Raw genomic sequence first — 66,546 nt, forward strand, 5'->3', positions numbered from 1 at the left:
TAAGCGTGGGGGGGCCGGAGGAGAGGGCTTCCTGCTGGACGGGTGGGTCCGGCTTTGGGGGCCAGAGGAGAGGACGACTGGCTGTGGGGGTGGGGAGGATGGGATGGGCGGGCCCCCGCCCCACGGGCTGACAAGGGAGGGGAGGGCTAACGGCTGCTGCGTGTGGCGGGAGGAAGGGGGAGGTACTCCTGGCTGAGGCAGGGGTCGATGGGGAGGACTCCCGGGCGCGGGTTCGGTAGTTGTTAGGGGAGCTCCCGCCGGGGCGGGGCGGGGCGGGGCGTGGGGTGGGGGGGAGGACGCTCGTGGCACGAATGGGGCTCGGGCTCCCGGGTGGGCGGGGGCACGAGGGGTGGGCTCTGCGTCTGGGGTGCGAGAGCTGAGAGCCCCTGGTGCTGAGGGTGCTCGGAGGCGAGAGAGGCACTCAGATGTCTGTTCATGAGGGGGCGCCAGCGGAGAGTCAAGGTGAGGAGTCGAGGGAGCGCTGAGGGACCCCCGCGGGATCATCTCAGCCCTGAGAAGCCCTGGGCTTGGTGGCCTGATGTGTTGTGCATAGATTCCCCCTGGGGGTCTCGGGACAGTGAAAGCCTTGGTGTGAGGGTCCGGCCTCGGGTGAACACAGGGGGCGTCCCCGGACCTGCCAGGGCTCGAGCTGAGGACTCTGAAGGAGGACAGAGGGGACGCCATTGATCCCCGCCCCTGCCATCAGCCCTGGGCAGTCCCGGGACGGAATGAGCACTTGGCAAGGAGTTTTGACTTCTGCCTCCAGGTCTCAGAGACACTGGGGACCTGGTGTAAGGGGCGGGGCCTAAAGAGGGCGGAGGGAAGAATCCCAGGACCTGCCGGGAGTCGAGGTGAGGAACCTGAGGGAGGAATGAGCGGACCCTGGACCCCAGAAGAGAGGGGGCCCTGGGGAGGCGATAGGGTGGGATGACCCCATGCAGCACTTCCTGACATCCGGGTCTCAGAGACCCTGGCGAGGGGTTAAAAGGGGCGGGGTCTCAGAGAGGCTGGGGAGGGGGTATAAGGGGCGGGGTCTCAGGCGGGCACAGGAGAGAATCCCAGGTCCTGCGTGGAGTCAAGGTGAGGGCCCTGAGGGAGGACTGAGTGCAGCCTGGACCCCAGAACAGAGCTGGCCCTGGGAGGCCATAGGGTGGGATGAGCACAGCAGCACATCCTGACATCCGGGCCTCAGAAAAGCTGGGGACCTGGGATAAGGGGCAGGGTCTCATGAGGGCAGAGGGTAAAATGTCAGGTCCCTGGTGGACTAAGGTTAGAGCCCTTAGGCAGGACTGAGGGGACCCTGAGAGAGGACAAAAAGGACCCACCAGATCCCCGCCCTGGCAGGTGGCCGTGGGAGGCCCCGGGGCGGGATGAGCACAGTAGGCCTGTCCTGACGTCCTGACGTCCGGGCCTCTGAGAGACTGGCGCCCTGGTAGAAGGAGCAGGGACTCACACTGGCAGACGGGACAATCCCAGGTCCTGCCCAGAGTCCAGCCTGCACGCGAGGAAGCAAGGATTGAGGACGTTAGACCCCAACACAGGGAGGGATGCTTTGCCCTTCCACGGGGGCCTTGGAGGCGCCAGAGCACGGTCAGCAGATGAGATGTTTCCTGACTTCTGGCTCAGGGTCCTCGGGAGGTCAGGTGTTTGGTGTGAGGGGTGAGGCTTCAGGTCCGCAGAGGGTGGACTCCCAGGATCCCGAGGGCGGACTGAGCAGACCCCCAGCCCTGGTACAGGGGCCTCCACAGAAACCTGCCCCTGTGGTCAGTGCTGGGAGGCCAGGCAGGATGTGAGGAGGAGGTGAGGACCCAGAACGTCCCCATCCTAGGACCCTCGGGAGGCCCTGGACAGGTGCGGCCACATGTGGGGCCCCCTCACTGCTTTCTGTTCAGACCCGGGGTCTTGTTCTGAGTTTCCCCTCAGGCCCACAAAGGGGAGAGTCCAGGCCCTTAAGGGGAACGGTGAGCACTACGAGCCAGCCCCGAGGAGACCACCCACCCGAGAACTCAGAACTGGGGGGATCTCACAGAGTCCGGCCCATCCCTCCTACCAGCACCGAGGGGCCCAGGGCTGTGCCACAGTCTACACAAGAGGTGCCCCCTCCATCCCTCTTACAGGGGCTCCAGGAACCGGGAGGCGAAGGCCCAAGTCTGAGGACCGTGTCCTCAGGCCACAGAGCAGAGGAGGCCCAGGCAGTGCCAGGAGTCAAGGGGAGGTGCGTGCCCTGAGTGTGTACCCAGGGGCTCCCCCTCCCAGAACAGAGGGGACCCCACAACACCCGAGTCACCCCACCGTCCTGTTCAGCCCCAGAACTTGGGGCCGTGCTGGCTGCACCCTGAGGAGCCCCCTCACTTCCTTCTTCAGGTTGGCAGGGGACAGGCCGCCCAGGAGGAGCGCCCCTGTGAGGCCCGAGGGCACCCCTGAAGACGAGACCTGTAAGTGACTCTTGTCAGAGCTGCCCGGGGTGCCTTTCTCCGCCGAGGCCGCTCACACGCCCTCTCTCCCCCAGGTCCGTGGTCCCTACCTGTCGCCCCTGCCCACACTCCCGTCGGCGGCCCGACCCCAGTCATCATGCCCCTGGTCGAGATGAGTGAGCTCCGCCAGCCGGAGGCAGACTTTCAGACCCCAGTCCCGGCCCAGGGCCTGGTGGAGGCACAGCTGTTGGGGGCTGAGGGGGAGGAGGCCGTATCCCCCTCGTCCTCCTCTTCTTACTCTGACCTGTTCCTGGGCACCTCGGAGGAGGTGGCTGATGCTGGAGAACCCAGTCCCCCCCAGAGCCCCTCCCCCACTGCCAGGGCCACCCCTCCATGGAGCCAATGTGAAGACGACGGCCTCAGCCCCCAAGATGAGGAAGGGCCGAGCACCTGGCATGACCAGGAAGATGTGCTCCAACATGCTCTATGTCAGAAGGTGGATGAACTGGTGGCGTTCCTGCTGTTCAAGCATCAGACCAAGGAGTCGACCACAAAGGCAGAAATGCTGACCATCCTCAAAGATTACCAGGACCACTTCCCCATGGTCTTCAGGCGAGCCTCCGAGGACATGCGGCTGATCCTTGGCCTCGACGTGAAGGAAGTGGACCCCAGCAATCACTCCTATGTCCTCGTCCCCACCCTGGGCCTCACCTACGATGGGATGCTGAGTGACAGGCCGAGCATGCCCAAGACCGGCCTCCTGGTGCTGCTCCTGGGCCTGATCCTCCTGGAGGCCGACTCTGTTGCCCCTGAGGAGGTGGTCTGGGGAGCACTTAGCAAGATAGATGTGTGTGCCGGGAGGGAGCACTACATCTATGGGGAGCCCAGGGAGCTCCTCACCAAAGTGTGGGTGCAGGAGGGCTACGTGGAGTACCGGCAGGTGCCCCACAGCGACCCCGCCCGCTACGAGTTCCTCTGGGGTCCCCGGGCCTACGCGGAGACCAGCAAGTGTCAGGTCCTGGAGCATCTGCACAGGGTCAGTGAATGGGATCCCAGGTCCTTCCCATCCCTGTCTGCAGAGGGTGTGAGCGACGAGGAACAGGGAGCCTGAGCCAGAGCAGCAGCCAGGCTCCTTCCAGGCCCGCGTCCAGCAGCTTCTCCTGTGGGGCAGGAAGGGAGGCTGATCCTTCACTCTGAGTTTGAAGAGGGAGTGGTCAGCCTTCTAAGCAGTGAGGGCCCGGGCAAGTTGGGGCAACCCGGTGTAGCATCTTTGTTTTCCTGTTTTCTAAGATGACATGGAAATTCATCTGTTTCCTTTAGTGATTTTTCAAATGTTGTTCTTTTTCATAGAAGATGTTTTAAATGCCAATACTTTGTATTTTTTATACAATTTTTAAAGGTTACATTCAATTTACAGTTGTTACCAAATATTGGCTCTACTCCCCGTGTTGTACAATACATCCTTGTAGCCCGTCTTACACCCCAAAGTTTGTGCCTCCCAGTCCTCCATCCCTGTAGTGCCCCTCCCTCATCCCTACTGATAAGCACTAGTTTGTTCTCTGTATCTTTGAGTCTGCTTCTTTTTTGATATATTCACTAGTTTGTTGTATTTTTTAGATTCCACATATGAGTGATATCGTGCATTATTTGCCGTTCCCTTAAGTAAGTCTGACTTACTTCACTTAGCATGTTGCCCTCCAAGTCCATCCATGTTGCTGCAAAAGGCAAAAGGCAAAAGTTTGTTCCTTTTTTATGGCTGAGTAGTAGTCCATTGTACATATACAGTACCTGTTCTTTATCCATTCATTTGTCGATGGACACTTAGGTAGCTTCCGTATCTTTGCAATTGTAAATAATGCTTCTATGAGCATTGGGGTGCATGGATCTTTTCGAGTTAGTGGGGTTTTGAGGGGATATATACCCAGGAGTGGAATTGCAGGATCCTATGGTAGTTCTGTTTTTAGTTTTTTGAGAAACCTCTATGCTGTTTTCCCCAGTGGCTGCACCAATCTACATTCTCCCAACAGCGTACAAGGGTTCCCTTTTCTCCACATCCTCACCTACATTTGTTATTTGTGTTCTTTTCCATGATAGCCATTCTGACTAGGTGTGAGGTGATATCTCTTTGTGGATTTGACTTGCAGTTGCCTGATGATTAGTGATGTGGAGGATCATTTCATGTGCCTGTTGGCCATCTGCATTTCCTCCTTGAAAAAATGTCTATTCAGTTCTTCTGCCCATGTTTGTAATTGGGTTGTTTGTTTTCTTGATGTTGAGTTGTATGAGCTGTTTATATATATTGGATATTAATCCTTTGTCAGTCACTTCAGCTGCAAATCTTTTCTCCCATTCAGTAGGTTGTCTTTTAGTTTTGTCAGTGGTTTCCTTTGTTGTGCAAAAAAGCTTTTAAGTTTAGTTAGGTCCCATTTGTTTATTTTTCCTTTTACTTCTTTTCCTTAGGAGATAGATCCAAAAACATATTGCTGTGATTTATGTCAAAGAGTGTTCTGCCTGTGTTTCCCTCTAGGAGTTTTATAGTATCCGGTCTTACATTTAGGCCTTTACCCTATTTTGCATTTATTTTTGTTTATGCTGTTGGACAATGGTCTAATTTCATTCTTTTACATGTAGCTGTTCAGTTCTCTCAGCACCACTTATTGAAGAGACTGTCTTTTCTCCAGTGTCTACTGTATTCCTGCCTAGTTTGTTGTAGATTAATTGACCATAGGTGCGTGGGTTTATTTCTTTGCTTTCTATCCTGTTCCATTGATCTATTTGTCTGTTTTTGTGCCAGTACCATACTGCTTTGATTACTGTAGCTTTATACTGTAGTGTGAAACCAGGGAGTATGATTCCTCCAGCTCTGTTGTTCTTTCTCAAGATTGTTTTGGCTCTTCAGGGTCTTTTGTGTTTCCATAGAAAATTTAAAATTATTTGTTCAAATTCTGTGTAAAATGCCAAGAGTATTTTCATAGGAATTGCATTGATTGCAGTTCTGTAGGTTGACTTGAGTAGTATGGTCATTTTAACACTACTGATGCTTCCAATTCAAGAATGCAATGTTATCTTTCCATCTGTTTGTGTTGTCTTCAGTTTCTTTCACCACTGTTATACTTTTCAGTGTACAGGTCTTTTGCCTCCTTAGGTAGGTTTATTCCTAGGTATTCTATCATTGTGATGCAATGGTAAATGAGATAGTTTCCTTAATTTCTCTGATACTTTGTTTTTAGTGTATACAAAGGCAACTGATTTCTGTATATTAATAATAGTATTTAATAAGCTTCAGTTTCTACGTTTGTGAATGGTATTGACCACATATATTTGTACTGATCCAATACAAGGCTGAATTTTGGTATTTGTAAAATCAACTGGGAAACACTCCTTCATAGTTTGTGATCCCAACCTAGATAACACAGCATTGCAATAGGAGTTTACTTGGAAATGTGAAAGTAATTACCAGTACAATTCATGGCCACCGGGTTGTTCTTCGGGACACCACGTCGTCGGCTCAGTGGTGCGTGCCCTGCTGTGGGACTGTCCTGTGCCCACCACAGGGCAGGGCCAGGCCCCAGGCATGTGGGCCATAGGGGGAGGGGCTTCCCTGAGGGGAGCAGGCATTGCCAGCACACATCGTCCTGGAGAGAGGCCACATGTGGGGCCCTCAGGAAGGGAGACTGGGGGCGGGATGGAGGGCCGATGGGTGGGGTGTAGCGGAGGCACCTTGTTGGGGACCCCGGGGGGGGGAACCCGTGGGGTCCGGTGGCCGTTAGAAGTTCCTCTCTGTGTTATCATGCCCTCCGTTCAATGGTTTCAGTCAATGTTTCTCTTTAATAAATTTCTCGGAACGTTTCAGCTGAGTGTGGCCTCCGCAGTGGGCAATGGAGGGAAAGGATTGCTGCGGGTGAGGGTGGGGGTCCAGAGTCGGATTCCTGCTCAGCACCTGTGGGACACCTCTCCAGTGAGAGGGTAGGCTAGGCACTTTGCAGACCCAGACATGGTGAGGGTTCTTCTTCCATTTCATAGGTGAATTGTAAAGTTTTAGCGAAAACTGATAATTGCCTGAAAAGGCAGTAGAGAAGTTAAAATGTAAATGAAAAACTTGATTATCTCAGCAGGAAAAAGGGAACATAGGAGCAACAATAGTTGGACTGACAGTGCTACGGACTGAATATTTGTAATCCTCTCCCCCTCATTCACCTGTGAAATTCTAACCCCCAAAGGGATGGGATTTGGAGGTGGGGCGCTGGGAAGTGATTAGCCCATGCTGGGGGAGCCCTCATGGATGAGATTAGCTCCCTTATAAAAGAGACCCCAGACAGCTGCCTCATCCTCTTGTGCCATGTGAGAAGATGGCTAGTTGATACAACTAGACAAGAAATCAGTCCATATAAAGAAGAGCTTTATTACTATTGCTTTATTACTCAGCTGTACAGAGGAACGAAATGGGTCGTTTGTAGAGACGTGGATGGATCTAGAGACTGTCATACAGAGTGAAGGAAGTCAGAGAGAGAAAAACAAATATCGTATATTAATGCATATGTGTGGAACCTAGAAAAATGGTACAGATGAACCGGTTTGCAGGGCAGAAACAGAGACACAGATGTAGAGCACAGACATATGGACACCAAGGTGGGAAAATGGTGGGGGCGGGGGTGGTGGTGGTGTGATGAGTTGGGAGATTGGGATTCACAAATGTACAATTTTATGTACAAAATGGGTAACTAATAAGAACCTGCTGTATAAAAAATTACATAAAATAAAATTCAAAAACTAAAAAAAACAAAAGAAATCAGAATAGGTTTATGACATTATCAGTCACAGTAGAAAACCACCTGTAAAGACAAATTGAGTTATTTGCCACAACGGGCTCTGCATCGCCAAGTTTGCTCCCCCAACTCCACAGCCTTGCAGGGAGGCCTTCCTATTGGTGGAAGGCCAATGGGCGTGTCTTTTGCTTCCTGAGGCGCCAAACCTTGGGACCTCAGGCCCTCAGTGCGCATGGCTACTGCTGCTCCCGTAGCAAAGCGCCTCCTCACGTGCTCTTGTCATCCAACCACTTTCTCTGTAAAGAGACGTCTAGAACTTTCTCCCTCATCTCCCTGGAGCTTCCGGGAGCACCCGGAAACCCACGTGGCGTTCGCACAGAGTGCCTGGGACCGTCAGCTGCAGAGTTCCTGGCTGCACTGCTGAGACGAGCTCTTCAGCCCCTTCTGAGCAGGACTCCGGAGTCATCCACAGAGTCAGAGCAAGTCAGGAGACAGGCGGGGGCTTTGCCGGGGGCTGGACTCCACAGGTACCGGGGGCCCTGGGAAGGAGTGGAGGTGGGGGGAGGGCTACGGGCTGCTCGGTTGGGAGTGGGGGAGCGGCGGCGGAGGGCAGCGGGTTGAAGGGGGGCTGAGGGAAGGGTCCCCCTGTGTTCGGGTCCGAGGGGAGGACCGCTGGCTGCTGGGGTGGCTGGTGGGGGGCGTTTTCGAGTCGGGGTGCAGAGGGTGGGGCTAATGGCTAAGCGTGGGGGGGCCGGAGGAGAGGGCTTCCTGCTGGATGGGTGGGTCCGGCTTTGGGGGCCAGAGGAGAGGACGACTGGCTGTGGGGGTGGGGAGGATGGGATGGGCGGGCCCCCGCCCCACGGGCTGACAAGGGAGGGGAGGGCTAACGGCTGCTGCGTGTGGCGGGAGGAAGGGGGAGGTACTCCTGGCTGAGGCGGGGGTCGATGGGGAGGACTCCCGGGCGCGGGTTCGGTAGTTGTTAGGGGAGCTCCCGCCGGGGCGGGGCGGGGCGGGGCGTGGGGTGGGGGGGAGGACGCTCGTGGCACGAATGGGGCTCGGGCTCCCGGGTGGGCGGGGGCACGAGGGGTGGGCTCTGCGTCTGGGGTGCGAGAGCTGAGAGCCCCTGGTGCTGAGGGTGCTCGGAGGCGAGAGAGGCACTCAGATGTCTGTTCATGAGGGGGCGCCAGCGGAGAGTCAAGGTGAGGAGTCGAGGGAGCACTGAGGGACCCCCGCGGGATCATCTCAGCCCTGAGAAGCCCTGGGCTTGGTGGCCTGATGTGTTGTGCATAGATTCCCCCTGGGGGTCTCGGGACAGTGAAAGCCTTGGTGTGAGGGTCCGGCCTCGGGTGAACACAGGGGGCGTCCCCGGACCTGCCAGGGCTCGAGCTGAGGACTCTGAAGGAGGACAGAGGGGACGCCATTGATCCCCGCCCCTGCCATCAGCCCTGGGCAGTCCCGGGACGGAATGAGCACTTGGCAAGGAGTTTTGACTTCTGCCTCCAGGTCTCAGAGACACTGGGGACCTGGTGTAAGGGGCGGGGCCTAAAGAGGGCGGAGGGAAGAATCCCAGGACCTGCCGGGAGTCGAGGTGAGGAACCTGAGGGAGGAATGAGCGGACCCTGGACCCCAGAAGAGAGGGGGCCCTGGGGAGGCGATAGGGTGGGATGACCCCATGCAGCACTTCCTGACATCCGGGTCTCAGAGACCCTGGCGAGGGGTTAAAAGGGGCGGGGTCTCAGAGAGGCTGGGGAGGGGGTATAAGGGGCGGGGTCTCAGGCGGGCACAGGAGAGAATCCCAGGTCCTGCGTGGAGTCAAGGTGAGGGCCCTGAGGGAGGACTGAGTGCAGCCTGGACCCCAGAACAGAGCTGGCCCTGGGAGGCCATAGGGTGGGATGAGCACAGCAGCACATCCTGACATCCGGGCCTCAGAAAAGCTGGGGACCTGGGATAAGGGGCAGGGTCTCATGAGGGCAGAGGGTAAAATGTCAGGTCCCTGGTGGACTAAGGTTAGAGCCCTTAGGCAGGACTGAGGGGACCCTGAGAGAGGACAAAAAGGACCCACCAGATCCCCGCCCTGGCAGGTGGCCGTGGGAGGCCCCGGGGCGGGATGAGCACAGTAGGCCTGTCCTGACGTCCTGACGTCCGGGCCTCTGAGAGACTGGCGCCCTGGTAGAAGGAGCAGGGACTCACACTGGCAGACGGGACAATCCCAGGTCCTGCCCAGAGTCCAGCCTGCACGCGAGGAAGCAAGGATTGAGGACGTTAGACCCCAACACAGGGAGGGATGCTTTGCCCTTCCACGGGGGCCTTGGAGGCGCCAGAGCACGGTCAGCAGATGAGATGTTTCCTGACTTCTGGCTCAGGGTCCTCGGGAGGTCAGGTGTTTGGTGTGAGGGGTGAGGCTTCAGGTCCGCAGAGGGTGGACTCCCAGGATCCCGAGGGCGGACTGAGCAGACCCCCAGCCCTGGTACAGGGGCCTCCACAGAAACCTGCCCCTGTGGTCAGTGCTGGGAGGCCAGGCAGGATGTGAGGAGGAGGTGAGGACCCAGAACGTCCCCATCCTAGGACCCTCGGGAGGCCCTGGACAGGTGCGGCCACATGTGGGGCCCCCTCACTGCTTTCTGTTCAGACCCGGGGTCTTGTTCTGAGTTTCCCCTCAGGCCCACAAAGGGGAGAGTCCAGGCCCTTAAGGGGAACGGTGAGCACTACGAGCCAGCCCCGAGGAGACCACCCACCCGAGAACTCAGAACTGGGGGGATCTCACAGAGTCCGGCCCATCCCTCCTACCAGCACCGAGGGGCCCAGGGCTGTGCCACAGTCTACACAAGAGGTGCCCCCTCCATCCCTCTTACAGGGGCTCCAGGAACCGGGAGGCGAAGGCCCAAGTCTGAGGACCGTGTCCTCAGGCCACAGAGCAGAGGAGGCCCAGGCAGTGCCAGGAGTCAAGGGGAGGTGCGTGCCCTGAGTGTGTACCCAGGGGCTCCCCCTCCCAGAACAGAGGGGACCCCACAACACCCGAGTCACCCCACCGTCCTGTTCAGCCCCAGAACTTGGGGCCGTGCTGGCTGCACCCTGAGGAGCCCCCTCACTTCCTTCTTCAGGTTGGCAGGGGACAGGCCGCCCAGGAGGAGCGCCCCTGTGAGGCCCGAGGGCACCCCTGAAGACGAGACCTGTAAGTGACTCTTGTCAGAGCTGCCCGGGGTGCCTTTCTCCGCCGAGGCCGCTCACACGCCCTCTCTCCCCCAGGTCCGTGGTCCCTACCTGTCGCCCCTGCCCACACTCCCGTCGGCGGCCCGACCCCAGTCATCATGCCCCTGGTCGAGATGAGTGAGCTCCGCCAGCCGGAGGCAGACTTTCAGACCCCAGTCCCGGCCCAGGGCCTGGTGGAGGCACAGCTGTTGGGGGCTGAGGGGGAGGAGGCCGTATCCCCCTCGTCCTCCTCTTCTTACTCTGACCTGTTCCTGGGCACCTCGGAGGAGGTGGCTGATGCTGGAGAACCCAGTCCCCCCCAGAGCCCCTCCCCCACTGCCAGGGCCACCCCTCCATGGAGCCAATGTGAAGACGACGGCCTCAGCCCCCAAGATGAGGAAGGGCCGAGCACCTGGCATGACCAGGAAGATGTGCTCCAACATGCTCTATGTCAGAAGGTGGATGAACTGGTGGCGTTCCTGCTGTTCAAGCATCAGACCAAGGAGTCGACCACAAAGGCAGAAATGCTGACCATCCTCAAAGATTACCAGGACCACTTCCCCATGGTCTTCAGGCGAGCCTCCGAGGACATGCGGCTGATCCTTGGCCTCGACGTGAAGGAAGTGGACCCCAGCAATCACTCCTATGTCCTCGTCCCCACCCTGGGCCTCACCTACGATGGGATGCTGAGTGACAGGCCGAGCATGCCCAAGACCGGCCTCCTGGTGCTGCTCCTGGGCCTGATCCTCCTGGAGGCCGACTCTGTTGCCCCTGAGGAGGTGGTCTGGGGAGCACTTAGCAAGATAGATGTGTGTGCCGGGAGGGAGCACTACATCTATGGGGAGCCCAGGGAGCTCCTCACCAAAGTGTGGGTGCAGGAGGGCTACGTGGAGTACCGGCAGGTGCCCCACAGCGACCCCGCCCGCTACGAGTTCCTCTGGGGTCCCCGGGCCTACGCGGAGACCAGCAAGTGTCAGGTCCTGGAGCATCTGCACAGGGTCAGTGAATGGGATCCCAGGTCCTTCCCATCCCTGTCTGCAGAGGGTGTGAGCGACGAGGAACAGGGAGCCTGAGCCAGAGCAGCAGCCAGGCTCCTTCCAGGCCCGCGTCCAGCAGCTTCTCCTGTGGGGCAGGAAGGGAGGCTGATCCTTCACTCTGAGTTTGAAGAGGGAGTGGTCAGCCTTCTAAGCAGTGAGGGCCCGGGCAAGTTGGGGCAACCCGGTGTAGCATCTTTGTTTTCCTGTTTTCTAAGATGACATGGAAATTCATCTGTTTCCTTTAGTGATTTTTCAAATGTTGTTCTTTTTCATAGAAGATGTTTTAAATGCCAATACTTTGTATTTTTTATACAATTTTTAAAGGTTACATTCAATTTACAGTTGTTACCAAATATTGGCTCTACTCCCCGTGTTGTACAATACATCCTTGTAGCCCGTCTTACACCCCAAAGTTTGTGCCTCCCAGTCCTCCATCCCTGTAGTGCCCCTCCCTCATCCCTACTGATAAGCACTAGTTTGTTCTCTGTATCTTTGAGTCTGCTTCTTTTTTGATATATTCACTAGTTTGTTGTATTTTTTAGATTCCACATATGAGTGATATCATGCATTATTTGCCGTTCCCTTAAGTAAGTCTGACTTACTTCACTTAGCATATTGCCCTCCAAGTCCATCCATGTTGCTGCAAAAGGCAAAAGGCAAAAGTTTGTTCCTTTTTTATGGCTGAGTAGTAGTCCATTGTACATATACAGTACCTGTTCTTTATCCATTCATTTGTCGATGGACACTTAGGTAGCTTCCGTATCTTTGCAATTGTAAATAATGCTTCTATGAGCATTGGGGTGCATGGATCATTTCGAGTTAGTGGGGTTTTGAGGGGATATATACCCAGGAGTGGAATTGCAGGATCCTATGGTAGTTCTGTTTTTAGTTTTTTGAGAAACCTCTATGCTGTTTTCCCCAGTGGCTGCACCAATCTACATTCTCCCAACAGCGTACAAGGGTTCCCTTTTCTCCACATCCTCACCTACATTTGTTATTTGTGTTCTTTTCCATGATAGCCATTCTGACTAGGTGTGAGGTGATATCTCTTTGTGGATTTGACTTGCAGTTGCCTGATGATTAGTGATGTGGAGGATCATTTCATGTGCCTGTTGGCCATCTGCATTTCCTCCTTGAAAAAATGTCTATTCAGTTCTTCTGCCCATGTTTGTAATTGGGTTGTTTGTTTTCTTGATGTTGAGTTGTATGAGCTGTTTATATATATTGGATATTAATCCTTTGTCAGTCACTTCAGCTGCAAATCTTTTCTCCCATTCAGTAGGTTGTCTTTTAGTTTTGTCAGTGGTTTCCTTTGTTGTGCAAAAAAGCTTTTAAGTTTAGTTAGGTCCCATTTGTTTATTTTTCCTTTTACTTCTTTTCCTTAGGAGATAGATCCAAAAACATATTGCTGTGATTTATGTCAAAGAGTGTTCTGCCTGTGTTTCCCTCTAGGAGTTTTATAGTATCCGGTCTTACATTTAGGCCTTTACCCTATTTTGCATTTATTTTTGTTTATGCTGTTGGACAATGGTCTAATTTCATTCTTTTACATGTAGCTGTTCAGTTCTCTCAGCACCACTTATTGAAGAGACTGTCTTTTCTCCAGTGTCTACTGTATTCCTGCCTAGTTTGTTGTAGATTAATTGACCATAGGTGCGTGGGTTTATTTCTTTGCTTTCTATCCTGTTCCATTGATCTATTTGTCTGTTTTTGTGCCAGTACCATACTGCTTTGATTACTGTAGCTTTATACTGTAGTGTGAAACCAGGGAGTATGATTCCTCCAGCTCTGTTGTTCTTTCTCAAGATTGTTTTGGCTCTTCAGGGTCTTTTGTGTTTCCATAGAAAATTTAAAATTATTTGTTCAAATTCTGTGTAAAATGCCAAGAGTATTTTCATAGGAATTGCATTGATTGCAGTTCTGTAGGTTGACTTGAGTAGTATGGTCATTTTAACACTACTGATGCTTCCAATTCAAGAATGCAATGTTATCTTTCCATCTGTTTGTGTTGTCTTCAGTTTCTTTCATCACTGTTATACTTTTCAGTGTACAGGTCTTTTGCCTCCTTAGGTAGGTTTATTCCTAGGTATTCTATCATTGTGATGCAATGGTAAATGAGATAGTTTCCTTAATTTCTCTGATACTTTGTTTTTAGTGTATACAAAGGCAACTGATTTCTGTATATTAATAATAGTATTTAATAAGCTTCAGTTTCTACGTTTGTGAATGGTATTGACCACATATATTTGTACTGATCCAATACAAGGCTGAATTTTGGTATTTGTAAAATCAACTGGGAAACACTCCTTCATAGTTTGTGATCCCAACCTAGATAACACAGCATTGCAATAGGAGTTTACTTGGAAATGTGAAAGTAATTACCAGTACAATTCATGGCCACCGGGTTGTTCTTCGGGACACCACGTCGTCGGCTCAGTGGTGCGTGCCCTGCTGTGGGACTGTCCTGTGCCCACCACAGGGCAGGGCCAGGCCCCAGGCATGTGGGCCATAGGGGGAGGGGCTTCCCTGAGGGGAGCAGGCATTGCCAGCACACATCGTCCTGGAGAGAGGCCACATGTGGGGCCCTCAGGAAGGGAGACTGGGGGGGGGATGGAGGGCCGATGGGTGGGGTGTAGCGGAGGCACCTTGTTGGGGACCCCGGGGGGGGGAACCCGTGGGGTCCGGTGGCCGTTAGAAGTTCCTCTCTGTGTTATCATGCCCTCCGTTCAATGGTTTCAGTCAATGTTTCTCTTTAATAAATTTCTCGGAACGTTTCAGCTGAGTGTGGCCTCCGCAGTGGGCAATGGAGGGAAAGGATTGCTGCGGGTGAGGGTGGGGGTCCAGAGTCGGATTCCTGCTCAGCACCTGTGGGACACCTCTCCAGTGAGAGGGTAGGCTAGGCACTTTGCAGACCCAGACATGGTGAGGGTTCTTCTTCCATTTCATAGGTGAATTGTAAAGTTTTAGCGAAAACTGATAATTGCCTGAAAAGGCAGTAGAGAAGTTAAAATGTAAATGAAAAACTTGATTATCTCAGCAGGAAAAAGGGAACATAGGAGCAACAATAGTTGGACTGACAGTGCTACGGACTGAATATTTGTAATCCTCTCCCCCTCATTCACCTGTGAAATTCTAACCCCCAAAGGGATGGGATTTGGAGGTGGGGCGCTGGGAAGTGATTAGCCCATGCTGGGGGAGCCCTCATGGATGAGATTAGCTCCCTTATAAAAGAGACCCCAGACAGCTGCCTCATCCTCTTGTGCCATGTGAGAAGATGGCTAGTTGATACAACTAGACAAGAAATCAGTCCATATAAAGAAGAGCTTTATTACTATTGCTTTATTACTCAGCTGTACAGAGGAACGAAATGGGTCGTTTGTAGAGACGTGGATGGATCTAGAGACTGTCATACAGAGTGAAGGAAGTCAGAGAGAGAAAAACAAATATCGTATATTAATGCATATGTGTGGAACCTAGAAAAATGGTACAGATGAACCGGTTTGCAGGGCAGAAACAGAGACACAGATGTAGAGCACAGACATATGGACACCAAGGTGGGAAAATGGTGGGGGCGGGGGTGGTGGTGGTGTGATGAGTTGGGAGATTGGGATTCACAAATGTACAATTTTATGTACAAAATGGGTAACTAATAAGAACCTGCTGTATAAAAAATTACATAAAATAAAATTCAAAAACTAAAAAAACCAAAAGAAATCAGAATAGGTTTATGACATTATCAGTCACAGTAGAAAACCACCTGTAAAGACAAATTGAGTTATTTGCCACAACGGGCTCTGCATCGCCAAGTTTGCTCCCCCAACTCCACAGCCTTGCAGGGAGGCCTTCCTATTGGTGGAAGGCCAATGGGCGTGTCTTTTGCTTCCTGAGGCGCCAAACCTTGGGACCTCAGGCCCTCAGTGCGCATGGCTACTGCTGCTCCCGTAGCAAAGCGCCTCCTCACGTGCTCTTGTCATCCAACCACTTTCTCTGTAAAGAGACGTCTAGAACTTTCTCCCTCATCTCCCTGGAGCTTCCGGGAGCACCCGGAAACCCACGTGGCGTTCGCACAGAGTGCCTGGGACCGTCAGCTGCAGAGTTCCTGGCTGCACTGCTGAGACGAGCTCTTCAGCCCCTTCTGAGCAGGACTCCGGAGTCATCCACAGAGTCAGAGCAAGTCAGGAGACAGGCGGGGGCTTTGCCGGGGGCTGGACTCCACAGGTACCGGGGGCCCTGGGAAGGAGTGGAGGTGGGGGGAGGGCTACGGGCTGCTCGGTTGGGAGTGGGGGAGCGGCGGCGGAGGGCAGCGGGTTGAAGGGGGGCTGAGGGAAGGGTCCCCCTGTGTTCGGGTCCGAGGGGAGGACCGCTGGCTGCTGGGGTGGCTGGTGGGGGGCGTTTTCGAGTCGGGGTGCAGAGGGTGGGGCTAATGGCTAAGCGTGGGGGGGCCGGAGGAGAGGGCTTCCTGCTGGATGGGTGGGTCCGGCTTTGGGGGCCAGAGGAGAGGACGACTGGCTGTGGGGGTGGGGAGGATGGGATGGGCGGGCCCCCGCCCCACGGGCTGACAAGGGAGGGGAGGGCTAACGGCTGCTGCGTGTGGCGGGAGGAAGGGGGAGGTACTCCTGGCTGAGGCGGGGGTCGATGGGGAGGACTCCCGGGCGCGGGTTCGGTAGTTGTTAGGGGAGCTCCCGCCGGGGCGGGGCGGGGCGGGGCGTGGGGTGGGGGGGAGGACGCTCGTGGCACGAATGGGGCTCGGGCTCCCGGGTGGGCGGGGGCACGAGGGGTGGGCTCTGCGTCTGGGGTGCGAGAGCTGAGAGCCCCTGGTGCTGAGGGTGCTCGGAGGCGAGAGAGGCACTCAGATGTCTGTTCATGAGGGGGCGCCAGCGGAGAGTCAAGGTGAGGAGTCGAGGGAGCACTGAGGGACCCCCGCGGGATCATCTCAGCCCTGAGAAGCCCTGGGCTTGGTGGCCTGATGTGTTGTGCATAGATTCCCCCTGGGGGTCTCGGGACAGTGAAAGCCTTGGTGTGAGGGTCCGGCCTCGGGTGAACACAGGGGGCGTCCCCGGACCTGCCAGGGCTCGAGCTGAGGACTCTGAAGGAGGACAGAGGGGACGCCATTGATCCCCGCCCCTGCCATCAGCCCTGGGCAGTCCCGGGACGGAATGAGCACTTGGCAAGGAGTTTTGACTTCTGCCTCCAGGTCTCAGAGACACTGGGGACCTGGTGTAAGGGGCGGGGCCTAAAGAGGGCGGAGGGAAGAATCCCAGGACCTGCCGGGAGTCGAGGTGAGGAACCTGAGGGAGGAATGAGCGGACCCTGGACCCCAGAAGAGAGGGGGCCCTGGGGAGGCGATAGGGTGGGATGACCCCATGCAGCACTTCCTGACATCCGGGTCTCAGAGACCCTGGCGAGGGGTTAAAAGGGGCGGGGTCTCAGAGAGGCTGGGGAGGGGGTATAAGGGGCGGGGTCTCAGGCGGGCACAGGAGAGAATCCCAGGTCCTGCGTGGAGTCAAGGTGAGGGCCCTGAGGGAGGACTGAGTGCAGCCTGGACCCCAGAACAGAGCTGGCCCTGGGAGGCCATAGGGTGGGATGAGCACAGCAGCACATCCTGACATCCGGGCCTCAGAAAAGCTGGGGACCTGGGATAAGGGGCAGGGTCTCATGAGGGCAGAGGGTAAAATGTCAGGTCCCTGGTGGACTAAGGTTAGAGCCCTTAGGCAGGACTGAGGGGACCCTGAGAGAGGACAAAAAGGACCCACCAGATCCCCGCCCTGGCAGGTGGCCGTGGGAGGCCCCGGGGCGGGATGAGCACAGTAGGCCTGTCCTGACGTCCTGACGTCCGGGCCTCTGAGAGACTGGCGCCCTGGTAGAAGGAGCAGGGACTCACACTGGCAGACGGGACAATCCCAGGTCCTGCCCAGAGTCCAGCCTGCATGCGAGGAAGCAAGGATTGAGGACGTTAGACCCCAACACAGGGAGGGATGCTTTGCCCTTCCACGGGGGCCTTGGAGGCGCCAGAGCACGGTCAGCAGATGAGATGTTTCCTGACTTCTGGCTCAGGGTCCTCGGGAGGTCAGGTGTTTGGTGTGAGGGGTGAGGCTTCAGGTCCGCAGAGGGTGGACTCCCAGGATCCCGAGGGCGGACTGAGCAGACCCCCAGCCCTGGTACAGGGGCCTCCACAGAAACCTGCCCCTGTGGTCAGTGCTGGGAGGCCAGGCAGGATGTGAGGAGGAGGTGAGGACCCAGAACGTCCCCATCCTAGGACCCTCGGGAGGCCCTGGACAGGTGCGGCCACATGTGGGGCCCCCTCACTGCTTTCTGTTCAGACCCGGGGTCTTGTTCTGAGTTTCCCCTCAGGCCCACAAAGGGGAGAGTCCAGGCCCTTAAGGGGAACGGTGAGCACTACGAGCCAGCCCCGAGGAGACCACCCACCCGAGAACTCAGAACTGGGGGGATCTCACAGAGTCCGGCCCATCCCTCCTACCAGCACCGAGGGGCCCAGGGCTGTGCCACAGTCTACACAAGAGGTGCCCCCTCCATCCCTCTTACAGGGGCTCCAGGAACCGGGAGGCGAAGGCCCAAGTCTGAGGACCGTGTCCTCAGGCCACAGAGCAGAGGAGGCCCAGGCAGTGCCAGGAGTCAAGGGGAGGTGCGTGCCCTGAGTGTGTACCCAGGGGCTCCCCCTCCCAGAACAGAGGGGACCCCACAACACCCGAGTCACCCCACCGTCCTGTTCAGCCCCAGAACTTGGGGCCGTGCTGGCTGCACCCTGAGGAGCCCCCTCACTTCCTTCTTCAGGTTGGCAGGGGACAGGCCGCCCAGGAGGAGCGCCCCTGTGAGGCCCGAGGGCACCCCTGAAGACGAGACCTGTAAGTGACTCTTGTCAGAGCTGCCCGGGGTGCCTTTCTCCGCCGAGGCCGCTCACACGCCCTCTCTCCCCCAGGTCCGTGGTCCCTACCTGTCGCCCCTGCCCACACTCCCGTCGGCGGCCCGACCCCAGTCATCATGCCCCTGGTCGAGATGAGTGAGCTCCGCCAGCCGGAGGCAGACTTTCAGACCCCAGTCCCGGCCCAGGGCCTGGTGGAGGCACAGCTGTTGGGGGCTGAGGGGGAGGAGGCCGTATCCCCCTCGTCCTCCTCTTCTTACTCTGACCTGTTCCTGGGCACCTCGGAGGAGGTGGCTGATGCTGGAGAACCCAGTCCCCCCCAGAGCCCCTCCCCCACTGCCAGGGCCACCCCTCCATGGAGCCAATGTGAAGACGACGGCCTCAGCCCCCAAGATGAGGAAGGGCCGAGCACCTGGCATGACCAGGAAGATGTGCTCCAACATGCTCTATGTCAGAAGGTGGATGAACTGGTGGCGTTCCTGCTGTTCAAGCATCAGACCAAGGAGTCGACCACAAAGGCAGAAATGCTGACCATCCTCAAAGATTACCAGGACCACTTCCCCATGGTCTTCAGGCGAGCCTCCGAGGACATGCGGCTGATCCTTGGCCTCGACGTGAAGGAAGTGGACCCCAGCAATCACTCCTATGTCCTCGTCCCCACCCTGGGCCTCACCTACGATGGGATGCTGAGTGACAGGCCGAGCATGCCCAAGACCGGCCTCCTGGTGCTGCTCCTGGGCCTGATCCTCCTGGAGGCCGACTCTGTTGCCCCTGAGGAGGTGGTCTGGGGAGCACTTAGCAAGATAGATGTGTGTGCCGGGAGGGAGCACTACATCTATGGGGAGCCCAGGGAGCTCCTCACCAAAGTGTGGGTGCAGGAGGGCTACGTGGAGTACCGGCAGGTGCCCCACAGCGACCCCGCCCGCTACGAGTTCCTCTGGGGTCCCCGGGCCTACGCGGAGACCAGCAAGTGTCAGGTCCTGGAGCATCTGCACAGGGTCAGTGAATGGGATCCCAGGTCCTTCCCATCCCTGTCTGCAGAGGGTGTGAGCGACGAGGAACAGGGAGCCTGAGCCAGAGCAGCAGCCAGGCTCCTTCCAGGCCCGCGTCCAGCAGCTTCTCCTGTGGGGCAGGAAGGGAGGCTGATCCTTCACTCTGAGTTTGAAGAGGGAGTGGTCAGCCTTCTAAGCAGTGAGGGCCCGGGCAAGTTGGGGCAACCCGGTGTAGCATCTTTGTTTTCCTGTTTTCTAAGATGACATGGAAATTCATCTGTTTCCTTTAGTGATTTTTCAAATGTTGTTCTTTTTCATAGAAGATGTTTTAAATGCCAATACTTTGTATTTTTTATACAATTTTTAAAGGTTACATTCAATTTACAGTTGTTACCAAATATTGGCTCTACTCCCCGTGTTGTACAATACATCCTTGTAGCCCGTCTTACACCCCAAAGTTTGTGCCTCCCAGTCCTCCATCCCTGTAGTGCCCCTCCCTCATCCCTACTGATAAGCACTAGTTTGTTCTCTGTATCTTTGAGTCTGCTTCTTTTTTGATATATTCACTAGTTTGTTGTATTTTTTAGATTCCACATATGAGTGATATCATGCATTATTTGCCGTTCCCTTAAGTAAGTCTGACTTACTTCACTTAGCATATTGCCCTCCAAGTCCATCCATGTTGCTGCAAAAGGCAAAAGGCAAAAGTTTGTTCCTTTTTTATGGCTGAGTAGTAGTCCATTGTACATATACAGTACCTGTTCTTTATCCATTCATTTGTCGATGGACACTTAGGTAGCTTCCGTATCTTTGCAATTGTAAATAATGCTTCTATGAGCATTGGGGTGCATGGATCTTTTCGAGTTAGTGGGGTTTTGAGGGGATATATACCCAGGAGTGGAATTGCAGGATCCTATGGTAGTTCTGTTTTTAGTTTTTTGAGAAACCTCTATGCTGTTTTCCCCAGTGGCTGCACCAATCTACATTCTCCCAACAGCGTACAAGGGTTCCCTTTTCTCCACATCCTCACCTACATTTGTTATTTGTGTTCTTTTCCATGATAGCCATTCTGACTAGGTGTGAGGTGATATCTCTTTGTGGATTTGACTTGCAGTTGCCTGATGATTAGTGATGTGGAGGATCATTTCATGTGCCTGTTGGCCATCTGCATTTTCTCCTTGAAAAAATGTCTATTCAGTTCTTCTGCCCATGTTTGTAATTGGGTTGTTTGTTTTCTTGATGTTGAGTTGTATGAGCTGTTTATATATATTGGATATTAATCCTTTGTCAGTCACTTCAGCTGCAAATCTTTTCTCCCATTCAGTAGGTTGTCTTTTAGTTTTGTCAGTGGTTTCCTTTGTTGTGCAAAAAAGCTTTTAAGTTTAGTTAGGTCCCATTTGTTTATTTTTCCTTTTACTTCTTTTCCTTAGGAGATAGATCCAAAAACATATTGCTGTGATTTATGTCAAAGAGTGTTCTGCCTGTGTTTCCCTCTAGGAGTTTTATAGTATCCGGTCTTACATTTAGGCCTTTACCCTATTTTGCATTTATTTTTGTTTATGCTGTTGGACAATGGTCTAATTTCATTCTTTTACATGTAGCTGTTCAGTTCTCTCAGCACCACTTATTGAAGAGACTGTCTTTTCTCCAGTGTCTACTGTATTCCTGCCTAGTTTGTTGTAGATTAATTGACCATAGGTGCGTGGGTTTATTTCTTTGCTTTCTATCCTGTTCCATTGATCTATTTGTCTGTTTTTGTGCCAGTACCATACTGCTTTGATTACTGTAGCTTTATACTGTAGTGTGAAACCAGGGAGTATGATTCCTCCAGCTCTGTTGTTCTTTCTCAAGATTATATTGGCTCTTCAGGGTCTTTTGTGTTTCCATAGAAAATTTAAAATTATTTGTTCAAATTCTGTGTAAAATGCCAAGAGTATTTTCATAGGAATTGCATTGATTGCAGTTCTGTAGGTTGACTTGAGTAGTATGGTCATTTTAACACTACTGATGCTTCCAATTCAAGAATGCAATGTTATCTTTCCATCTGTTTGTGTTGTCTTCAGTTTCTTTCACCACTGTTATACTTTTCAGTGTACAGGTCTTTTGCCTCCTTAGGTAGGTTTATTCCTAGGTATTCTATCATTGTGATGCAATGGTAAATGAGATAGTTTCCTTAATTTCTCTGATACTTTGTTTTTAGTGTATACAAAGGCAACTGATTTCTGTATATTAATAATAGTATTTAATAAGCTTCAGTTTCTACGTTTGTGAATGGTATTGACCACATATATTTGTACTGATCCAATACAAGGCTGAATTTTGGTATTTGTAAAATCAACTGGGAAACATTCCTTCATAGTTTGTGATCCCAACCTAGATAACACAGCATTGCAATAGGAGTTTACTTGGAAATGTGAAAGTAATTACCAGTACAATTCATGGCCACCGGGTTGCTCTTCGGGACACCACGTCGTCGGCTCAGTGGTGCGTGCCCTGCTGTGGGACTGTCCTGTGCCCACCACAGGGCAGGGCCAGGCCCCAGGCATGTGGGCCATAGGGGGAGGGGCTTCCCTGAGGGGAGCAGGCATTGCCAGCACACATCGTCCTGGAGAGAGGCCACATGTGGGGCCCTCAGGAAGGGAGACTGGGGGGGGGATGGAGGGCCGATGGGTGGGGTGTAGCGGAGGCACCTTGTTGGGGACCCTGGGGGGGGGAACCCGTGGGGTCCGGTGGCCGTTAGAAGTTCCTCTCTGTGTTATCATGCCCTCCGTTCAATGGTTTCAGTCAATGTTTCTCTTTAATAAATTTCTCGGAACGTTTCAGCTGAGTGTGGCCTCCGCAGTGGGCAATGGAGGGAAAGGATTGCTGCGGGTGAGGGTGGGGGTCCAGAGTCGGATTCCTGCTCAGCACCTGTGGGACACCTCTCCAGTGAGAGGGTAGGCTAGGCACTTTGCAGACCCAGACATGGTGAGGGTTCTTCTTCCATTTCATAGGTGAATTGTAAAGTTTTAGCGAAAACTGATAATTGCCTGAAAAGGCAGTAGAGAAGTTAAAATGTAAATGAAAAACTTGATTATCTCAGCAGGAAAAAGGGAACATAGGAGCAACGATAGTTGGACTGACAGTGCTACGGACTGAATATTTGTAATCCTCTCCCCCTCATTCACCTGTGAAATTCTAACCCCCAAAGGGATGGGATTTGGAGGTGGGGCGCTGGGAAGTGATTAGCCCATGCTGGGGGAGCCCTCATGGATGAGATTAGCTCCCTTATAAAAGAGACCCCAGACAGCTGCCTCATCCTCTTGTGCCATGTGAGAAGATGGCTAGTTGATACAACTAGACAAGAAATCAGTCCATATAAAGAAGAGCTTTATTACTATTGCTTTATTACTCAGCTGTACAGAGGAACGAAATGGGTCGTTTGTAGAGACGTGGATGGATCTAGAGACTGTCATACAGAGTGAAGGAAGTCAGAGAGAGAAAAACAAATATCGTATATTAATGCATATGTGTGGAACCTAGAAAAATGGTACAGATGAACCGGTTTGCAGGGCAGAAACAGAGACACAGATGTAGAGCACAGACATATGGACACCAAGGTGGGAAAATGGTGGGGGCGGGGGTGGTGGTGGTGTGATGAGTTGGGAGATTGGGATTCACAAATGTACAATTTTATGTACAAAATGGGTAACTAATAAGAACCTGCTGTATAAAAAATTACATAAAATAAAATTCAAAAACTAAAAAAAACAAAAGAAATCAGAATAGGTTTATGACATTATCAATCACAGTAGAAAACCACCTGTAAAGACAAATTGAGTTATTTGCCACAACGGGCTCTGCATCGCCAAGTTTGCTCCCCCAACTCCACAGCCTTGCAGGGAGGCCTTCCTATTGGTGGAAGGCCAATGGGCGTGTCTTTTGCTTCCTGAGGCGCCAAACCTTGGGACCTCAGGCCCTCAGTGCGCATGGCTACTGCTGCTCCCGTAGCAAAGCGCCTCCTCACGTGCTCTTGTCATCCAACCACTTTCTCTGTAAAGAGACGTCTAGAACTTTCTCCCTCATCTCCCTGGAGCTTCCGGGAGCACCCGGAAACCCACGTGGCGTTCGCACAGAGTGCCTGGGACCGTCAGCTGCAGAGTTCCTGGCTGCACTGCTGAGACGAGCTCTTCAGCCCCTTCTGAGCAGGACTCCGGAGTCATCCACAGAGTCAGAGCAAGTCAGGAGACAGGCGGGGGCTTTGCCGGGGGCTGGACTCCACAGGTACCGGGGGCCATGGGAAGGAGTGGAGGTGGGGGGAGGGCTACGGGCTGCTCGGTTGGGAGTGGGGGAGCGGCGGCGGAGCGCAGCGGGTTGAAGGGGGGCTGAGGGAAGGGTCCCCCTGTGTTCGGGTCTGAGGGGAGGACCGCTGGCTGCTGGGGTGGCTGGTGGGGGGCGTTTTCGAGTCGGGGTGCAGAGGGTGGGGCTAATGGCTAAGCGTGGGGGGGCCGGAGGAGAGGGCTTCCTGCTGGATGGGTGGGTCCGGCTTTGGGGGCCAGAGGAGAGGACGACTGGCTGTGGGGGTGGGGAGGATGGGATGGGCGGGCCCCCGCCCCACGGGCTGACAAGGGAGGGGAGGGCTAACGGCTGCTGCGTGTGGCGGGAGGAAGGGGGAGGTACTCCTGGCTGAGGCGGGGGTCGATGGGGAGGACTCCCGGGCGCGAGTTCGGTAGTTGTTAGGGGAGCTCCCGCCGGGGCGGGGCGGGGCGGGGCGTGGGGTGGGGGGGAGGACGCTCGTGGCACGAATGGGGCTCGGGCTCCCGGGTGGGCGGGGGCACGAGGGGTGGGCTCTGTGTCTGGGGTGCGAGAGCTGAGAGCCCCTGGTGCTGAGGGTGCTCGGAGGCGAGAGAGGCACTCAGATGTCTGTTCATGAGGGGGCGCCAGCGGAGAGTCAAGGTGAGGAGTCGAGGGAGCGCTGAGGGACCCCCGCGGGATCATCTCAGCCCTGAGAAGCCCTGGGCTTGGTGGCCTGATGTGTTGTGCATAGATTCCCCCTGGGGGTCTCGGGACAGTGAAAGCCTTGGTGTGAGGGTCCGGCCTCGGGTGAACACAGGGGGCGTCCCCGGACCTGCCAGGGCTCGAGCTGAGGACTCTGAAGGAGGACAGAGGGGACGCCATTGATCCCCGCCCCTGCCATCAGCCCTGGGCAGTCCCGGGACGGAATGAGCACTTGGCAAGGAGTGTTGACTTCTGCCTCCAGGTCTCAGAGACACTGGGGACCTGGTGTAAGGGGCGGGGCCTAAAGAGGGCGGAGGGAAGAATCCCAGGACCTGCCGGGAGTCGAGGTGAGGAACCTGAGGGAGGAATGAGCGGACCCTGGACCCCAGAAGAGAGGGGGCCCTGGGGAGGCGATAGGGTGGGATGACCCCATGCAGCACTTCCTGACATCCGGGTCTCAGAGACCCTGGCGAGGGGTTAAAAGGGGCGGGGTCTCAGAGAGGCTGGGGAGGGGGTATAAGGGGCGGGGTCTCAGGCGGGCACAGGAGAGAATCCCAGGTCCTGCGTGGAGTCAAGGTGAGGGCCCTGAGGGAGGACTGAGTGCAGCCTGGACCCCAGAACAGAGCTGGCCCTGGGAGGCCATAGGGTGGGATGAGCACAGCAGCACATCCTGACATCCGGGCCTCAGAAAAGCTGGGGACCTGGGATAAGGGGCAGGGTCTCATGAGGGCAGAGGGTAAAATGTCAGGTCCCTGGTGGACTAAGGTTAGAGCCCTTAGGCAGGACTGAGGGGACCCTGAGAGAGGACAAAAAGGACCCACCAGATCCCCGCCCTGGCAGGTGGCCGTGGGAGGCCCCGGGGCGGGATGAGCACAGTAGGCCTGTCCTGACGTCCTGACGTCCGGGCCTCTGAGAGACTGGCGCCCTGGTAGAAGGAGCAGGGACTCACACTGGCAGACGGGACAATCCCAGGTCCTGCCCAGAGTCCAGCCTGCACGCGAGGAAGCAAGGATTGAGGACGTTAGACCCCAACACAGGGAGGGATGCTTTGCCCTTCCACGGGGGCCTTGGAGGCGCCAGAGCACGGTCAGCAGATGAGATGTTTCCTGACTTCTGGCTCAGGGTCCTCGGGAGGTCAGGTGTTTGGTGTGAGGGGTGAGGCTTCAGGTCCGCAGAGGGTGGACTCCCAGGATCCCGAGGGCGGACTGAGCAGACCCCCAGCCCTGGTACAGGGGCCTCCACAGAAACCTGCCCCTGTGGTCAGTGCTGGGAGGCCAGGCAGGATGTGAGGAGGAGGTGAGGACCCAGAACGTCCCCATCCTAGGACCCTCGGGAGGCCCTGGACAGGTGCGGCCACATGTGGGGCCCCCTCACTGCTTTCTGTTCAGACCCGGGGTCTTGTTCTGAGTTTCCCCTCAGGCCCACAAAGGGGAGAGTCCAGGCCCTTAAGGGGAACGGTGAGCACTACGAGCCAGCCCCGAGGAGACCACCCACCCGAGAACTCAGAACTGGGGGGATCTCACAGAGTCCGGCCCATCCCTCCTACCAGCACCGAGGGGCCCAGGGCTGTGCCACAGTCTACACAAGAGGTGCCCCCTCCATCCCTCTTACAGGGGCTCCAGGAACCGGGAGGCGAAGGCCCAAGTCTGAGGACCGTGTCCTCAGGCCACAGAGCAGAGGAGGCCCAGGCAGTGCCAGGAGTCAAGGGGAGGTGCGTGCCCTGAGTGTGTACCCAGGGGCTCCCCCTCCCAGAACAGAGGGGACCCCACAACACCCGAGTCACCCCACCGTCCTGTTCAGCCCCAGAACTTGGGGCCGTGCTGGCTGCACCCTGAGGAGCCCCCTCACTTCCTTCTTCAGGTTGGCAGGGGACAGGCCGCCCAGGAGGAGCGCCCCTGTGAGGCCCGAGGGCACCCCTGAAGACGAGACCTGTAAGTGACTCTTGTCAGAGCTGCCCGGGGTGCCTTTCTCCGCCGAGGCCGCTCACACGCCCTCTCTCCCCCAGGTCCGTGGTCCCTACCTGTCGCCCCTGCCCACACTCCCGTCGGCGGCCCGACCCCAGTCATCATGCCCCTGGTCGAGATGAGTGAGCTCCGCCAGCCGGAGGCAGACTTTCAGACCCCAGTCCCGGCCCAGGGCCTGGTGGAGGCACAGCTGTTGGGGGCTGAGGGGGAGGAGGCCGTATCCCCCTCGTCCTCCTCTTCTTACTCTGACCTGTTCCTGGGCACCTCGGAGGAGGTGGCTGATGCTGGAGAACCCAGTCCCCCCCAGAGCCCCTCCCCCACTGCCAGGGCCACCCCTCCATGGAGCCAATGTGAAGACGACGGCCTCAGCCCCCAAGATGAGGAAGGGCCGAGCACCTGGCATGACCAGGAAGATGTGCTCCAACATGCTCTATGTCAGAAGGTGGATGAACTGGTGGCGTTCCTGCTGTTCAAGCATCAGACCAAGGAGTCGACCACAAAGGCAGAAATGCTGACCATCCTCAAAGATTACCAGGACCACTTCCCCATGGTCTTCAGGCGAGCCTCCGAGGACATGCGGCTGATCCTTGGCCTCGACGTGAAGGAAGTGGACCCCAGCAATCACTCCTATGTCCTCGTCCCCACCCTGGGCCTCACCTACGATGGGATGCTGAGTGACAGGCCGAGCATGCCCAAGACCGGCCTCCTGGTGCTGCTCCTGGGCCTGATCCTCCTGGAGGCCGACTCTGTTGCCCCTGAGGAGGTGGTCTGGGGAGCACTTAGCAAGATAGATGTGTGTGCCGGGAGGGAGCACTACATCTATGGGGAGCCCAGGGAGCTCCTCACCAAAGTGTGGGTGCAGGAGGGCTACGTGGAGTACCGGCAGGTGCCCCACAGCGACCCCGCCCGCTACGAGTTCCTCTGGGGTCCCCGGGCCTACGCGGAGACCAGCAAGTGTCAGGTCCTGGAGCATCTGCACAGGGTCAGTGAATGGGATCCCAGGTCCTTCCCATCCCTGTCTGCAGAGGGTGTGAGCGACGAGGAACAGGGAGCCTGAGCCAGAGCAGCAGCCAGGCTCCTTCCAGGCCCGCGTCCAGCAGCTTCTCCTGTGGGGCAGGAAGGGAGGCTGATCCTTCACTCTGAGTTTGAAGAGGGAGTGGTCAGCCTTCTAAGCAGTGAGGGCCCGGGCAAGTTGGGGCAACCCGGTGTAGCATCTTTGTTTTCCTGTTTTCTAAGATGACATGGAAATTCATCTGTTTCCTTTAGTGATTTTTCAAATGTTGTTCTTTTTCATAGAAGATGTTTTAAATGCCAATACTTTGTATTTTTTATACAATTTTTAAAGGTTACATTCAATTTACAGTTGTTACCAAATATTGGCTCTACTCCCCGTGTTGTACAATACATCCTTGTAGCCCGTCTTACACCCCAAAGTTTGTGCCTCCCAGTCCTCCATCCCTGTAGTGCCCCTCCCTCATCCCTACTGATAAGCACTAGTTTGTTCTCTGTATCTTTGAGTCTGCTTCTTTTTTGATATATTCACTAGTTTGTTGTATTTTTTAGATTCCACATATGAGTGATATCATGCATTATTTGCCGTTCCCTTAAGTAAGTCTGACTTACTTCACTTAGCATGTTGCCCTCCAAGTCCATCCATGTTGCTGCAAAAGGCAAAAGGCAAAAGTTTGTTCCTTTTTTATGGCTGAGTAGTAGTCCATTGTACATATACAGTACCTGTTCTTTATCCATTCATTTGTCGATGGACACTTAGGTAGCTTCCGTATCTTTGCAATTGTAAATAATGCTTCTATGAGCATTGGGGTGCATGGATCTTTTCGAGTTAGTGGGGTTTTGAGGGGATATATACCCAGGAGTGGAATTGCAGGATCCTATGGTAGTTCTGTTTTTAGTTTTTTGAGAAACCTCTATGCTGTTTTCCCCAGTGGCTGCACCAATCTACATTCTCCCAACAGCGTACAAGGGTTCCCTTTTCTCCACATCCTCACCTACATTTGTTATTTGTGTTCTTTTTCATGATAGGCATTCTGACTAGGTGTGAGGTGATATCTCTTTGTGGATTTGACTTGCAGTTGCCTGATGATTAGTGATGTGGAGGATCATTTCATGTGCCTGTTGGCCATCTGCATTTTCTCCTTGAAAAAATGTCTATTCAGTTCTTCTGCCCATGTTTGTAATTGGGTTGTTTGTTTTCTTGATGTTGAGTTGTATGAGCTGTTTATATATATTGGATATTAATCCTTTGTCAGTCACTTCAGCTGCAAATCTTTTCTCCCATTCAGTAGGTTGTCTTTTAGTTTTGTCAGTGGTTTCCTTTGTTGTGCAAAAAAGCTTTTAAGTTTAGTTAGGTCCCATTTGTTTATTTTTCCTTTTACTTCTTTTCCTTAGGAGATAGATCCAAAAACATATTGCTGTGATTTATGTCAAAGAGTGTTCTGCCTGTGTTTCCCTCTAGGAGTTTTATAGTATCCGGTCTTACATTTAGGCCTTTACCCTATTTTGCATTTATTTTTGTTTATGCTGTTGGACAATGGTCTAATTTCATTCTTTTACATGTAGCTGTTCAGTTCTCTCAGCACCACTTATTGAAGAGACTGTCTTTTCTCCAGTGTCTACTGTATTCCTGCCTAGTTTGTTGTAGATTAATTGACCATAGGTGCGTGGGTTTATTTCTTTGCTTTCTATCCTGTTCCATTGATCTATTTGTCTGTTTTTGTGCCAGTACCATACTGCTTTGATTACTGTAGCTTTATACTGTAGTGTGAAACCAGGGAGTATGATTCCTCCAGCTCTGTTGTTCTTTCTCAAGATTGTTTTGGCTCTTCAGGGTCTTTTGTGTTTCCATAGAAAATTTAAAATTATTTGTTCAAATTCTGTGTAAAATGCCAAGAGTATTTTCATAGGAATTGCATTGATTGCAGTTCTGTAGGTTGACTTGAGTAGTATGGTCATTTTAACACTACTGATGCTTCCAATTCAAGAATGCAATGTTATCTTTCCATCTGTTTGTGTTGTCTTCAGTTTCTTTCACCACTGTTATACTTTTCAGTGTACAGGTCTTTTGCCTCCTTAGGTAGGTTTATTCCTAGGTATTCTATCATTGTGATGCAATGGTAAATGAGATAGTTTCCTTAATTTCTCTGATACTTTGTTTTTAGTGTATACAAAGGCAACTGATTTCTGTATATTAATAATAGTATTTAATAAGCTTCAGTTTCTACGTTTGTGAATGGTATTGACCACATATATTTGTACTGATCCAATACAAGGCTGAATTTTGGTATTTGTAAAATCAACTGGGAAACATTCCTTCATAGTTTGTGATCCCAACCTAGATAACACAGCATTGCAATAGGAGTTTACTTGGAAATGTGAAAGTAATTACCAGTACAATTCATGGCCACCGGGTTGTTCTTCGGGACACCACGTCGTCGGCTCAGTGGTGCGTGCCCTGCTGTGGGACTGTCCTGTGCCCACCACAGGGCAGGGCCAGGCCCCAGGCATGTGGGCCATAGGGGGAGGGGCTTCCCTGAGGGGAGCAGGCATTGCCAGCACACATCGTCCTGGAGAGAGGCCACATGTGGGGCCCTCAGGAAGGGAGACTGGGGGGGGGATGGAGGGCCGATGGGTGGGGTGTAGCGGAGGCACCTTGTTGGGGACCCCGGGGGGGGGAACCCGTGGGGTCCGGTGGCCGTTAGAAGTTCCTCTCTGTGTTATCATGCCCTCCGTTCAATGGTTTCAGTCAATGTTTCTCTTTAATAAATTTCTCGGAACGTTTCAGCTGAGTGTGGCCTCCGCAGTGGGCAATGGAGGGAAAGGATTGCTGCGGGTGAGGGTGGGGGTCCAGAGTCGGATTCCTGCTCAGCACCTGTGGGACACCTCTCCAGTGAGAGGGTAGGCTAGGCACTTTGCAGACCCAGACATGGTGAGGGTTCTTCTTCCATTTCATAGGTGAATTGTAAAGTTTTAGCGAAAACTGATAATTGCCTGAAAAGGCAGTAGAGAAGTTAAAATGTAAATGAAAAACTTGATTATCTCAGCAGGAAAAAGGGAACATAGGAGCAACAATAGTTGGACTGACAGTGCTACGGACTGAATATTTGTAATCCTCTCCCCCTCATTCACCTGTGAAATTCTAACCCCCAAAGGGATGGGATTTGGAGGTGGGGCGCTGGGAAGTGATTAGCCCATGCTGGGGGAGCCCTCATGGATGAGATTAGCTCCCTTATAAAAGAGACCCCAGACAGCTGCCTCATCCTCTTGTGCCATGTGAGAAGATGGCTAGTTGATACAACTAGACAAGAAATCAGTCCATATAAAGAAGAGCTTTATTACTATTGCTTTATTACTCAGCTGTACAGAGGAACGAAATGGGTCGTTTGTAGAGACGTGGATGGATCTAGAGACTGTCATACAGAGTGAAGGAAGTCAGAGAGAGAAAAACAAATATCGTATATTAATGCATATGTGTGGAACCTAGAAAAATGGTACAGATGAACCGGTTTGCAGGGCAGAAACAGAGACACAGATGTAGAGCACAGACATATGGACACCAAGGTGGGAAAATGGTGGGGGCGGGGGTGGTGGTGGTGTGATGAGTTGGGAGATTGGGATTCACAAATGTACAATTTTATGTACAAAATGGGTAACTAATAAGAACCTGCTGTATAAAAAATTACATAAAATAAAATTCAAAAACTAAAAAAAACAAAAGAAATCAGAATAGGTTTATGACATTATCAGTCACAGTAGAAAACCACCTGTAAAGACAAATTGAGTTATTTGCCACAACGGGCTCTGCATCGCCAAGTTTGCTCCCCCAACTCCACAGCCTTGCAGGGAGGCCTTCCTATTGGTGGAAGGCCAATGGGCGTGTCTTTTGCTTCCTGAGGCGCCAAACCTTGGGACCTCAGGCCCTCAGTGCGCATGGCTACTGCTGCTCCCGTAGCAAAGCGCCTCCTCACGTGCTCTTGTCATCCAACCACTTTCTCTGTAAAGAGACGTCTAGAACTTTCTCCCTCATCTCCCTGGAGCTTCCGGGAGCACCCGGAAACCCACGTGGCGTTCGCACAGAGTGCCTGGGACCGTCAGCTGCAGAGTTCCTGGCTGCACTGCTGAGACGAGCTCTTCAGCCCCTTCTGAGCAGGACTCCGGAGTCATCCACAGAGTCAGAGCAAGTCAGGAGACAGGCGGGGGCTTTGCCGGGGGCTGGACTCCACAGGTACCGGGGGCCCTGGGAAGGAGTGGAGGTGGGGGGAGGGCTACGGGCTGCTCGGTTGGGAGTGGGGGAGCGGCGGCGGAGGGCAGCGGGTTGAAGGGGGGCTGAGGGAAGGGTCCCCCTGTGTTCGGGTCCGAGGGGAGGACCGCTGGCTGCTGGGGTGGCTGGTGGGGGGCGTTTTCGAGTCGGGGTGCAGAGGGTGGGGCTAATGGCTAAGCGTGGGGGGGCCGGAGGAGAGGGCTTCCTGCTGGATGGGTGGGTCCGGCTTTGGGGGCCAGAGGAGAGGACGACTGGCTGTGGGGGTGGGGAGGATGGGATGGGCGGGCCCCCGCCCCACGGGCTGACAAGGGAGGGGAGGGCTAACGGCTGCTGCGTGTGGCGGGAGGAAGGGGGAGGTACTCCTGGCTGAGGCGGGGGTCGATGGGGAGGACTCCCGGGCGCGGGTTCGGTAGTTGTTAGGGGAGCTCCCGCCGGGGCGGGGCGGGGCGGGGCGTGGGGTGGGGGGGAGGACGCTCGTGGCACGAATGGGGCTCGGGCTCCCGGGTGGGCGGGGGCACGAGGGGTGGGCTCTGCGTCTGGGGTGCGAGAGCTGAGAGCCCCTGGTGCTGAGGGTGCTCGGAGGCGAGAGAGGCACTCAGATGTCTGTTCATGAGGGGGCGCCAGCGGAGAGTCAAGGTGAGGAGTCGAGGGAGCGCTGAGGGACCCCCGCGGGATCATCTCAGCCCTGAGAAGCCCTGGGCTTGGTGGCCTGATGTGTTGTGCATAGATTCCCCCTGGGGGTCTCGGGACAGTGAAAGCCTTGGTGTGAGGGTCCGGCCTCGGGTGAACACAGGGGGCGTCCCCGGACCTGCCAGGGCTCGAGCTGAGGACTCTGAAGGAGGACAGAGGGGACGCCATTGATCCCCGCCCCTGCCATCAGCCCTGGGCAGTCCCGGGACGGAATGAGCACTTGGCAAGGAGTTTTGACTTCTGCCTCCAGGTCTCAGAGACACTGGGGACCTGGTGTAAGGGGCGGGGCCTAAAGAGGGCGGAGGGAAGAATCCCAGGACCTGCCGGGAGTCGAGGTGAGGAACCTGAGGGAGGAATGAGCGGACCCTGGACCCCAGAAGAGAGGGGGCCCTGGGGAGGCGATAGGGTGGGATGACCCCATGCAGCACTTCCTGACATCCGGGTCTCAGAGACCCTGGCGAGGGGTTAAAAGGGGCGGGGTCTCAGAGAGGCTGGGGAGGGGGTATAAGGGGCGGGGTCTCAGGCGGGCACAGGAGAGAATCCCAGGTCCTGCGTGGAGTCAAGGTGAGGGCCCTGAGGGAGGACTGAGTGCAGCCTGGACCCCAGAACAGAGCTGGCCCTGGGAGGCCATAGGGTGGGATGAGCACAGCAGCACATCCTGACATCCGGGCCTCAGAAAAGCTGGGGACCTGGGATAAGGGGCAGGGTCTCATGAGGGCAGAGGGTAAAATGTCAGGTCCCTGGTGGACTAAGGTTAGAGCCCTTAGGCAGGACTGAGGGGACCCTGAGAGAGGACAAAAAGGACCCACCAGATCCCCGCCCTGGCAGGTGGCCGTGGGAGGCCCCGGGGCGGGATGAGCACAGTAGGCCTGTCCTGACGTCCTGACGTCCGGGCCTCTGAGAGACTGGCGCCCTGGTAGAAGGAGCAGGGACTCACACTGGCAGACGGGACAATCCCAGGTCCTGCCCAGAGTCCAGCCTGCACGCGAGGAAGCAAGGATTGAGGACGTTAGACCCCAACACAGGGAGGGATGCTTTGCCCTTCCACGGGGGCCTTGGAGGCGCCAGAGCACGGTCAGCAGATGAGATGTTTCCTGACTTCTGGCTCAGGGTCCTCGGGAGGTCAGGTGTTTGGTGTGAGGGGTGAGGCTTCAGGTCCGCAGAGGGTGGACTCCCAGGATCCCGAGGGCGGACTGAGCAGACCCCCAGCCCTGGTACAGGGGCCTCCACAGAAACCTGCCCCTGTGGTCAGTGCTGGGAGGCCAGGCAGGATGTGAGGAGGAGGTGAGGACCCAGAACGTCCCCATCCTAGGACCCTCGGGAGGCCCTGGACAGGTGCGGCCACATGTGGGGCCCCCTCACTGCTTTCTGTTCAGACCCGGGGTCTTGTTCTGAGTTTCCCCTCAGGCCCACAAAGGGGAGAGTCCAGGCCCTTAAGGGGAACGGTGAGCACTACGAGCCAGCCCCGAGGAGACCACCCACCCGAGAACTCAGAACTGGGGGGATCTCACAGAGTCCGGCCCATCCCTCCTACCAGCACCGAGGGGCCCAGGGCTGTGCCACAGTCTACACAAGAGGTGCCCCCTCCATCCCTCTTACAGGGGCTCCAGGAACCGGGAGGCGAAGGCCCAAGTCTGAGGACCGTGTCCTCAGGCCACAGAGCAGAGGAGGCCCAGGCAGTGCCAGGAGTCAAGGGGAGGTGCGTGCCCTGAGTGTGTACCCAGGGGCTCCCCCTCCCAGAACAGAGGGGACCCCACAACACCCGAGTCACCCCACCGTCCTGTTCAGCCCCAGAACTTGGGGCCGTGCTGGCTGCACCCTGAGGAGCCCCCTCACTTCCTTCTTCAGGTTGGCAGGGGACAGGCCGCCCAGGAGGAGCGCCCCTGTGAGGCCCGAGGGCACCCCTGAAGACGAGACCTGTAAGTGACTCTTGTCAGAGCTGCCCGGGGTGCCTTTCTCCGCCGAGGCCGCTCACACGCCCTCTCTCCCCCAGGTCCGTGGTCCCTACCTGTCGCCCCTGCCCACACTCCCGTCGGCGGCCCGACCCCAGTCATCATGCCCCTGGTCGAGATGAGTGAGCTCCGCCAGCCGGAGGCAGACTTTCAGACCCCAGTCCCGGCCCAGGGCCTGGTGGAGGCACAGCTGTTGGGGGCTGAGGGGGAGGAGGCCGTATCCCCCTCGTCCTCCTCTTCTTACTCTGACCTGTTCCTGGGCACCTCGGAGGAGGTGGCTGATGCTGGAGAACCCAGTCCCCCCCAGAGCCCCTCCCCCACTGCCAGGGCCACCCCTCCATGGAGCCAATGTGAAGACGACGGCCTCAGCCCCCAAGATGAGGAAGGGCCGAGCACCTGGCATGACCAGGAAGATGTGCTCCAACATGCTCTATGTCAGAAGGTGGATGAACTGGTGGCGTTCCTGCTGTTCAAGCATCAGACCAAGGAGTCGACCACAAAGGCAGAAATGCTGACCATCCTCAAAGATTACCAGGACCACTTCCCCATGGTCTTCAGGCGAGCCTCCGAGGACATGCGGCTGATCCTTGGCCTCGACGTGAAGGAAGTGGACCCCAGCAATCACTCCTATGTCCTCGTCCCCACCCTGGGCCTCACCTACGATGGGATGCTGAGTGACAGGCCGAGCATGCCCAAGACCGGCCTCCTGGTGCTGCTCCTGGGCCTGATCCTCCTGGAGGCCGACTCTGTTGCCCCTGAGGAGGTGGTCTGGGGAGCACTTAGCAAGATAGATGTGTGTGCCGGGAGGGAGCACTACATCTATGGGGAGCCCAGGGAGCTCCTCACCAAAGTGTGGGTGCAGGAGGGCTACGTGGAGTACCGGCAGGTGCCCCACAGCGACCCCGCCCGCTACGAGTTCCTCTGGGGTCCCCGGGCCTACGCGGAGACCAGCAAGTGTCAGGTCCTGGAGCATCTGCACAGGGTCAGTGAATGGGATCCCAGGTCCTTCCCATCCCTGTCTGCAGAGGGTGTGAGCGACGAGGAACAGGGAGCCTGAGCCAGAGCAGCAGCCAGGCTCCTTCCAGGCCCGCGTCCAGCAGCTTCTCCTGTGGGGCAGGAAGGGAGGCTGATCCTTCACTCTGAGTTTGAAGAGGGAGTGGTCAGCCTTCTAAGCAGTGAGGGCCCGGGCAAGTTGGGGCAACCCGGTGTAGCATCTTTGTTTTCCTGTTTTCTAAGATGACATGGAAATTCATCTGTTTCCTTTAGTGATTTTTCAAATGTTGTTCTTTTTCATAGAAGATGTTTTAAATGCCAATACTTTGTATTTTTTATACAATTTTTAAAGGTTACATTCAATTTACAGTTGTTACCAAATATTGGCTCTACTCCCCGTGTTGTACAATACATCCTTGTAGCCCGTCTTACACCCCAAAGTTTGTGCCTCCCAGTCCTCCATCCCTGTAGTGCCCCTCCCTCATCCCTACTGATAAGCACTAGTTTGTTCTCTGTATCTTTGAGTCTGCTTCTTTTTTGATATATTCACTAGTTTGTTGTATTTTTTAGATTCCACATATGAGTGATATCGTGCATTATTTGCCGTTCCCTTAAGTAAGTCTGACTTACTTCACTTAGCATGTTGCCCTCCAAGTCCATCCATGTTGCTGCAAAAGGCAAAAGGCAAAAGTTTGTTCCTTTTTTATGGCTGAGTAGTAGTCCATTGTACATATACAGTACCTGTTCTTTATCCATTCATTTGTCGATGGACACTTAGGTAGCTTCCGTATCTTTGCAATTGTAAATAATGCTTCTATGAGCATTGGGGTGCATGGATCTTTTCGAGTTAGTGGGGTTTTGAGGGGATATATACCCAGGAGTGGAATTGCAGGATCCTATGGTAGTTCTGTTTTTAGTTTTTTGAGAAACCTCTATGCTGTTTTCCCCAGTGGCTGCACCAATCTACATTCTCCCAACAGCGTACAAGGGTTCCCTTTTCTCCACATCCTCACCTACATTTGTTATTTGTGTTCTTTTTCATGATAGGCATTCTGACTAGGTGTGAGGTGATATCTCTTTGTGGATTTGACTTGCAGTTGCCTGATGATTAGTGATGTGGAGGATCATTTCATGTGCCTGTTGGCCATCTGCATTTTCTCCTTGAAAAAATGTCTATTCAGTTCTTCTGCCCATGTTTGTAATTGGGTTGTTTGTTTTCTTGATGTTGAGTTGTATGAGCTGTTTATATATATTGGATATTAATCCTTTGTCAGTCACTTCAGCTGCAAATCTTTTCTCCCATTCAGTAGGTTGTCTTTTAGTTTTGTCAGTGGTTTCCTTTGTTGTGCAAAAAAGCTTTTAAGTTTAGTTAGGTCCCATTTGTTTATTTTTCCTTTTACTTCTTTTCCTTAGGAGATAGATCCAAAAACATATTGCTGTGATTTATGTCAAAGAGTGTTCTGCCTGTGTTTCCCTCTAGGAGTTTTATAGTATCCGGTCTTACATTTAGGCCTTTACCCTATTTTGCATTTATTTTTGTTTATGCTGTTGGACAATGGTCTAATTTCATTCTTTTACATGTAGCTGTTCAGTTCTCTCAGCACCACTTATTGAAGAGACTGTCTTTTCTCCAGTGTCTACTGTATTCCTGCCTAGTTTGTTGTAGATTAATTGACCATAGGTGCGTGGGTTTATTTCTTTGCTTTCTATCCTGTTCCATTGATCTATTTGTCTGTTTTTGTGCCAGTACCATACTGCTTTGATTACTGTAGCTTTATACTGTAGTGTGAAACCAGGGAGTATGATTCCTCCAGCTCTGTTGTTCTTTCTCAAGATTGTTTTGGCTCTTCAGGGTCTTTTGTGTTTCCATAGAAAATTTAAAATTATTTGTTCAAATTCTGTGTAAAATGCCAAGAGTATTTTCATAGGAATTGCATTGATTGCAGTTCTGTAGGTTGACTTGAGTAGTATGGTCATTTTAACACTACTGATGCTTCCAATTCAAGAATGCAATGTTATCTTTCCATCTGTTTGTGTTGTCTTCAGTTTCTTTCACCACTGTTATACTTTTCAGTGTACAGGTCTTTTGCCTCCTTAGGTAGGTTTATTCCTAGGTATTCTATCATTGTGATGCAATGGTAAATGAGATAGTTTCCTTAATTTCTCTGATACTTTGTTTTTAGTGTATACAAAGGCAACTGATTTCTGTATATTAATAATAGTATTTAATAAGCTTCAGTTTCTACGTTTGTGAATGGTATTGACCACATATATTTGTACTGATCCAATACAAGGCTGAATTTTGGTATTTGTAAAATCAACTGGGAAACATTCCTTCATAGTTTGTGATCCCAACCTAGATAACACAGCATTGCAATAGGAGTTTACTTGGAAATGTGAAAGTAATTACCAGTACAATTCATGGCCACCGGGTTGTTCTTCGGGACACCACGTCGTCGGCTCAGTGGTGCGTGCCCTGCTGTGGGACTGTCCTGTGCCCACCACAGGGCAGGGCCAGGCCCCAGGCATGTGGGCCATAGGGGGAGGGGCTTCCCTGAGGGGAGCAGGCATTGCCAGCACACATCGTCCTGGAGAGAGGCCACATGTGGGGCCCTCAGGAAGGGAGACTGGGGGGGGGATGGAGGGCCGATGGGTGGGGTGTAGCGGAGGCACCTTGTTGGGGACCCCGGGGGGGGGAACCCGTGGGGTCCGGTGGCCGTTAGAAGTTCCTCTCTGTGTTATCATGCCCTCCGTTCAATGGTTTCAGTCAATGTTTCTCTTTAATAAATTTCTCGGAACGTTTCAGCTGAGTGTGGCCTCCGCAGTGGGCAATGGAGGGAAAGGATTGCTGCGGGTGAGGGTGGGGGTCCAGAGTCGGATTCCTGCTCAGCACCTGTGGGACACCTCTCCAGTGAGAGGGTAGGCTAGGCACTTTGCAGACCCAGACATGGTGAGGGTTCTTCTTCCATTTCATAGGTGAATTGTAAAGTTTTAGCGAAAACTGATAATTGCCTGAAAAGGCAGTAGAGAAGTTAAAATGTAAATGAAAAACTTGATTATCTCAGCAGGAAAAAGGGAACATAGGAGCAACAATAGTTGGACTGACAGTGCTACGGACTGAATATTTGTAATCCTCTCCCCCTCATTCACCTGTGAAATTCTAACCCCCAAAGGGATGGGATTTGGAGGTGGGGCGCTGGGAAGTGATTAGCCCATGCTGGGGGAGCCCTCATGGATGAGATTAGCTCCCTTATAAAAGAGACCCCAGACAGCTGCCTCATCCTCTTGTGCCATGTGAGAAGATGGCTAGTTGATACAACTAGACAAGAAATCAATCCATATAAAGAAGAGCTTTATTACTATTGCTTTATTACTCAGCTGTACAGAGGAACGAAATGGGTCGTTTGTAGAGACGTGGATGGATCTAGAGACTGTCATACAGAGTGAAGGAAGTCAGAGAGAGAAAAACAAATATCGTATATTAATGCATATGTGTGGAACCTAGAAAAATGGTACAGATGAACCGGTTTGCAGGGCAGAAACAGAGACACAGATGTAGAGCACAGACATATGGACACCAAGGTGGGAAAATGGTGGGGGCGGGGGTGGTGGTGGTGTGATGAGTTGGGAGATTGGGATTCACAAATGTACAATTTTATGTACAAAATGGGTAACTAATAAGAACCTGCTGTATAAAAAATTACATAAAATAAAATTCAAAAACTAAAAAAAACAAAAGAAATCAGAATAGGTTTATGACATTATCAGTCACAGTAGAAAACCACCTGTAAAGACAAATTGAGTTATTTGCCACAACGGGCTCTGCATCGCCAAGTTTGCTCCCCCAACTCCACAGCCTTGCAGGGAGGCCTTCCTATTGGTGGAAGGCCAATGGGCGTGTCTTTTGCTTCCTGAGGCGCCAAACCTTGGGACCTCAGGCCCTCAGTGCGCATGGCTACTGCTGCTCCCGTAGCAAAGCGCCTCCTCACGTGCTCTTGTCATCCAACCACTTTCTCTGTAAAGAGACGTCTAGAACTTTCTCCCTCATCTCCCTGGAGCTTCCGGGAGCACCCGGAAACCCACGTGGCGTTCGCACAGAGTGCCTGGGACCGTCAGCTGCAGAGTTCCTGGCTGCACTGCTGAGACGAGCTCTTCAGCCCCTTCTGAGCAGGACTCCGGAGTCATCCACAGAGTCAGAGCAAGTCAGGAGACAGGCGGGGGCTTTGCCGGGGGCTGGACTCCACAGGTACCGGGGGCCCTGGGAAGGAGTGGAGGTGGGGGGAGGGCTACGGGCTGCTCGGTTGGGAGTGGGGGAGCGGCGGCGGAGGGCAGCGGGTTGAAGGGGGGCTGAGGGAAGGGTCCCCCTGTGTTCGGGTCCGAGGGGAGGACCGCTGGCTGCTGGGGTGGCTGGTGGGGGGCGTTTTCGAGTCGGGGTGCAGAGGGTGGGGCTAATGGCTAAGCGTGGGGGGGCCGGAGGAGAGGGCTTCCTGCTGGATGGGTGGGTCCGGCTTTGGGGGCCAGAGGAGAGGACGACTGGCTGTGGGGGTGGGGAGGATGGGATGGGCGGGCCCCCGCCCCACGGGCTGACAAGGGAGGGGAGGGCTAACGGCTGCTGCGTGTGGCGGGAGGAAGGGGGAGGTACTCCTGGCTGAGGCGGGGGTCGATGGGGAGGACTCCCGGGCGCGGGTTCGGTAGTTGTTAGGGGAGCTCCCGCCGGGGCGGGGCGGGGCGGGGCGTGGGGTGGGGGGGAGGACGCTCGTGGCACGAATGGGGCTCGGGCTCCCGGGTGGGCGGGGGCACGAGGGGTGGGCTCTGCGTCTGGGGTGCGAGAGCTGAGAGCCCCTGGTGCTGAGGGTGCTCGGAGGCGAGAGAGGCACTCAGATGTCTGTTCATGAGGGGGCGCCAGCGGAGAGTCAAGGTGAGGAGTCGAGGGAGCGCTGAGGGACCCCCGCGGGATCATCTCAGCCCTGAGAAGCCCTGGGCTTGGTGGCCTGATGTGTTGTGCATAGATTCCCCCTGGGGGTCTCGGGACAGTGAAAGCCTTGGTGTGAGGGTCCGGCCTCGGGTGAACACAGGGGGCGTCCCCGGACCTGCCAGGGCTCGAGCTGAGGACTCTGAAGGAGGACAGAGGGGACGCCATTGATCCCCGCCCCTGCCATCAGCCCTGGGCAGTCCCGGGACGGAATGAGCACTTGGCAAGGAGTTTTGACTTCTGCCTCCAGGTCTCAGAGACACTGGGGACCTGGTGTAAGGGGCGGGGCCTAAAGAGGGCGGAGGGAAGAATCCCAGGACCTGCCGGGAGTCGAGGTGAGGAACCTGAGGGAGGAATGAGCGGACCCTGGACCCCAGAAGAGAGGGGGCCCTGGGGAGGCGATAGGGTGGGATGACCCCATGCAGCACTTCCTGACATCCGGGTCTCAGAGACCCTGGCGAGGGGTTAAAAGGGGCGGGGTCTCAGAGAGGCTGGGGAGGGGGTATAAGGGGCGGGGTCTCAGGCGGGCACAGGAGAGAATCCCAGGTCCTGCGTGGAGTCAAGGTGAGGGCCCTGAGGGAGGACTGAGTGCAGCCTGGACCCCAGAACAGAGCTGGCCCTGGGAGGCCATAGGGTGGGATGAGCACAGCAGCACATCCTGACATCCGGGCCTCAGAAAAGCTGGGGACCTGGGATAAGGGGCAGGGTCTCATGAGGGCAGAGGGTAAAATGTCAGGTCCCTGGTGGACTAAGGTTAGAGCCCTTAGGCAGGACTGAGGGGACCCTGAGAGAGGACAAAAAGGACCCACCAGATCCCCGCCCTGGCAGGTGGCCGTGGGAGGCCCCGGGGCGGGATGAGCACAGTAGGCCTGTCCTGACGTCCTGACGTCCGGGCCTCTGAGAGACTGGCGCCCTGGTAGAAGGAGCAGGGACTCACACTGGCAGACGGGACAATCCCAGGTCCTGCCCAGAGTCCAGCCTGCACGCGAGGAAGCAAGGATTGAGGACGTTAGACCCCAACACAGGGAGGGATGCTTTGCCCTTCCACGGGGGCCTTGGAGGCGCCAGAGCACGGTCAGCAGATGAGATGTTTCCTGACTTCTGGCTCAGGGTCCTCGGGAGGTCAGGTGTTTGGTGTGAGGGGTGAGGCTTCAGGTCCGCAGAGGGTGGACTCCCAGGATCCCGAGGGCGGACTGAGCAGACCCCCAGCCCTGGTACAGGGGCCTCCACAGAAACCTGCCCCTGTGGTCAGTGCTGGGAGGCCAGGCAGGATGTGAGGAGGAGGTGAGGACCCAGAACGTCCCCATCCTAGGACCCTCGGGAGGCCCTGGACAGGTGCGGCCACATGTGGGGCCCCCTCACTGCTTTCTGTTCAGACCCGGGGTCTTGTTCTGAGTTTCCCCTCAGGCCCACAAAGGGGAGAGTCCAGGCCCTTAAGGGGAACGGTGAGCACTACGAGCCAGCCCCGAGGAGACCACCCACCCGAGAACTCAGAACTGGGGGGATCTCACAGAGTCCGGCCCATCCCTCCTACCAGCACCGAGGGGCCCAGGGCTGTGCCACAGTCTACACAAGAGGTGCCCCCTCCATCCCTCTTACAGGGGCTCCAGGAACCGGGAGGCGAAGGCCCAAGTCTGAGGACCGTGTCCTCAGGCCACAGAGCAGAGGAGGCCCAGGCAGTGCCAGGAGTCAAGGGGAGGTGCGTGCCCTGAGTGTGTACCCAGGGGCTCCCCCTCCCAGAACAGAGGGGACCCCACAACACCCGAGTCACCCCACCGTCCTGTTCAGCCCCAGAACTTGGGGCCGTGCTGGCTGCACCCTGAGGAGCCCCCTCACTTCCTTCTTCAGGTTGGCAGGGGACAGGCCGCCCAGGAGGAGCGCCCCTGTGAGGCCCGAGGGCACCCCTGAAGACGAGACCTGTAAGTGACTCTTGTCAGAGCTGCCCGGGGTGCCTTTCTCCGCCGAGGCCGCTCACACGCCCTCTCTCCCCCAGGTCCGTGGTCCCTACCTGTCGCCCCTGCCCACACTCCCGTCGGCGGCCCGACCCCAGTCATCATGCCCCTGGTCGAGATGAGTGAGCTCCGCCAGCCGGAGGCAGACTTTCAGACCCCAGTCCCGGCCCAGGGCCTGGTGGAGGCACAGCTGTTGGGGGCTGAGGGGGAGGAGGCCGTATCCCCCTCGTCCTCCTCTTCTTACTCTGACCTGTTCCTGGGCACCTCGGAGGAGGTGGCTGATGCTGGAGAACCCAGTCCCCCCCAGAGCCCCTCCCCCACTGCCAGGGCCACCCCTCCATGGAGCCAATGTGAAGACGACGGCCTCAGCCCCCAAGATGAGGAAGGGCCGAGCACCTGGCATGACCAGGAAGATGTGCTCCAACATGCTCTATGTCAGAAGGTGGATGAACTGGTGGCGTTCCTGCTGTTCAAGCATCAGACCAAGGAGTCGACCACAAAGGCAGAAATGCTGACCATCCTCAAAGATTACCAGGACCACTTCCCCATGGTCTTCAGGCGAGCCTCCGAGGACATGCGGCTGATCCTTGGCCTCGACGTGAAGGAAGTGGACCCCAGCAATCACTCCTATGTCCTCGTCCCCACCCTGGGCCTCACCTACGATGGGATGCTGAGTGACAGGCCGAGCATGCCCAAGACCGGCCTCCTGGTGCTGCTCCTGGGCCTGATCCTCCTGGAGGCCGACTCTGTTGCCCCTGAGGAGGTGGTCTGGGGAGCACTTAGCAAGATAGATGTGTGTGCCGGGAGGGAGCACTACATCTATGGGGAGCCCAGGGAGCTCCTCACCAAAGTGTGGGTGCAGGAGGGCTACGTGGAGTACCGGCAGGTGCCCCACAGCGACCCCGCCCGCTACGAGTTCCTCTGGGGTCCCCGGGCCTACGCGGAGACCAGCAAGTGTCAGGTCCTGGAGCATCTGCACAGGGTCAGTGAATGGGATCCCAGGTCCTTCCCATCCCTGTCTGCAGAGGGTGTGAGCGACGAGGAACAGGGAGCCTGAGCCAGAGCAGCAGCCAGGCTCCTTCCAGGCCCGCGTCCAGCAGCTTCTCCTGTGGGGCAGGAAGGGAGGCTGATCCTTCACTCTGAGTTTGAAGAGGGAGTGGTCAGCCTTCTAAGCAGTGAGGGCCCGGGCAAGTTGGGGCAACCCGGTGTAGCATCTTTGTTTTCCTGTTTTCTAAGATGACATGGAAATTCATCTGTTTCCTTTAGTGATTTTTCAAATGTTGTTCTTTTTCATAGAAGATGTTTTAAATGCCAATACTTTGTATTTTTTATACAATTTTTAAAGGTTACATTCAATTTACAGTTGTTACCAAATATTGGCTCTACTCCCCGTGTTGTACAATACATCCTTGTAGCCCGTCTTACACCCCAAAGTTTGTGCCTCCCAGTCCTCCATCCCTGTAGTGCCCCTCCCTCATCCCTACTGATAAGCACTAGTTTGTTCTCTGTATCTTTGAGTCTGCTTCTTTTTTGATATATTCACTAGTTTGTTGTATTTTTTAGATTCCACATATGAGTGATATCGTGCATTATTTGCCGTTCCCTTAAGTAAGTCTGACTTACTTCACTTAGCATGTTGCCCTCCAAGTCCATCCATGTTGCTGCAAAAGGCAAAAGGCAAAAGTTTGTTCCTTTTTTATGGCTGAGTAGTAGTCCATTGTACATATACAGTACCTGTTCTTTATCCATTCATTTGTCGATGGACACTTAGGTAGCTTCCGTATCTTTGCAATTGTAAATAATGCTTCTATGAGCATTGGGGTGCATGGATCTTTTCGAGTTAGTGGGGTTTTGAGGGGATATATACCCAGGAGTGGAATTGCAGGATCCTATGGTAGTTCTGTTTTTAGTTTTTTGAGAAACCTCTATGCTGTTTTCCCCAGTGGCTGCACCAATCTACATTCTCCCAACAGCGTACAAGGGTTCCCTTTTCTCCACATCCTCACCTACATTTGTTATTTGTGTTCTTTTCCATGATAGCCATTCTGACTAGGTGTGAGGTGATATCTCTTTGTGGATTTGACTTGCAGTTGCCTGATGATTAGTGATGTGGAGGATCATTTCATGTGCCTGTTGGCCATCTGCATTTTCTCCTTGAAAAAATGTCTATTCAGTTCTTCTGCCCATGTTTGTAATTGGGTTGTTTGTTTTCTTGATGTTGAGTTGTATGAGCTGTTTATATATATTGGATATTAATCCTTTGTCAGTCACTTCAGCTGCAAATCTTTTCTCCCATTCAGTAGGTTGTCTTTTAGTTTTGTCAGTGGTTTCCTTTGTTGTGCAAAAAAGCTTTTAAGTTTAGTTAGGTCCCATTTGTTTATTTTTCCTTTTACTTCTTTTCCTTAGGAGATAGATCCAAAAACATATTGCTGTGATTTATGTCAAAGAGTGTTCTGCCTGTGTTTCCCTCTAGGAGTTTTATAGTATCCGGTCTTACATTTAGGCCTTTACCCTATTTTGCATTTATTTTTGTTTATGCTGTTGGACAATGGTCTAATTTCATTCTTTTACATGTAGCTGTTCAGTTCTCTCAGCACCACTTATTGAAGAGACTGTCTTTTCTCCAGTGTCTACTGTATTCCTGCCTAGTTTGTTGTAGATTAATTGACCATAGGTGCGTGGGTTTATTTCTTTGCTTTCTATCCTGTTCCATTGATCTATTTGTCTGTTTTTGTGCCAGTACCATACTGCTTTGATTACTGTAGCTTTATACTGTAGTGTGAAACCAGGGAGTATGATTCCTCCAGCTCTGTTGTTCTTTCTCAAGATTGTTTTGGCTCTTCAGGGTCTTTTGTGTTTCCATAGAAAATTTAAAATTATTTGTTCAAATTCTGTGTAAAATGCCAAGAGTATTTTCATAGGAATTGCATTGATTGCAGTTCTGTAGGTTGACTTGAGTAGTATGGTCATTTTAACACTACTGATGCTTCCAATTCAAGAATGCAATGTTATCTTTCCATCTGTTTGTGTTGTCTTCAGTTTCTTTCACCACTGTTATACTTTTCAGTGTACAGGTCTTTTGCCTCCTTAGGTAGGTTTATTCCTAGGTATTCTATCATTGTGATGCAATGGTAAATGAGATAGTTTCCTTAATTTCTCTGATACTTTGTTTTTAGTGTATACAAAGGCAACTGATTTCTGTATATTAATAATAGTATTTAATAAGCTTCAGTTTCTACGTTTGTGAATGGTATTGACCACATATATTTGTACTGATCCAATACAAGGCTGAATTTTGGTATTTGTAAAATCAACTGGGAAACATTCCTTCATAGTTTGTGATCCCAACCTAGATAACACAGCATTGCAATAGGAGTTTACTTGGAAATGTGAAAGTAATTACCAGTACAATTCATGGCCACCGGGTTGTTCTTCGGGACACCACGTCGTCGGCTCAGTGGTGCGTGCCCTGCTGTGGGACTGTCCTGTGCCCACCACAGGGCAGGGCCAGGCCCCAGGCATGTGGGCCATAGGGGGAGGGGCTTCCCTGAGGGGAGCAGGCATTGCCAGCACACATCGTCCTGGAGAGAGGCCACATGTGGGGCCCTCAGGAAGGGAGACTGGGGGGGGGATGGAGGGCCGATGGGTGGGGTGTAGCGGAGGCACCTTGTTGGGGACCCCGGGGGGGGGGAACCCGTGGGGTCCGGTGGCCGTTAGAAGTTCCTCTCTGTGTTATCATGCCCTCCGTTCAATGGTTTCAGTCAATGTTTCTCTTTAATAAATTTCTCGGAACGTTTCAGCTGAGTGTGGCCTCCGCAGTGGGCAATGGAGGGAAAGGATTGCTGCGGGTGAGGGTGGGGGTCCAGAGTCGGATTCCTGCTCAGCACCTGTGGGACACCTCTCCAGTGAGAGGGTAGGCTAGGCACTTTGCAGACCCAGACATGGTGAGGGTTCTTCTTCCATTTCATAGGTGAATTGTAAAGTTTTAGCGAAAACTGATAATTGCCTGAAAAGGCAGTAGAGAAGTTAAAATGTAAATGAAAAACTTGATTATCTCAGCAGGAAAAAGGGAACATAGGAGCAACAATAGTTGGACTGACAGTGCTACGGACTGAATATTTGTAATCCTCTCCCCCTCATTCACCTGTGAAATTCTAACCCCCAAAGGGATGGGATTTGGAGGTGGGGCGCTGGGAAGTGATTAGCCCATGCTGGGGGAGCCCTCATGGATGAGATTAGCTCCCTTATAAAAGAGACCCCAGACAGCTGCCTCATCCTCTTGTGCCATGTGAGAAGATGGCTAGTTGATACAACTAGACAAGAAATCAATCCATATAAAGAAGAGCTTTATTACTATTGCTTTATTACTCAGCTGTACAGAGGAACGAAATGGGTCGTTTGTAGAGACGTGGATGGATCTAGAGACTGTCATACAGAGTGAAGGAAGTCAGAGAGAGAAAAACAAATATCGTATATTAATGCATATGTGTGGAACCTAGAAAAATGGTACAGATGAACCGGTTTGCAGGGCAGAAACAGAGACACAGATGTAGAGCACAGACATATGGACACCAAGGTGGGAAAATGGTGGGGGCGGGGGTGGTGGTGGTGTGATGAGTTGGGAGATTGGGATTCACAAATGTACAATTTTATGTACAAAATGGGTAACTAATAAGAACCTGCTGTATAAAAAATTACATAAAATAAAATTCAAAAACTAAAAAAAACAAAAGAAATCAGAATAGGTTTATGACATTATCAGTCACAGTAGAAAACCACCTGTAAAGACAAATTGAGTTATTTGCCACAACGGGCTCTGCATCGCCAAGTTTGCTCCCCCAACTCCACAGCCTTGCAGGGAGGCCTTCCTATTGGTGGAAGGCCAATGGGCGTGTCTTTTGCTTCCTGAGGCGCCAAACCTTGGGACCTCAGGCCCTCAGTGCGCATGGCTACTGCTGCTCCCGTAGCAAAGCGCCTCCTCACGTGCTCTTGTCATCCAACCACTTTCTCTGTAAAGAGACGTCTAGAACTTTCTCCCTCATCTCCCTGGAGCTTCCGGGAGCACCCGGAAACCCACGTGGCGTTCGCACAGAGTGCCTGGGACCGTCAGCTGCAGAGTTCCTGGCTGCACTGCTGAGACGAGCTCTTCAGCCCCTTCTGAGCAGGACTCCGGAGTCATCCACAGAGTCAGAGCAAGTCAGGAGACAGGCGGGGGCTTTGCCGGGGGCTGGACTCCACAGGTACCGGGGGCCCTGGGAAGGAGTGGAGGTGGGGGGAGGGCTACGGGCTGCTCGGTTGGGAGTGGGGGAGCGGCGGCGGAGGGCAGCGGGTTGAAGGGGGGCTGAGGGAAGGGTCCCCCTGTGTTCGGGTCCGAGGGGAGGACCGCTGGCTGCTGGGGTGGCTGGTGGGGGGCGTTTTCGAGTCGGGGTGCAGAGGGTGGGGCTAATGGCTAAGCGTGGGGGGGCCGGAGGAGAGGGCTTCCTGCTGGATGGGTGGGTCCGGCTTTGGGGGCCAGAGGAGAGGACGACTGGCTGTGGGGGTGGGGAGGATGGGATGGGCGGGCCCCCGCCCCACGGGCTGACAAGGGAGGGGAGGGCTAACGGCTGCTGCGTGTGGCGGGAGGAAGGGGGAGGTACTCCTGGCTGAGGCGGGGGTCGATGGGGAGGACTCCCGGGCGCGGGTTCGGTAGTTGTTAGGGGAGCTCCCGCCGGGGCGGGGCGGGGCGGGGCGTGGGGTGGCGGGGAGGACGCTCGTGGCACGAATGGGGCTCGGGCTCCCGGGTGGGCGGGGGCACGAGGGGTGGGCTCTGCGTCTGGGGTGCGAGAGCTGAGAGCCCCTGGTGCTGAGGGTGCTCGGAGGCGAGAGAGGCACTCAGATGTCTGTTCATGAGGGGGCGCCAGCGGAGAGTCAAGGTGAGGAGTCGAGGGAGCGCTGAGGGACCCCCGCGGGATCATCTCAGCCCTGAGAAGCCCTGGGCTTGGTGGCCTGATGTGTTGTGCATAGATTCCCCCTGGGGGTCTCGGGACAGTGAAAGCCTTGGTGTGAGGGTCCGGCCTCGGGTGAACACAGGGGGCGTCCCCGGACCTGCCAGGGCTCGAGCTGAGGACTCTGAAGGAGGACAGAGGGGACGCCATTGATCCCCGCCCCTGCCATCAGCCCTGGGCAGTCCCGGGACGGAATGAGCACTTGGCAAGGAGTTTTGACTTCTGCCTCCAGGTCTCAGAGACACTGGGGACCTGGTGTAAGGGGCGGGGCCTAAAGAGGGCGGAGGGAAGAATCCCAGGACCTGCCGGGAGTCGAGGTGAGGAACCTGAGGGAGGAATGAGCGGACCCTGGACCCCAGAAGAGAGGGGGCCCTGGGGAGGCGATAGGGTGGGATGACCCCATGCAGCACTTCCTGACATCCGGGTCTCAGAGACCCTGGCGAGGGGTTAAAAGGGGCGGGGTCTCAGAGAGGCTGGGGAGGGGGTATAAGGGGCGGGGTCTCAGGCGGGCACAGGAGAGAATCCCAGGTCCTGCGTGGAGTCAAGGTGAGGGCCCTGAGGGAGGACTGAGTGCAGCCTGGACCCCAGAACAGAGCTGGCCCTGGGAGGCCATAGGGTGGGATGAGCACAGCAGCACATCCTGACATCCGGGCCTCAGAAAAGCTGGGGACCTGGGATAAGGGGCAGGGTCTCATGAGGGCAGAGGGTAAAATGTCAGGTCCCTGGTGGACTAAGGTTAGAGCCCTTAGGCAGGACTGAGGGGACCCTGAGAGAGGACAAAAAGGACCCACCAGATCCCCGCCCTGGCAGGTGGCCGTGGGAGGCCCCGGGGCGGGATGAGCACAGTAGGCCTGTCCTGACGTCCTGACGTCCGGGCCTCTGAGAGACTGGCGCCCTGGTAGAAGGAGCAGGGACTCACACTGGCAGACGGGACAATCCCAGGTCCTGCCCAGAGTCCAGCCTGCACGCGAGGAAGCAAGGATTGAGGACGTTAGACCCCAACACAGGGAGGGATGCTTTGCCCTTCCACGGGGGCCTTGGAGGCGCCAGAGCACGGTCAGCAGATGAGATGTTTCCTGACTTCTGGCTCAGGGTCCTCGGGAGGTCAGGTGTTTGGTGTGAGGGGTGAGGCTTCAGGTCCGCAGAGGGTGGACTCCCAGGATCCCGAGGGCGGACTGAGCAGACCCCCAGCCCTGGTACAGGGGCCTCCACAGAAACCTGCCCCTGTGGTCAGTGCTGGGAGGCCAGGCAGGATGTGAGGAGGAGGTGAGGACCCAGAACGTCCCCATCCTAGGACCCTCGGGAGGCCCTGGACAGGTGCGGCCACATGTGGGGCCCCCTCACTGCTTTCTGTTCAGACCCGGGGTCTTGTTCTGAGTTTCCCCTCAGGCCCACAAAGGGGAGAGTCCAGGCCCTTAAGGGGAACGGTGAGCACTACGAGCCAGCCCCGAGGAGACCACCCACCCGAGAACTCAGAACTGGGGGGATCTCACAGAGTCCGGCCCATCCCTCCTACCAGCACCGAGGGGCCCAGGGCTGTGCCACAGTCTACACAAGAGGTGCCCCCTCCATCCCTCTTACAGGGGCTCCAGGAACCGGGAGGCGAAGGCCCAAGTCTGAGGACCGTGTCCTCAGGCCACAGAGCAGAGGAGGCCCAGGCAGTGCCAGGAGTCAAGGGGAGGTGCGTGCCCTGAGTGTGTACCCAGGGGCTCCCCCTCCCAGAACAGAGGGGACCCCACAACACCCGAGTCACCCCACCGTCCTGTTCAGCCCCAGAACTTGGGGCCGTGCTGGCTGCACCCTGAGGAGCCCCCTCACTTCCTTCTTCAGGTTGGCAGGGGACAGGCCGCCCAGGAGGAGCGCCCCTGTGAGGCCCGAGGGCACCCCTGAAGACGAGACCTGTAAGTGACTCTTGTCAGAGCTGCCCGGGGTGCCTTTCTCCGCCGAGGCCGCTCACACGCCCTCTCTCCCCCAGGTCCGTGGTCCCTACCTGTCGCCCCTGCCCACACTCCCGTCGGCGGCCCGACCCCAGTCATCATGCCCCTGGTCGAGATGAGTGAGCTCCGCCAGCCGGAGGCAGACTTTCAGACCCCAGTCCCGGCCCAGGGCCTGGTGGAGGCACAGCTGTTGGGGGCTGAGGGGGAGGAGGCCGTATCCCCCTCGTCCTCCTCTTCTTACTCTGACCTGTTCCTGGGCACCTCGGAGGAGGTGGCTGATGCTGGAGAACCCAGTCCCCCCCAGAGCCCCTCCCCCACTGCCAGGGCCACCCCTCCATGGAGCCAATGTGAAGACGACGGCCTCAGCCCCCAAGATGAGGAAGGGCCGAGCACCTGGCATGACCAGGAAGATGTGCTCCAACATGCTCTATGTCAGAAGGTGGATGAACTGGTGGCGTTCCTGCTGTTCAAGCATCAGACCAAGGAGTCGACCACAAAGGCAGAAATGCTGACCATCCTCAAAGATTACCAGGACCACTTCCCCATGGTCTTCAGGCGAGCCTCCGAGGACATGCGGCTGATCCTTGGCCTCGACGTGAAGGAAGTGGACCCCAGCAATCACTCCTATGTCCTCGTCCCCACCCTGGGCCTCACCTACGATGGGATGCTGAGTGACAGGCCGAGCATGCCCAAGACCGGCCTCCTGGTGCTGCTCCTGGGCCTGATCCTCCTGGAGGCCGACTCTGTTGCCCCTGAGGAGGTGGTCTGGGGAGCACTTAGCAAGATAGATGTGTGTGCCGGGAGGGAGCACTACATCTATGGGGAGCCCAGGGAGCTCCTCACCAAAGTGTGGGTGCAGGAGGGCTACGTGGAGTACCGGCAGGTGCCCCACAGCGACCCCGCCCGCTACGAGTTCCTCTGGGGTCCCCGGGCCTACGCGGAGACCAGCAAGTGTCAGGTCCTGGAGCATCTGCACAGGGTCAGTGAATGGGATCCCAGGTCCTTCCCATCCCTGTCTGCAGAGGGTGTGAGCGACGAGGAACAGGGAGCCTGAGCCAGAGCAGCAGCCAGGCTCCTTCCAGGCCCGCGTCCAGCAGCTTCTCCTGTGGGGCAGGAAGGGAGGCTGATCCTTCACTCTGAGTTTGAAGAGGGAGTGGTCAGCCTTCTAAGCAGTGAGGGCCCGGGCAAGTTGGGGCAACCCGGTGTAGCATCTTTGTTTTCCTGTTTTCTAAGATGACATGGAAATTCATCTGTTTCCTTTAGTGATTTTTCAAATGTTGTTCTTTTTCATAGAAGATGTTTTAAATGCCAATACTTTGTATTTTTTATACAATTTTTAAAGGTTACATTCAATTTACAGTTGTTACCAAATATTGGCTCTACTCCCCGTGTTGTACAATACATCCTTGTAGCCCGTCTTACACCCCAAAGTTTGTGCCTCCCAGTCCTCCATCCCTGTAGTGCCCCTCCCTCATCCCTACTGATAAGCACTAGTTTGTTCTCTGTATCTTTGAGTCTGCTTCTTTTTTGATATATTCACTAGTTTGTTGTATTTTTTAGATTCCACATATGAGTGATATCGTGCATTATTTGCCGTTCCCTTAAGTAAGTCTGACTTACTTCACTTAGCATGTTGCCCTCCAAGTCCATCCATGTTGCTGCAAAAGGCAAAAGGCAAAAGTTTGTTCCTTTTTTATGGCTGAGTAGTAGTCCATTGTACATATACAGTACCTGTTCTTTATCCATTCATTTGTCGATGGACACTTAGGTAGCTTCCGTATCTTTGCAATTGTAAATAATGCTTCTATGAGCATTGGGGTGCATGGATCTTTTCGAGTTAGTGGGGTTTTGAGGGGATATATACCCAGGAGTGGAATTGCAGGATCCTATGGTAGTTCTGTTTTTAGTTTTTTGAGAAACCTCTATGCTGTTTTCCCCAGTGGCTGCACCAATCTACATTCTCCCAACAGCGTACAAGGGTTCCCTTTTCTCCACATCCTCACCTACATTTGTTATTTGTGTTCTTTTTCATGATAGGCATTCTGACTAGGTGTGAGGTGATATCTCTTTGTGGATTTGACTTGCAGTTGCCTGATGATTAGTGATGTGGAGGATCATTTCATGTGCCTGTTGGCCATCTGCATTTTCTCCTTGAAAAAATGTCTATTCAGTTCTTCTGCCCATGTTTGTAATTGGGTTGTTTGTTTTCTTGATGTTGAGTTGTATGAGCTGTTTATATATATTGGATATTAATCCTTTGTCAGTCACTTCAGCTGCAAATCTTTTCTCCCATTCAGTAGGTTGTCTTTTAGTTTTGTCAGTGGTTTCCTTTGTTGTGCAAAAAAGCTTTTAAGTTTAGTTAGGTCCCATTTGTTTATTTTTCCTTTTACTTCTTTTCCTTAGGAGATAGATCCAAAAACATATTGCTGTGATTTATGTCAAAGAGTGTTCTGCCTGTGTTTCCCTCTAGGAGTTTTATAGTATCCGGTCTTACATTTAGGCCTTTACCCTATTTTGCATTTATTTTTGTTTATGCTGTTGGACAATGGTCTAATTTCATTCTTTTACATGTAGCTGTTCAGTTCTCTCAGCACCACTTATTGAAGAGACTGTCTTTTCTCCAGTGTCTACTGTATTCCTGCCTAGTTTGTTGTAGATTAATTGACCATAGGTGCGTGGGTTTATTTCTTTGCTTTCTATCCTGTTCCATTGATCTATTTGTCTGTTTTTGTGCCAGTACCATACTGCTTTGATTACTGTAGCTTTATACTGTAGTGTGAAACCAGGGAGTATGATTCCTCCAGCTCTGTTGTTCTTTCTCAAGATTGTTTTGGCTCTTCAGGGTCTTTTGTGTTTCCATAGAAAATTTAAAATTATTTGTTCAAATTCTGTGTAAAATGCCAAGAGTATTTTCATAGGAATTGCATTGATTGCAGTTCTGTAGGTTGACTTGAGTAGTATGGTCATTTTAACACTACTGATGCTTCCAATTCAAGAATGCAATGTTATCTTTCCATCTGTTTGTGTTGTCTTCAGTTTCTTTCACCACTGTTATACTTTTCAGTGTACAGGTCTTTTGCCTCCTTAGGTAGGTTTATTCCTAGGTATTCTATCATTGTGATGCAATGGTAAATGAGATAGTTTCCTTAATTTCTCTGATACTTTGTTTTTAGTGTATACAAAGGCAACTGATTTCTGTATATTAATAATAGTATTTAATAAGCTTCAGTTTCTACGTTTGTGAATGGTATTGACCACATATATTTGTACTGATCCAATACAAGGCTGAATTTTGGTATTTGTAAAATCAACTGGGAAACATTCCTTCATAGTTTGTGATCCCAACCTAGATAACACAGCATTGCAATAGGAGTTTACTTGGAAATGTGAAAGTAATTACCAGTACAATTCATGGCCACCGGGTTGTTCTTCGGGACACCACGTCGTCGGCTCAGTGGTGCGTGCCCTGCTGTGGGACTGTCCTGTGCCCACCACAGGGCAGGGCCAGGCCCCAGGCATGTGGGCCATAGGGGGAGGGGCTTCCCTGAGGGGAGCAGGCATTGCCAGCACACATCGTCCTGGAGAGAGGCCACATGTGGGGCCCTCAGGAAGGGAGACTGGGGGGGGGATGGAGGGCCGATGGGTGGGGTGTAGCGGAGGCACCTTGTTGGGGACCCCGGGGGGGGGAACCCGTGGGGTCCGGTGGCCGTTAGAAGTTCCTCTCTGTGTTATCATGCCCTCCGTTCAATGGTTTCAGTCAATGTTTCTCTTTAATAAATTTCTCGGAACGTTTCAGCTGAGTGTGGCCTCCGCAGTGGGCAATGGAGGGAAAGGATTGCTGCGGGTGAGGGTGGGGGTCCAGAGTCGGATTCCTGCTCAGCACCTGTGGGACACCTCTCCAGTGAGAGGGTAGGCTAGGCACTTTGCAGACCCAGACATGGTGAGGGTTCTTCTTCCATTTCATAGGTGAATTGTAAAGTTTTAGCGAAAACTGATAATTGCCTGAAAAGGCAGTAGAGAAGTTAAAATGTAAATGAAAAACTTGATTATCTCAGCAGGAAAAAGGGAACATAGGAGCAACAATAGTTGGACTGACAGTGCTACGGACTGAATATTTGTAATCCTCTCCCCCTCATTCACCTGTGAAATTCTAACCCCCAAAGGGATGGGATTTGGAGGTGGGGCGCTGGGAAGTGATTAGCCCATGCTGGGGGAGCCCTCATGGATGAGATTAGCTCCCTTATAAAAGAGACCCCAGACAGCTGCCTCATCCTCTTGTGCCATGTGAGAAGATGGCTAGTTGATACAACTAGACAAGAAATCAATCCATATAAAGAAGAGCTTTATTACTATTGCTTTATTACTCAGCTGTACAGAGGAACGAAATGGGTCGTTTGTAGAGACGTGGATGGATCTAGAGACTGTCATACAGAGTGAAGGAAGTCAGAGAGAGAAAAACAAATATCGTATATTAATGCATATGTGTGGAACCTAGAAAAATGGTACAGATGAACCGGTTTGCAGGGCAGAAACAGAGACACAGATGTAGAGCACAGACATATGGACACCAAGGTGGGAAAATGGTGGGGGCGGGGGTGGTGGTGGTGTGATGAGTTGGGAGATTGGGATTCACAAATGTACAATTTTATGTACAAAATGGGTAACTAATAAGAACCTGCTGTATAAAAAATTACATAAAATAAAATTCAAAAACTAAAAAAAACAAAAGAAATCAGAATAGGTTTATGACATTATCAGTCACAGTAGAAAACCACCTGTAAAGACAAATTGAGTTATTTGCCACAACGGGCTCTGCATCGCCAAGTTTGCTCCCCCAACTCCACAGCCTTGCAGGGAGGCCTTCCTATTGGTGGAAGGCCAATGGGCGTGTCTTTTGCTTCCTGAGGCGCCAAACCTTGGGACCTCAGGCCCTCAGTGCGCATGGCTACTGCTGCTCCCGTAGCAAAGCGCCTCCTCACGTGCTCTTGTCATCCAACCACTTTCTCTGTAAAGAGACGTCTAGAACTTTCTCCCTCATCTCCCTGGAGCTTCCGGGAGCACCCGGAAACCCACGTGGCGTTCGCACAGAGTGCCTGGGACCGTCAGCTGCAGAGTTCCTGGCTGCACTGCTGAGACGAGCTCTTCAGCCCCTTCTGAGCAGGACTCCGGAGTCATCCACAGAGTCAGAGCAAGTCAGGAGACAGGCGGGGGCTTTGCCGGGGGCTGGACTCCACAGGTACCGGGGGCCCTGGGAAGGAGTGGAGGTGGGGGGAGGGCTACGGGCTGCTCGGTTGGGAGTGGGGGAGCGGCGGCGGAGGGCAGCGGGTTGAAGGGGGGCTGAGGGAAGGGTCCCCCTGTGTTCGGGTCCGAGGGGAGGACCGCTGGCTGCTGGGGTGGCTGGTGGGGGGCGTTTTCGAGTCGGGGTGCAGAGGGTGGGGCTAATGGCTAAGCGTGGGGGGGCCGGAGGAGAGGGCTTCCTGCTGGATGGGTGGGTCCGGCTTTGGGGGCCAGAGGAGAGGACGACTGGCTGTGGGGGTGGGGAGGATGGGATGGGCGGGCCCCCGCCCCACGGGCTGACAAGGGAGGGGAGGGCTAACGGCTGCTGCGTGTGGCGGGAGGAAGGGGGAGGTACTCCTGGCTGAGGCGGGGGTCGATGGGGAGGACTCCCGGGCGCGGGTTCGGTAGTTGTTAGGGGAGCTCCCGCCGGGGCGGGGCGGGGCGGGGCGTGGGGTGGGGGGGAGGACGCTCGTGGCACGAATGGGGCTCGGGCTCCCGGGTGGGCGGGGGCACGAGGGGTGGGCTCTGCGTCTGGGGTGCGAGAGCTGAGAGCCCCTGGTGCTGAGGGTGCTCGGAGGCGAGAGAGGCACTCAGATGTCTGTTCATGAGGGGGCGCCAGCGGAGAGTCAAGGTGAGGAGTCGAGGGAGCGCTGAGGGACCCCCGCGGGATCATCTCAGCCCTGAGAAGCCCTGGGCTTGGTGGCCTGGTGTGTTGTGCATAGATTCCCCCTGGGGGTCTCGGGACAGTGAAAGCCTTGGTGTGAGGGTCCGGCCTCGGGTGAACACAGGGGGCGTCCCCGGACCTGCCAGGGCTCGAGCTGAGGACTCTGAAGGAGGACAGAGGGGACGCCATTGATCCCCGCCCCTGCCATCAGCCCTGGGCAGTCCCGGGACGGAATGAGCACTTGGCAAGGAGTTTTGACTTCTGCCTCCAGGTCTCAGAGACACTGGGGACCTGGTGTAAGGGGCGGGGCCTAAAGAGGGCGGAGGGAAGAATCCCAGGACCTGCCGGGAGTCGAGGTGAGGAACCTGAGGGAGGAATGAGCGGACCCTGGACCCCAGAAGAGAGGGGGCCCTGGGGAGGCGATAGGGTGGGATGACCCCATGCAGCACTTCCTGACATCCGGGTCTCAGAGACCCTGGCGAGGGGTTAAAAGGGGCGGGGTCTCAGAGAGGCTGGGGAGGGGGTATAAGGGGCGGGGTCTCAGGCGGGCACAGGAGAGAATCCCAGGTCCTGCGTGGAGTCAAGGTGAGGGCCCTGAGGGAGGACTGAGTGCAGCCTGGACCCCAGAACAGAGCTGGCCCTGGGAGGCCATAGGGTGGGATGAGCACAGCAGCACATCCTGACATCCGGGCCTCAGAAAAGCTGGGGACCTGGGATAAGGGGCAGGGTCTCATGAGGGCAGAGGGTAAAATGTCAGGTCCCTGGTGGACTAAGGTTAGAGCCCTTAGGCAGGACTGAGGGGACCCTGAGAGAGGACAAAAAGGACCCACCAGATCCCCGCCCTGGCAGGTGGCCGTGGGAGGCCCCGGGGCGGGATGAGCACAGTAGGCCTGTCCTGACGTCCTGACGTCCGGGCCTCTGAGAGACTGGCGCCCTGGTAGAAGGAGCAGGGACTCACACTGGCAGACGGGACAATCCCAGGTCCTGCCCAGAGTCCAGCCTGCACGCGAGGAAGCAAGGATTGAGGACGTTAGACCCCAACACAGGGAGGGATGCTTTGCCCTTCCACGGGGGCCTTGGAGGCGCCAGAGCACGGTCAGCAGATGAGATGTTTCCTGACTTCTGGCTCAGGGTCCTCGGGAGGTCAGGTGTTTGGTGTGAGGGGTGAGGCTTCAGGTCCGCAGAGGGTGGACTCCCAGGATCCCGAGGGCGGACTGAGCAGACCCCCAGCCCTGGTACAGGGGCCTCCACAGAAACCTGCCCCTGTGGTCAGTGCTGGGAGGCCAGGCAGGATGTGAGGAGGAGGTGAGGACCCAGAACGTCCCCATCCTAGGACCCTCGGGAGGCCCTGGACAGGTGCGGCCACATGTGGGGCCCCCTCACTGCTTTCTGTTCAGACCCGGGGTCTTGTTCTGAGTTTCCCCTCAGGCCCACAAAGGGGAGAGTCCAGGCCCTTAAGGGGAACGGTGAGCACTACGAGCCAGCCCCGAGGAGACCACCCACCCGAGAACTCAGAACTGGGGGGATCTCACAGAGTCCGGCCCATCCCTCCTACCAGCACCGAGGGGCCCAGGGCTGTGCCACAGTCTACACAAGAGGTGCCCCCTCCATCCCTCTTACAGGGGCTCCAGGAACCGGGAGGCGAAGGCCCAAGTCTGAGGACCGTGTCCTCAGGCCACAGAGCAGAGGAGGCCCAGGCAGTGCCAGGAGTCAAGGGGAGGTGCGTGCCCTGAGTGTGTACCCAGGGGCTCCCCCTCCCAGAACAGAGGGGACCCCACAACACCCGAGTCACCCCACCGTCCTGTTCAGCCCCAGAACTTGGGGCCGTGCTGGCTGCACCCTGAGGAGCCCCCTCACTTCCTTCTTCAGGTTGGCAGGGGACAGGCCGCCCAGGAGGAGCGCCCCTGTGAGGCCCGAGGGCACCCCTGAAGACGAGACCTGTAAGTGACTCTTGTCAGAGCTGCCCGGGGTGCCTTTCTCCGCCGAGGCCGCTCACACGCCCTCTCTCCCCCAGGTCCGTGGTCCCTACCTGTCGCCCCTGCCCACACTCCCGTCGGCGGCCCGACCCCAGTCATCATGCCCCTGGTCGAGATGAGTGAGCTCCGCCAGCCGGAGGCAGACTTTCAGACCCCAGTCCCGGCCCAGGGCCTGGTGGAGGCACAGCTGTTGGGGGCTGAGGGGGAGGAGGCCGTATCCCCCTCGTCCTCCTCTTCTTACTCTGACCTGTTCCTGGGCACCTCGGAGGAGGTGGCTGATGCTGGAGAACCCAGTCCCCCCCAGAGCCCCTCCCCCACTGCCAGGGCCACCCCTCCATGGAGCCAATGTGAAGACGACGGCCTCAGCCCCCAAGATGAGGAAGGGCCGAGCACCTGGCATGACCAGGAAGATGTGCTCCAACATGCTCTATGTCAGAAGGTGGATGAACTGGTGGCGTTCCTGCTGTTCAAGCATCAGACCAAGGAGTCGACCACAAAGGCAGAAATGCTGACCATCCTCAAAGATTACCAGGACCACTTCCCCATGGTCTTCAGGCGAGCCTCCGAGGACATGCGGCTGATCCTTGGCCTCGACGTGAAGGAAGTGGACCCCAGCAATCACTCCTATGTCCTCGTCCCCACCCTGGGCCTCACCTACGATGGGATGCTGAGTGACAGGCCGAGCATGCCCAAGACCGGCCTCCTGGTGCTGCTCCTGGGCCTGATCCTCCTGGAGGCCGACTCTGTTGCCCCTGAGGAGGTGGTCTGGGGAGCACTTAGCAAGATAGATGTGTGTGCCGGGAGGGAGCACTACATCTATGGGGAGCCCAGGGAGCTCCTCACCAAAGTGTGGGTGCAGGAGGGCTACGTGGAGTACCGGCAGGTGCCCCACAGCGACCCCGCCCGCTACGAGTTCCTCTGGGGTCCCCGGGCCTACGCGGAGACCAGCAAGTGTCAGGTCCTGGAGCATCTGCACAGGGTCAGTGAATGGGATCCCAGGTCCTTCCCATCCCTGTCTGCAGAGGGTGTGAGCGACGAGGAACAGGGAGCCTGAGCCAGAGCAGCAGCCAGGCTCCTTCCAGGCCCGCGTCCAGCAGCTTCTCCTGTGGGGCAGGAAGGGAGGCTGATCCTTCACTCTGAGTTTGAAGAGGGAGTGGTCAGCCTTCTAAGCAGTGAGGGCCCGGGCAAGTTGGGGCAACCCGGTGTAGCATCTTTGTTTTCCTGTTTTCTAAGATGACATGGAAATTCATCTGTTTCCTTTAGTGATTTTTCAAATGTTGTTCTTTTTCATAGAAGATGTTTTAAATGCCAATACTTTGTATTTTTTATACAATTTTTAAAGGTTACATTCAATTTACAGTTGTTACCAAATATTGGCTCTACTCCCCGTGTTGTACAATACATCCTTGTAGCCCGTCTTACACCCCAAAGTTTGTGCCTCCCAGTCCTCCATCCCTGTAGTGCCCCTCCCTCATCCCTACTGATAAGCACTAGTTTGTTCTCTGTATCTTTGAGTCTGCTTCTTTTTTGATATATTCACTAGTTTGTTGTATTTTTTAGATTCCACATATGAGTGATATCGTGCATTATTTGCCGTTCCCTTAAGTAAGTCTGACTTACTTCACTTAGCATGTTGCCCTCCAAGTCCATCCATGTTGCTGCAAAAGGCAAAAGGCAAAAGTTTGTTCCTTTTTTATGGCTGAGTAGTAGTCCATTGTACATATACAGTACCTGTTCTTTATCCATTCATTTGTCGATGGACACTTAGGTAGCTTCCGTATCTTTGCAATTGTAAATAATGCTTCTATGAGCATTGGGGTGCATGGATCTTTTCGAGTTAGTGGGGTTTTGAGGGGATATATACCCAGGAGTGGAATTGCAGGATCCTATGGTAGTTCTGTTTTTAGTTTTTTGAGAAACCTCTATGCTGTTTTCCCCAGTGGCTGCACCAATCTACATTCTCCCAACAGCGTACAAGGGTTCCCTTTTCTCCACATCCTCACCTACATTTGTTATTTGTGTTCTTTTCCATGATAGCCATTCTGACTAGGTGTGAGGTGATATCTCTTTGTGGATTTGACTTGCAGTTGCCTGATGATTAGTGATGTGGAGGATCATTTCATGTGCCTGTTGGCCATCTGCATTTCCTCCTTGAAAAAATGTCTATTCAGTTCTTCTGCCCATGTTTGTAATTGGGTTGTTTGTTTTCTTGATGTTGAGTTGTATGAGCTGTTTATATATATTGGATATTAATCCTTTGTCAGTCACTTCAGCTGCAAATCTTTTCTCCCATTCAGTAGGTTGTCTTTTAGTTTTGTCAGTGGTTTCCTTTGTTGTGCAAAAAAGCTTTTAAGTTTAGTTAGGTCCCATTTGTTTATTTTTCCTTTTACTTCTTTTCCTTAGGAGATAGATCCAAAAACATATTGCTGTGATTTATGTCAAAGAGTGTTCTGCCTGTGTTTCCCTCTAGGAGTTTTATAGTATCCGGTCTTACATTTAGGCCTTTACCCTATTTTGCATTTATTTTTGTTTATGCTGTTGGACAATGGTCTAATTTCATTCTTTTACATGTAGCTGTTCAGTTCTCTCAGCACCACTTATTGAAGAGACTGTCTTTTCTCCAGTGTCTACTGTATTCCTGCCTAGTTTGTTGTAGATTAATTGACCATAGGTGCGTGGGTTTATTTCTTTGCTTTCTATCCTGTTCCATTGATCTATTTGTCTGTTTTTGTGCCAGTACCATACTGCTTTGATTACTGTAGCTTTATACTGTAGTGTGAAACCAGGGAGTATGATTCCTCCAGCTCTGTTGTTCTTTCTCAAGATTGTTTTGGCTCTTCAGGGTCTTTTGTGTTTCCATAGAAAATTTAAAATTATTTGTTCAAATTCTGTGTAAAATGCCAAGAGTATTTTCATAGGAATTGCATTGATTGCAGTTCTGTAGGTTGACTTGAGTAGTATGGTCATTTTAACACTACTGATGCTTCCAATTCAAGAATGCAATGTTATCTTTCCATCTGTTTGTGTTGTCTTCAGTTTCTTTCACCACTGTTATACTTTTCAGTGTACAGGTCTTTTGCCTCCTTAGGTAGGTTTATTCCTAGGTATTCTATCATTGTGATGCAATGGTAAATGAGATAGTTTCCTTAATTTCTCTGATACTTTGTTTTTAGTGTATACAAAGGCAACTGATTTCTGTATATTAATAATAGTATTTAATAAGCTTCAGTTTCTACGTTTGTGAATGGTATTGACCACATATATTTGTACTGATCCAATACAAGGCTGAATTTTGGTATTTGTAAAATCAACTGGGAAACATTCCTTCATAGTTTGTGATCCCAACCTAGATAACACAGCATTGCAATAGGAGTTTACTTGGAAATGTGAAAGTAATTACCAGTACAATTCATGGCCACCGGGTTGTTCTTCGGGACACCACGTCGTCGGCTCAGTGGTGCGTGCCCTGCTGTGGGACTGTCCTGTGCCCACCACAGGGCAGGGCCAGGCCCCAGGCATGTGGGCCATAGGGGGAGGGGCTTCCCTGAGGGGAGCAGGCATTGCCAGCACACATCGTCCTGGAGAGAGGCCACATGTGGGGCCCTCAGGAAGGGAGACTGGGGGGGGGATGGAGGGCCGATGGGTGGGGTGTAGCGGAGGCACCTTGTTGGGGACCCCGGGGGGGGGGAACCCGTGGGGTCCGGTGGCCGTTAGAAGTTCCTCTCTGTGTTATCATGCCCTCCGTTCAATGGTTTCAGTCAATGTTTCTCTTTAATAAATTTCTCGGAACGTTTCAGCTGAGTGTGGCCTCCGCAGTGGGCAATGGAGGGAAAGGATTGCTGCGGGTGAGGGTGGGGGTCCAGAGTCGGATTCCTGCTCAGCACCTGTGGGACACCTCTCCAGTGAGAGGGTAGGCTAGGCACTTTGCAGACCCAGACATGGTGAGGGTTCTTCTTCCATTTCATAGGTGAATTGTAAAGTTTTAGCGAAAACTGATAATTGCCTGAAAAGGCAGTAGAGAAGTTAAAATGTAAATGAAAAACTTGATTATCTCAGCAGGAAAAAGGGAACATAGGAGCAACAATAGTTGGACTGACAGTGCTACGGACTGAATATTTGTAATCCTCTCCCCCTCATTCACCTGTGAAATTCTAACCCCCAAAGGGATGGGATTTGGAGGTGGGGCGCTGGGAAGTGATTAGCCCATGCTGGGGGAGCCCTCATGGATGAGATTAGCTCCCTTATAAAAGAGACCCCAGACAGCTGCCTCATCCTCTTGTGCCATGTGAGAAGATGGCTAGTTGATACAACTAGACAAGAAATCAATCCATATAAAGAAGAGCTTTATTACTATTGCTTTATTACTCAGCTGTACAGAGGAACGAAATGGGTCGTTTGTAGAGACGTGGATGGATCTAGAGACTGTCATACAGAGTGAAGGAAGTCAGAGAGAGAAAAACAAATATCGTATATTAATGCATATGTGTGGAACCTAGAAAAATGGTACAGATGAACCGGTTTGCAGGGCAGAAACAGAGACACAGATGTAGAGCACAGACATATGGACACCAAGGTGGGAAAATGGTGGGGGCGGGGGTGGTGGTGGTGTGATGAGTTGGGAGATTGGGATTCACAAATGTACAATTTTATGTACAAAATGGGTAACTAATAAGAACCTGCTGTATAAAAAATTACATAAAATAAAATTCAAAAACTAAAAAAAACAAAAGAAATCAGAATAGGTTTATGACATTATCAGTCACAGTAGAAAACCACCTGTAAAGACAAATTGAGTTATTTGCCACAACGGGCTCTGCATCGCCAAGTTTGCTCCCCCAACTCCACAGCCTTGCAGGGAGGCCTTCCTATTGGTGGAAGGCCAATGGGCGTGTCTTTTGCTTCCTGAGGCGCCAAACCTTGGGACCTCAGGCCCTCAGTGCGCATGGCTACTGCTGCTCCCGTAGCAAAGCGCCTCCTCACGTGCTCTTGTCATCCAACCACTTTCTCTGTAAAGAGACGTCTAGAACTTTCTCCCTCATCTCCCTGGAGCTTCCGGGAGCACCCGGAAACCCACGTGGCGTTCGCACAGAGTGCCTGGGACCGTCAGCTGCAGAGTTCCTGGCTGCACTGCTGAGACGAGCTCTTCAGCCCCTTCTGAGCAGGACTCCGGAGTCATCCACAGAGTCAGAGCAAGTCAGGAGACAGGCGGGGGCTTTGCCGGGGGCTGGACTCCACAGGTACCGGGGGCCCTGGGAAGGAGTGGAGGTGGGGGGAGGGCTACGGGCTGCTCGGTTGGGAGTGGGGGAGCGGCGGCGGAGGGCAGCGGGTTGAAGGGGGGCTGAGGGAAGGGTCCCCCTGTGTTCGGGTCCGAGGGGAGGACCGCTGGCTGCTGGGGTGGCTGGTGGGGGGCGTTTTCGAGTCGGGGTGCAGAGGGTGGGGCTAATGGCTAAGCGTGGGGGGGCCGGAGGAGAGGGCTTCCTGCTGGATGGGTGGGTCCGGCTTTGGGGGCCAGAGGAGAGGACGACTGGCTGTGGGGGTGGGGAGGATGGGATGGGCGGGCCCCCGCCCCACGGGCTGACAAGGGAGGGGAGGGCTAACGGCTGCTGCGTGTGGCGGGAGGAAGGGGGAGGTACTCCTGGCTGAGGCGGGGGTCGATGGGGAGGACTCCCGGGCGCGGGTTCGGTAGTTGTTAGGGGAGCTCCCGCCGGGGCGGGGCGGGGCGGGGCGTGGGGTGGCGGGGAGGACGCTCGTGGCACGAATGGGGCTCGGGCTCCCGGGTGGGCGGGGGCACGAGGGGTGGGCTCTGCGTCTGGGGTGCGAGAGCTGAGAGCCCCTGGTGCTGAGGGTGCTCGGAGGCGAGAGAGGCACTCAGATGTCTGTTCATGAGGGGGCGCCAGCGGAGAGTCAAGGTGAGGAGTCGAGGGAGCGCTGAGGGACCCCCGCGGGATCATCTCAGCCCTGAGAAGCCCTGGGCTTGGTGGCCTGATGTGTTGTGCATAGATTCCCCCTGGGGGTCTCGGGACAGTGAAAGCCTTGGTGTGAGGGTCCGGCCTCGGGTGAACACAGGGGGCGTCCCCGGACCTGCCAGGGCTCGAGCTGAGGACTCTGAAGGAGGACAGAGGGGACGCCATTGATCCCCGCCCCTGCCATCAGCCCTGGGCAGTCCCGGGACGGAATGAGCACTTGGCAAGGAGTTTTGACTTCTGCCTCCAGGTCTCAGAGACACTGGGGACCTGGTGTAAGGGGCGGGGCCTAAAGAGGGCGGAGGGAAGAATCCCAGGACCTGCCGGGAGTCGAGGTGAGGAACCTGAGGGAGGAATGAGCGGACCCTGGACCCCAGAAGAGAGGGGGCCCTGGGGAGGCGATAGGGTGGGATGACCCCATGCAGCACTTCCTGACATCCGGGTCTCAGAGACCCTGGCGAGGGGTTAAAAGGGGCGGGGTCTCAGAGAGGCTGGGGAGGGGGTATAAGGGGCGGGGTCTCAGGCGGGCACAGGAGAGAATCCCAGGTCCTGCGTGGAGTCAAGGTGAGGGCCCTGAGGGAGGACTGAGTGCAGCCTGGACCCCAGAACAGAGCTGGCCCTGGGAGGCCATAGGGTGGGATGAGCACAGCAGCACATCCTGACATCCGGGCCTCAGAAAAGCTGGGGACCTGGGATAAGGGGCAGGGTCTCATGAGGGCAGAGGGTAAAATGTCAGGTCCCTGGTGGACTAAGGTTAGAGCCCTTAGGCAGGACTGAGGGGACCCTGAGAGAGGACAAAAAGGACCCACCAGATCCCCGCCCTGGCAGGTGGCCGTGGGAGGCCCCGGGGCGGGATGAGCACAGTAGGCCTGTCCTGACGTCCTGACGTCCGGGCCTCTGAGAGACTGGCGCCCTGGTAGAAGGAGCAGGGACTCACACTGGCAGACGGGACAATCCCAGGTCCTGCCCAGAGTCCAGCCTGCACGCGAGGAAGCAAGGATTGAGGACGTTAGACCCCAACACAGGGAGGGATGCTTTGCCCTTCCACGGGGGCCTTGGAGGCGCCAGAGCACGGTCAGCAGATGAGATGTTTCCTGACTTCTGGCTCAGGGTCCTCGGGAGGTCAGGTGTTTGGTGTGAGGGGTGAGGCTTCAGGTCCGCAGAGGGTGGACTCCCAGGATCCCGAGGGCGGACTGAGCAGACCCCCAGCCCTGGTACAGGGGCCTCCACAGAAACCTGCCCCTGTGGTCAGTGCTGGGAGGCCAGGCAGGATGTGAGGAGGAGGTGAGGACCCAGAACGTCCCCATCCTAGGACCCTCGGGAGGCCCTGGACAGGTGCGGCCACATGTGGGGCCCCCTCACTGCTTTCTGTTCAGACCCGGGGTCTTGTTCTGAGTTTCCCCTCAGGCCCACAAAGGGGAGAGTCCAGGCCCTTAAGGGGAACGGTGAGCACTACGAGCCAGCCCCGAGGAGACCACCCACCCGAGAACTCAGAACTGGGGGGATCTCACAGAGTCCGGCCCATCCCTCCTACCAGCACCGAGGGGCCCAGGGCTGTGCCACAGTCTACACAAGAGGTGCCCCCTCCATCCCTCTTACAGGGGCTCCAGGAACCGGGAGGCGAAGGCCCAAGTCTGAGGACCGTGTCCTCAGGCCACAGAGCAGAGGAGGCCCAGGCAGTGCCAGGAGTCAAGGGGAGGTGCGTGCCCTGAGTGTGTACCCAGGGGCTCCCCCTCCCAGAACAGAGGGGACCCCACAACACCCGAGTCACCCCACCGTCCTGTTCAGCCCCAGAACTTGGGGCCGTGCTGGCTGCACCCTGAGGAGCCCCCTCACTTCCTTCTTCAGGTTGGCAGGGGACAGGCCGCCCAGGAGGAGCGCCCCTGTGAGGCCCGAGGGCACCCCTGAAGACGAGACCTGTAAGTGACTCTTGTCAGAGCTGCCCGGGGTGCCTTTCTCCGCCGAGGCCGCTCACACGCCCTCTCTCCCCCAGGTCCGTGGTCCCTACCTGTCGCCCCTGCCCACACTCCCGTCGGCGGCCCGACCCCAGTCATCATGCCCCTGGTCGAGATGAGTGAGCTCCGCCAGCCGGAGGCAGACTTTCAGACCCCAGTCCCGGCCCAGGGCCTGGTGGAGGCACAGCTGTTGGGGGCTGAGGGGGAGGAGGCCGTATCCCCCTCGTCCTCCTCTTCTTACTCTGACCTGTTCCTGGGCACCTCGGAGGAGGTGGCTGATGCTGGAGAACCCAGTCCCCCCCAGAGCCCCTCCCCCACTGCCAGGGCCACCCCTCCATGGAGCCAATGTGAAGACGACGGCCTCAGCCCCCAAGATGAGGAAGGGCCGAGCACCTGGCATGACCAGGAAGATGTGCTCCAACATGCTCTATGTCAGAAGGTGGATGAACTGGTGGCGTTCCTGCTGTTCAAGCATCAGACCAAGGAGTCGACCACAAAGGCAGAAATGCTGACCATCCTCAAAGATTACCAGGACCACTTCCCCATGGTCTTCAGGCGAGCCTCCGAGGACATGCGGCTGATCCTTGGCCTCGACGTGAAGGAAGTGGACCCCAGCAATCACTCCTATGTCCTCGTCCCCACCCTGGGCCTCACCTACGATGGGATGCTGAGTGACAGGCCGAGCATGCCCAAGACCGGCCTCCTGGTGCTGCTCCTGGGCCTGATCCTCCTGGAGG

At 54.6% G+C, this 66,546-nt stretch overlaps 9 protein-coding genes across 9 annotated transcripts in view; all 9 read left to right on the top strand.

Annotated features, from left to right (window-relative positions):
• The first annotated feature begins 2,586 nt into the window (after positions 1 to 2,586).
• On the top strand, positions 2,587 to 3,525 carry LOC132482519 (melanoma-associated antigen 10-like). Its single transcript, XM_060087839.1, has 2 exons — positions 2,587 to 2,720; positions 2,838 to 3,525. Exons 1-2 carry the CDS (start codon positions 2,587 to 2,589, stop codon positions 3,523 to 3,525), a joined length of 822 nt encoding a protein of 273 aa, XP_059943822.1.
• Positions 3,526 to 10,503: 6,978 nt separating this feature from the next.
• LOC132482518 (melanoma-associated antigen 10-like) lies at positions 10,504 to 11,442 on the top strand. The gene is made up of 2 exons (XM_060087838.1): positions 10,504 to 10,637; positions 10,755 to 11,442. The coding sequence occupies exons 1-2, from the start codon at positions 10,504 to 10,506 to the stop codon at positions 11,440 to 11,442; spliced, it is 822 nt and encodes a 273-aa protein (XP_059943821.1).
• A 6,978-nt stretch (positions 11,443 to 18,420) lies between these two features.
• LOC132482516 (melanoma-associated antigen 10-like) lies at positions 18,421 to 19,359 on the top strand. The gene is made up of 2 exons (XM_060087837.1): positions 18,421 to 18,554; positions 18,672 to 19,359. Exons 1-2 carry the CDS (start codon positions 18,421 to 18,423, stop codon positions 19,357 to 19,359), a joined length of 822 nt encoding a protein of 273 aa, XP_059943820.1.
• Positions 19,360 to 26,337: 6,978 nt separating this feature from the next.
• LOC132482515 (melanoma-associated antigen 10-like) lies at positions 26,338 to 27,276 on the top strand. Its single transcript, XM_060087836.1, has 2 exons — positions 26,338 to 26,471; positions 26,589 to 27,276. Exons 1-2 carry the CDS (start codon positions 26,338 to 26,340, stop codon positions 27,274 to 27,276), a joined length of 822 nt encoding a protein of 273 aa, XP_059943819.1.
• A 6,978-nt stretch (positions 27,277 to 34,254) lies between these two features.
• Positions 34,255 to 35,193, top strand: LOC132482513 (melanoma-associated antigen 10-like). Its single transcript, XM_060087834.1, has 2 exons — positions 34,255 to 34,388; positions 34,506 to 35,193. Exons 1-2 carry the CDS (start codon positions 34,255 to 34,257, stop codon positions 35,191 to 35,193), a joined length of 822 nt encoding a protein of 273 aa, XP_059943817.1.
• A 6,978-nt stretch (positions 35,194 to 42,171) lies between these two features.
• Positions 42,172 to 43,110, top strand: LOC132482514 (melanoma-associated antigen 10-like). Its single transcript, XM_060087835.1, has 2 exons — positions 42,172 to 42,305; positions 42,423 to 43,110. The coding sequence occupies exons 1-2, from the start codon at positions 42,172 to 42,174 to the stop codon at positions 43,108 to 43,110; spliced, it is 822 nt and encodes a 273-aa protein (XP_059943818.1).
• Positions 43,111 to 50,089: 6,979 nt separating this feature from the next.
• On the top strand, positions 50,090 to 51,028 carry LOC132482507 (melanoma-associated antigen 10-like). The gene is made up of 2 exons (XM_060087827.1): positions 50,090 to 50,223; positions 50,341 to 51,028. Exons 1-2 carry the CDS (start codon positions 50,090 to 50,092, stop codon positions 51,026 to 51,028), a joined length of 822 nt encoding a protein of 273 aa, XP_059943810.1.
• A 6,978-nt stretch (positions 51,029 to 58,006) lies between these two features.
• On the top strand, positions 58,007 to 58,945 carry LOC132482512 (melanoma-associated antigen 10-like). The gene is made up of 2 exons (XM_060087833.1): positions 58,007 to 58,140; positions 58,258 to 58,945. The coding sequence occupies exons 1-2, from the start codon at positions 58,007 to 58,009 to the stop codon at positions 58,943 to 58,945; spliced, it is 822 nt and encodes a 273-aa protein (XP_059943816.1).
• A 6,979-nt stretch (positions 58,946 to 65,924) lies between these two features.
• LOC132482511 (melanoma-associated antigen 10-like) overlaps positions 65,925 to 66,546 on the top strand; it is a 939-nt gene continuing 317 nt past the window's right edge. The window contains exons 1-2 of the mRNA XM_060087832.1: positions 65,925 to 66,058; positions 66,176 to 66,546. The exon at positions 66,176 to 66,546 is cut by the window's right edge and continues 317 nt beyond it. Coding sequence (XP_059943815.1) covers positions 65,925 to 66,058; positions 66,176 to 66,546 — 505 coding nt within the window. The remainder of the gene's footprint in view (positions 66,059 to 66,175) is intronic.

This window comes from Mesoplodon densirostris, chromosome X, assembly GCF_025265405.1.
Source record: "Mesoplodon densirostris isolate mMesDen1 chromosome X, mMesDen1 primary haplotype, whole genome shotgun sequence".
NCBI classification, from domain to species: domain Eukaryota; kingdom Metazoa; phylum Chordata; class Mammalia; order Artiodactyla; family Ziphiidae; genus Mesoplodon; species Mesoplodon densirostris.

What these genes read in the sequence shown, in the direction of transcription:
- LOC132482519 (XM_060087839.1), top strand. Translation starts at nt 2,587, where the DNA reads ATGAGTGAGCTCCGCCAGCCGGAGGCAGACTTTCAGACCCCAGTCCCG. An exon ending in TCCTCTTCTTACTCTGACCT is followed by an intron (nt 2,721 to 2,837) that starts GTTCCTGGGCAC and finishes CGACGGCCTCAG; the next exon opens with CCCCCAAGATGAGGAAGGGC.
- LOC132482518 (XM_060087838.1), top strand. Translation starts at nt 10,504, where the DNA reads ATGAGTGAGCTCCGCCAGCCGGAGGCAGACTTTCAGACCCCAGTCCCG. An exon ending in TCCTCTTCTTACTCTGACCT is followed by an intron (nt 10,638 to 10,754) that starts GTTCCTGGGCAC and finishes CGACGGCCTCAG; the next exon opens with CCCCCAAGATGAGGAAGGGC.
- LOC132482516 (XM_060087837.1), top strand. Translation starts at nt 18,421, where the DNA reads ATGAGTGAGCTCCGCCAGCCGGAGGCAGACTTTCAGACCCCAGTCCCG. An exon ending in TCCTCTTCTTACTCTGACCT is followed by an intron (nt 18,555 to 18,671) that starts GTTCCTGGGCAC and finishes CGACGGCCTCAG; the next exon opens with CCCCCAAGATGAGGAAGGGC.
- LOC132482515 (XM_060087836.1), top strand. Translation starts at nt 26,338, where the DNA reads ATGAGTGAGCTCCGCCAGCCGGAGGCAGACTTTCAGACCCCAGTCCCG. An exon ending in TCCTCTTCTTACTCTGACCT is followed by an intron (nt 26,472 to 26,588) that starts GTTCCTGGGCAC and finishes CGACGGCCTCAG; the next exon opens with CCCCCAAGATGAGGAAGGGC.
- LOC132482513 (XM_060087834.1), top strand. Translation starts at nt 34,255, where the DNA reads ATGAGTGAGCTCCGCCAGCCGGAGGCAGACTTTCAGACCCCAGTCCCG. An exon ending in TCCTCTTCTTACTCTGACCT is followed by an intron (nt 34,389 to 34,505) that starts GTTCCTGGGCAC and finishes CGACGGCCTCAG; the next exon opens with CCCCCAAGATGAGGAAGGGC.
- LOC132482514 (XM_060087835.1), top strand. Translation starts at nt 42,172, where the DNA reads ATGAGTGAGCTCCGCCAGCCGGAGGCAGACTTTCAGACCCCAGTCCCG. An exon ending in TCCTCTTCTTACTCTGACCT is followed by an intron (nt 42,306 to 42,422) that starts GTTCCTGGGCAC and finishes CGACGGCCTCAG; the next exon opens with CCCCCAAGATGAGGAAGGGC.
- LOC132482507 (XM_060087827.1), top strand. Translation starts at nt 50,090, where the DNA reads ATGAGTGAGCTCCGCCAGCCGGAGGCAGACTTTCAGACCCCAGTCCCG. An exon ending in TCCTCTTCTTACTCTGACCT is followed by an intron (nt 50,224 to 50,340) that starts GTTCCTGGGCAC and finishes CGACGGCCTCAG; the next exon opens with CCCCCAAGATGAGGAAGGGC.
- LOC132482512 (XM_060087833.1), top strand. Translation starts at nt 58,007, where the DNA reads ATGAGTGAGCTCCGCCAGCCGGAGGCAGACTTTCAGACCCCAGTCCCG. An exon ending in TCCTCTTCTTACTCTGACCT is followed by an intron (nt 58,141 to 58,257) that starts GTTCCTGGGCAC and finishes CGACGGCCTCAG; the next exon opens with CCCCCAAGATGAGGAAGGGC.